The 72,089-nt window shown below is 46.8% G+C and overlaps 1 protein-coding gene and 1 non-coding gene across 2 annotated transcripts; one reads left to right on the forward strand and one right to left on the reverse strand.

Moving 5' to 3' along the window:
- Positions 1 to 3,352: 3,352 nt before the first annotated feature.
- On the reverse strand, positions 3,353 to 52,300 carry LOC144139702 (uncharacterized). Its single transcript, XM_077671988.1, has 13 exons — positions 52,153 to 52,300; positions 51,954 to 52,073; positions 51,731 to 51,874; positions 47,629 to 47,854; positions 38,325 to 38,478; positions 35,425 to 35,531; positions 32,592 to 32,739; positions 29,782 to 29,964; positions 24,220 to 24,339; positions 12,804 to 13,011; positions 6,069 to 6,106; positions 5,416 to 5,514; positions 3,353 to 3,571 (listed from the first exon to the last, which is right to left on the reverse strand). Exons 1-13 carry the CDS (start codon positions 52,178 to 52,180, stop codon positions 3,353 to 3,355), a joined length of 1,794 nt encoding a protein of 597 aa, XP_077528114.1. The 5' UTR covers positions 52,181 to 52,300.
- On the forward strand, positions 45,784 to 45,857 carry Trnas-gga (transfer RNA serine (anticodon GGA)). Its single transcript has one exon. It is a non-coding gene; the product is annotated as a tRNA-Ser (tRNA).
- Positions 52,301 to 72,089: the final 19,789 nt, after the last annotated feature.

A 72,089-nucleotide genomic window follows, 5' to 3' on the forward strand; every position in this document is an offset into this window, starting at 1 on the left:
ATAGATAGATAGATAGAGAGAGAGAGAGAGAGAGAGAGAGAGAGAGAGAGAGAGAGAGACGGAGAGTGCTCCTAAATGATTGGGTGAACAGCATTTTCAAGAGTCAAAAAGCACAGCCTGAAAACAAGGGAGAAACACGGAGACACACGGTAACATACTCCATGCCTCTTCGTGCTTTGCTTCTTGTTTAACCCACCAAAAACCGCGCGGAAGCGACGACGGAAGAAGTGACAAACTAGAGCCCCAGATATACAATGGAGCTTACATCATCGATAACAATAACCAAACCGAAAGTGTCAAGGCTGCTGTCTACTACAACGCAGTTTCAACTGGCGAGATATGCGAGCTGTCGTTCTAGAAGAGCAATCTATGGCGTGCTCACGCACTGTCCACTCCGAATGCCAATCACTGGGGGCTCTAATATTTCCAGGGAGCGAGCGTCTTGCTAGCGTTCAAAATGAGTCTTTCTTTTACTTTTGGGTGGTAATCACTTTTTTCGCTTTTTTGGATTGTACTGCAAGATTACTGCTCGTTCCTCCGCACACAGTGTAAGGAAGATCTCTAAGACGCTCATTTACGCATCTACCAGTGTGGCTTGCGGAAACTCGTCCGCATGAAAGCGGGATCTCGTACACCGGACACTGCGCACCTTTCACATATTGCGTCACATGTTTTTTCGAACAAGCGGCTCTTGTGACCTCCTTACTATTTACCTTGGCGCACAAACACGCCAGTTTAGGGGGCGCAGAAAAAACGGTCCGCACATCTGCTTTATCGCCGATCTCCTTCAACAGGTGCGACATCGCATTCACGTAGTGTGTGATGTTTCGGCGGCCTTTGGATTCTTTTTCTCCCCGGGCGGTAGTGCGGGCCACAGTAAAACTTCTTGTACTTTACTTTGCAACGCCTCGTCATTAAAACATATGATCTTTGTCGTTAGACATGAAAAACTGTACCTTTCCTAAAAAAGATTCGCTTAACATTAATTACACTTGTTATAGATGGGCCGAATGACACTGTCTTCCGCGGTTTGTGATCGTAAAGGCACTAACTTCTACAGATCTTTCTTACTTTTCCTTTGACCACCGGATGCGGTATATGTATGGCTTAAGTCAGTTAGTAAGCCACCTTGATTACGACAAGGTAGGCAAGCACAGACGGTGTAGGCCAATGGGTGAACCAAAGCGGGTAGTTTACACCAAGGGGTGGATTTCCCAAAAAGTACCATGCGTCTCACCACGTGACTCCATGTGCGCAGTAAGAGTGTACGGTGAGAGGCCGTTAGTTACTTTTCGATCATTTGTTTCTTTCTTTTTAATGCGATGATGGCCTACTCCTTATAGTAGGGCTCTAGGTATAGGAGGGCGCTCCCTTCACTGTCATGTAAGAAACACCGGTTTTGAAACTGCGAAGGACTCTCGGTGTATTGCAGAGCAAGCATATCAGTTGGCCCGGCATATAGTTGTGGATAAGGTGAATTTCACTTTTTATCGTCCAGGGTGAAATGTTTCTGGCGGCATTGAAACAGTTCGCCCAACTTTTGCAAATATGAGAAAAGCCGCATAACAAAGCTTACTTGAGCAGATTATCGCACTAAGAAATTTAAAGCATTGTTCAGACCTTTGGAGCTCATTGCGTGTGATGTTCCTAAACACGGTCTGTTCTGTAATTGTCATTCTGACGCTGCATAGGCAGCATCAGAATGACAATTGCAGAATAGAAAGACGGATTAGGACAGTACAGGAGGGCTCCAAATGAAGTGGTATTGGTGGAGTCACGTAACGAGCGCAGACCTCCCACAATTTATTATTTCACAGCAAACTAAAACTTGATGTACGACACTACGAAGATGGCTGTGAAGACATTTGATGTGCGGGAGTTTGTGCAGCTGATCCTCGCTTCGTATTCTGGCGCTACAAAGTTTGCTGCAATTTAGGCGCAGGCATAAACGAGTTCTCAATAGCAGCCGTCTTAGAGTTATTGTCTTGTGAAATGGCTGTGCCGGTTCTGCTTGTTTCCGAAGCTTTGGCGAAGACGGCAGTCTCGTCCTCCACGGGCGAGACCAGGGACACTAACAGCTTGACATCGTCCTGGTCGCCAGCTGCTTCCGCGGCATTCAGAACTTGCGGCGCCTGCACGGTTAGAAAAAAACACAAGACATTCGTTGAGTTTCGTATATTGGTTCCGTCGCCACAAGCGAACTCGTCGTCTCTCGTGCGAGCCTCGACTAAAAGCGGGAATCGCTATATCAAAAACATTGCAAGGCCTCTGCAACATTCATTATAATGAGCAGAGCAAACGCACGGGGTATATAAACTGTTTCTCGCACTGAATTTGATTTCAAAGAAGCAGTGAAGGTGGAGTATTCTTGCTTAGTCACTACTCTGTCGGGGTGACGTTATAACATATTCCCTAAAATGTCCGCCATTCACACGCACAACGTAGACAGCAGTTTTAAACCACACACCCATAATGGTTATCAAACCGGTTAACTACGCAGTTCTTAACTGTTTACCACTGGACCAGTGGTATCCATTTGCTTTGAAGCATGTGATTAGGCTATGGCATAATCAATAAATTATTGTTTTTCATTGAACTCCAAGTGATAACTAAAACCACCTGAAAAACGAAGTTATATGGCTATTTTCTAAATTAAAGATCATATATTTTATTTATTCACTGAAAATACTGATGTTGCTAACCTTCCAGTCATGGCGTCTTTTTGTTTCTGTTACAGATGTCTTCCTCTCTTTTGTTCGCCTTGGCAACTTTTATAATCTAGCTCCGTCAATACCCATTCCATCCCTCTCCACACCATACGCTCCATACGTATGTCCCTCGGACATTTCCATAAACCCATCCCCTTCATTTGATGAAAAACCTTTTATTACAAAGCGTTCAAGGCGTTTGCAAGGCAACACTGGTAGCGTTGTACTTTCGGGGATTCATCCCTAGAAAGAACACTTAGGCAAATATGTTTAAATTCCCGTTTGTGAGTTTCGTCACATTTTTTACTGATTTTCAACTTGCCGGTTGGTAATATTGGAACCTGTAGCAGTACCTGGAACCTGTAAAAGTAAGAACCTGTGGTAATATTGGAACCTGTAATTGTCATTCTGACGCTGCATAGGCAGCATCAGAATGACAATTGCAGAATAGAAAGACGAATTAGGACAGTACAGGAGGGCTCCAAATGAAGTGGTATTGGTGGAGTCACGTAACGAGCGCAGACCTCCCACAATTTATTATTTCACAGCAAACTAAAGCTTGATGTACGACACTACGAAGATGGCTGTGAAGACATTTGATGTGCGGGAGTTTGTGCAGCTGATCCTCGCTTCGTATTCTGGCGCTACAAAGTTTGCTGCAATTTAGGCGCAGGCATAAACGAGTTCTCAATAGCAGCCGTCTTAGAGTTATTGTCTTGTGAAATGGCTGTGCCGGTTCTGCTTGTTTCCGATGCTTTGGCGAAGACGGCAGTCTCGTCCTCCACGGGCGAGACCAGGGACACTAACAGCTTGACATCGTCCTGGTCGCCAGCTGCTTCCGCGGCATTCAGAACTTGCGGCGCCTGCACGGTTAGAAAAAAACACAAGACATTCGTTGAGTTTCGTATATTGGTTCCGTCGCCACAAGCAAACTCGTCGTCTCTCGTGCGAGCCTCGACTAAAAGCGGGAATCGCTATATCAAAAACATTGCAAGGCCTCTGCAACATTCATTATAATGAGCAGAGCAAACGCACGGGGTATATAAACTGTTTCTCGCACTGAATTTGATTTCAAAGAAGCAGTGAAGGTGGAGTATTCTTGCTTAGTCACTACTCTGTCGGGGTGACGTTATAACATATTCCCTAAAATGTCCGCCATTCACACGCACAACGTAGACAGCAGTTTTAAACCACACACCCATAATGGTTATCAAACCGGTTAACTACGCAGTTCTTAACTGTTTACCACTGGACCAGTGGTATCCATTTGCTTTGAAGCATGTGATTAGGCTATGGCATAATCAATAAATTATTGTTTTTCATTGAACTCCAAGTGATAACTAAAACCACCTGAAAAACGAAGTTATATGGCTATTTTCTAAATTAAAGATCATATATTTTATTTATTCACTGAAAATACTGATGTTGCTAACCTTCCAGTCATGGCGTCTTTTTGTTTCTGTTACAGATGTCTTCCTCTCTTTTGTTCGCCTTGGCAACTTTTATAATCTAGCTCCGTCAATACCCATTCCATCCCTCTCCACACCATACGCTCCATACGTATATCCCTCAGACATTTCCATAAACCCATCCCCTTCATTTGATGAAAAACCTTTTATTACAAAGCGTTCAAGGCGTTTGCAAGGCAACACTGGTAGCGTTGTACTTTCGGGGATTCATCCCTAGAAAGAACACTTAGGCAAATATGTTTAAATTCCCGTTTGTGAGTTTCGTCACATTTTTTACTGATTTTCAAGTTGCCGGTTGGTAATATTGGAACCCGTAGCAAATCTTTTCTGAGGTGGACTTAACGCTGTATGCCTGCTGTAAAATCGTCGGTTGTCTGTTTTTGTTTACACGCATTCCGTCCATCTGACCATCAGTATATTGAATTTTGTTTTCTGGTATAGCCCCTGAGAACACTTAAAACGTTGCTGATATTTTTTCCGAACCTCACGAGACAGCAATTCCCGAAATTTTTAAAGGTAGTAATACATGCGCACATCTTCCTACTTATTTCTTACCAAAGGCGTTGGTAACAGTCTCGACAAGTAAAAAAACTAGATATATGTCAGCCGTTCTTTTCCTATTCCTGTGAAAATGAAACCATCGGGCAACGGGAACATGGTAGAGTCATGGCAGGCTGAACGAAGGCGAAGCCATATAATCAGACGTCCGTAAAGAGGGATGCTTTATAGCTGAATTTTGTTAGCTACTCGTGAAAAATCACACTTTCTTCCCTGTGACCAAATTCAAGGTAAGTCCTAACTCCGAACTGCTTCTTCTGTGTCTGAAAGACGCAGTCGGACAGACGTAGGCTTCATAACGTGAGGGATGCCGGTTCTATTCCTAGTCCGGAAAGCGCATTTCTTTTGTAGCGTAAGCTACCCTGGCCGAGGCTGAGCAGTTTCGCGTGGGCTGTGAAGGGCCGTTCTGCGCAAGCGCGAGGAGCATTGGATTGATTTGCATCCAATCGGATTGTATAGGTTGGATTAGATTGGATTTGGATTGTATTAGATTAATTCGCATGGTGTTGAATTGAAATTCAATCCAGTTGTAGTACGGGTGTGTAGAAAATTGAGTCTGCACATTCGCCGCTCTGCGCATCCCATAGGAGTGACGTTACGTTATAGCCGCGGCGGACGCACTGGCGCCGGCGCGTGCCTAGCTGAGAGCCTCCGTTGCGCAGTAGCCAAGTCTGACTTACGCTGCGCCGGAGCCGCTTGGTAGCCGCTTCGCGTGGCCCCTGGAGAGTCGTGCTGAGGGAGGAGCCATGCGCGAGGAGCCGTGACTGGACCGGACTGGACTGGATTGGATTGGATTGTTTTAGAAATAGTTTTAGCAGCACTAAGCATGATAGTGCGCTAATCCTAGAGAACCAGGAAACCTAAGAATAACCAGCTGAACCTTATCTCACGCAACGTATATCCTGGCATAGCCGAGGTAAGCCACTGGTAATTTTTTTTTCGGGGCACTGTATGTGACTTCGCTTATCATCTCTGTTTTGTGAAACTGATTGAGTAAAGTTGGGTTTCCTGCAATGCGTTAGGGCGCAACATTGAACGCCATCGAAAAGGCGTAGAAAGCTTCGCGTTAAAAACTGGCTCCAACAGTTCACTTCGGCTATAGCACCACGGCTATATTTCACAGCAATGCACCCACTAATATATTATGGGACAATGGTATTTGTCTGATGACAGCAGATCTCAGTTTTGTTGCCAGCAGGGTTCTACGGGAACAAATAGGAAGCCGAAACTTTAAATAAATGCAAAAAGTTGGCCTACCCGTCTGAAATGGACAATTCGTGAAGAAATATTGCGACTTTATGCTAACAAAAATGAACTAAAAAAAATGCCATACCAAGTTTTCTAATAGAGATGCTTCAGCCAGGTATTGTTCTGGAAGAAATAATAAAAGTTGCTTAAACTCAAACTCAGTGTAAAATTACACCACGATGATTTGTGTAATAGGTTTGAAAGAGGATATATTGAAATTATTTGTAGCTTTAGTGACACTGGTGGCCATAGTACTGGCAGCGTACAAACATTTATGTGTGTATTAAACCTAATCGCGAGTCATGCATTTGAATACCCAGCACAGTAACTTTTTCAAGCTATATTAAGGGTTGGGCGAATAGCTATTCATAACTTAGAATCATCGCACAGATAATGAGACACAAAAAAAGTAACGCGCTGAACAGCTTTCCAAGTATTATTTGCCATATTAAAGTACTTGGGATTGAATGTATTCTTATCTTCGTCATTATATTGAGCTGACTTTATTTTTTACGTTAATTAGAACGCCAAAAACTTCTAGAAAACATCACTAACTTCGAAGGTCAAGCTCCACAAAACTTCAAAATCTGCATGTTACGGAGGTAGCGGCATGGCCGCAAGGAAGCTCCAAAAGAAAGATCAAAAGCACGGGTAATTTTTAAGCTAAAAAACAGACATCGCCATGGTGGCTGCCATCAGTGTTTGGAGATGTATGTCCTAGTGTTGTTCATGCCATAATTTCCCCGTATGCTGTAATTCCCCGTAACTAAACGACATACGAGCGTAACGGCACCGAGTTGCGGTTATGTTTCTTACCTTTTTAAAATAACATTCGACGGTCAGAGCAACGGGAAGTGATATTTCTTTTATAGGCTGCCAAAATTTATCCCTTTAAAGGAATATCGGTGCAGTAAATCGCAGCTAATTTTCCTATCGTGAGTCGCCACTGTAGCAGGACACTTTTTGCACCCACCCTTCAAGACGTTGTGCATTATCAATTAATTCGGATAGCATGCAGGATTACATCCACATGCAGCATCTTTTAGTATGTTCTTAAGATTTTACATCGCAGTGATGGACACAAAGCGCGGTTTCACGTCTGAGGTATCTATCTTACAAAAATTTGCTCTAGCTTTGCTTGAAAAGGAGCAGCTAGCTTACAAACCTTTCCATGAAAAATAGCTGTCGTGAATAATTACGCTCGTGGGAATTTACTTCAGGTGCACAAGGCTAATCCTTCTTCGGGTAGTCTCTTAACTTTATAGACAGTCTGTGGACAACTGCATGTTGAGCTTGGTACTCCCCACATTTCATAATTTTGATTTTCCTGTCAGGCCTTAGCATGCGATGTCGAATGCGGACAACGGGGTTTTGTTTACTTGAGTTACAGAGGACCCATTCCCGAACACAGACAGCAATGGGCCTCTACATTTGGTGCGGTGTCTGCACATAAGTGATGCCTGCTATTTTAAAGGGGTGGTACCAAATGTGTTCAAGGTGCACCTTCCCATCTAGAGATCGCTGGCGTAACAATGTACAAACAGCCTGATCTAGTCGCCTTCAACGTCAGTTGCCTCACCACGTCAAGTTAAAAAGTACAATAAGGTTGTCCACGCAGAACTATCGGCGATGGCAGCATCATATGCGTAACGGGTACAGCATGATTATCTTGTAAAAGCTTCTTCAAGCACTGTGGCCACGTCTTCACTCCGAGGAGTTTTAATGGCCAAGAAGGGTTTCCAACTTATATGTCACAAAGACACGAACATTGTAGTGTCCACCTGCTCATTCTAGGGAGTGCTTTTATCATATGTCGGGATTCATTCCTGACTTCAAGGATATATATTTCAACAGCGGAGCTATTTTAGAGTTGTGCTGGGCGAAAATCGTGTGTGGTCTCCCGCGACGCTTCTTCCAGAGAAGGTATCGCCGACCAGAAAAAATGGGTTGGCAGTATAAACAAAAGTCATAAAATTAAAAAAGGTCATTGACTTCATAATACGGCTTTACTGTAACTGAAACAAAATAGGGTTCCCTGCAATGAAATTGTGTTTAGAGGTGCAGCTGATTTTATTAACATCGATGTGAGAGTTGTCTTTCTATTCTGGGTTTCCCAAACTGCGTGGCCCAACGAGAAGCATTTCCAATCACGCAGGGAGCAAGCTTAGAGCAACTGCGTTTAATTCTTGTGTTAGCGAAAGCATGTTGTATCACAATTAGCTGGCAAGGCGACTCTGCCATTGCCGCGAGTTTTATTTGCTTGTCATAGTTAGGATCGAGCGGCACAAAGTCGACAGGACGAGAAGGACACAACACGAGCGCTCATATTGTGTCCTTCTCTCGTCCCGGTAAGTTTGCGCTGTTCAATCATACTGAATGTGTGCCAACTAGCCGAGGTTTCGACCTTGTTGCACACAATTAGTTAGTTCTCAGAAGTTGTAAACATTAAACAATTGAAGTCGGCGGTCAATACGTGGCTGTCCTAGGAGGGAGTATGTTTACAAAAAAACGCCTGCAACTGTTGTTTCCCCGGAACAATGCGGAAAAAATATATTGTGCTTAGCCGCTACGACTAGGCTAACATTGCGCACCACAACTCCCCAGGTCATCCCGCTTTCACAGAGTGGAAGGAATTTTTTTGCTTTTTCGCTTCTACGCCCCTACGTATAGTCACGTTGAATTCTAGCACGCACCTCCCGTCCCTAGAGAATCCAGTGTTCTTAGATAACTCAACATACTGTTCATGATACCATCGGTTGTCTAACCCCAATACGGAATTCATTGTGTAGTTCCCTTTAGCAAGTGGTTGAGGTGGGCACCTAAGGCTGAGTAGGAGGGAAGCCTACCATTTAGGACATTCATATTATGTTACGAAGCAGGGAGGAATTCCAAGTAGCAAAGGATGATGGTAGAGGGGCCCTGAAGACAAAGTAGGGCTATGCTCGGTTTGGAAGAACCCGGCTCTGGCAACTGACTCAGCTCATCCTGAGCTACGAAAGGTGTCTTTTGACCAGAATAAACGCAAGAAATTTTCAAAAGCTTTCACTTTTAGTGCTAAAGTTAAGTAATCTGGGCAGGAGAAACGTAATATAGGTGATCGCTGAAAACATGTTGATAAGTGTTGATATTGCACGTCAGCAGTCAAACGATAACATCGAACAGAACTAGAGGCCTCACAAAAATCGCCTAGGAACCTGTCTCGGTAGTGGCTTATACAGGCGGTTGGCAATCGCGCAAACAAGATTCTACCCACGTCACAGAGAAATCACCGAAAAGGGGCTGGGTAGCCGCCACCACTTCATATTGTCACGTCAATTAGCCCGCAAATCAGATGCAGATATAAACTACACTATCTCCCCGAAGGGAACTATGTGGTGATGCAAAGCATGGGGGTTCCGTGTAGGTTCCACACCGGAGCAGAACCGCCGCAGGCGGCGTCTCGGAGTATACTGAACGCCGCGCAGCGCGCGCACCTGCTTTTATAAAGCTGGAGGAGAGAAGAATGGAGGAGAGTCGCGCATGCGCAGTGGGGGTGTGGACGGCGCAACAACAAGGGAGGGACATAGCCCCGCCCATGAGATGGCTCTTGGAGCGACAGTGTCACCGGTGTCTTCATGGTCCGGCACGAGATGAACACGCTACCCTTAAAGGCTCCCGGAGCGACAGAGTTGCCGGTGTCTTCCTGAGCCGGCACGAGACGAGCCGAGCGGCGAGGAGTAGAGCGGCGTTATCACAGCTGGCGTGAAGAGGGGAAAATGAGGAGAGGTGCGGACGCCAGACACCGACGGACGACGGAGGGTCGACTAAGAGATGCTCTGCATCTAAAGCAAGACGTTTAATATGGTAGGGTAATATTACGCGCAACGCCTCGCATCACACCATTCCTCACTGCGGTAACTAGAAGGTTCTGGCCGCATGCACCATATACAGTGAGCTTTCGCTCACTTTCCCATCAGTGTCCGTTGCTGGTAGTAGACGGAATCCGTAGGGTCCGGTAGTCGAGCACCACTCGAGATGCTTGCAGGGCACGCTACCGGAGCCCAGGGTGCATTGCCCCAGGCGCTGTCGGAACTTGTCTCGGGTGCGCACCCCGAGCGTTCACGCCAGGCAGCCCCGCTGGTTCTCGTTTCCGAAGCCGCCAAGGGTGCGCTGTCGCGCTCAGAATCGTTGAATGGAGCTGCGATCTGAAGGCAGGCTGGGCGTCTTTCCAGGGTCGGCAGTGCCTAGAGCTTCCGCGCAGGCGTCTCCATCACTTGCTCTCCCCGTCCCACCCCCTGCCTCTTCTGCCACTTCTTCCCGACCCCTCCTTCGGGGGGTTGCCCATGACATTCCCCGTGTCTCCCTTTTCTTTCTCTTCTTCTAGTCGTCTTCTTCTTCGGGAAGTTCCTCTCTTCGGGGTGGGGGGGGGGGGCAGGAGAGGATGGTTCCTCGTGACGTTATTACCTCCCCCTTTTAAGCCTTTTTTCCTCAAGTGGTCCCGAAAAAGGACAGTCTCTTCTCAGCACCGGGGGGGCGGGGGGAGCACTGTCTACTCTCCCAAATGCTGTCTTGTAGCCCCACAAAGTCTGAGTACACCCTAATCTAACATACACAGTTCACCAACGCAGTTCACCACACCATTCAGGTGCTGTATTCGGGAGGTCGTTTTAGAGCGCTCTGGAGCACTGCGAAAAGTGAATTCTTGTTGGGGTTGTCGCAATCGAGCGCTCAACGTATGTTCGATTGGTCGTCTAGGAGCGTCGTCCTCTCTGAGGCCCTCCGACTGCTCTGACTCCGAAGTGCGAGCGTCGCCGACATCTAGAGGCATGTCTGAAGGCGATCGGGTCACCTGACCCCGGCTGCCGCAGCTCGTTCCGCTCGCCCATACTCGCCTGCCTAGTCGGCGGCATTCGCTGATGCCTAGCAGGTGGTTTGTTTTGGGAGTATTTCGACGTTTTTGCTTCTCCTGCTATTACTGAACGGTGACCCCTATTCAGTCTAAGGGAACCGTCTCCACTGCTTCTGCAGCTCAAACTCGACGCCGAGGAAGCTCAGACGACGATGACTCGCAAGTTTACGCGACAAAGTTCGCCAAACTGTTCACGGCACCGCTTCCTGTGTTCAAAGTTCAGAAATACGTTCGCAACTTTGGCTTGAGCTAACGAGTTCGATCTGGAGACCGCCGTTTATTGAAACACCTTGGCCGGCTTGGCTGTTTGAAATGGCCGTGCCGTAGCGCCACGATCATGTGTTGCTCCGAAATCGGGTACACGTTCGGTTGGAGAGCGGTGACTCTCGCTCGGATTGGGGGAAGCAGCGCATGGGCGTACTCCGAGTCGGAGTATCAGAGTGACCACCCCAAGACAGCAAAAGTTTGCATTGAGTTGCGGCTTCTTGTCTGGCTTGGCTTTCATTTCACTCAAATTTACCAAACCCACTTCCAAGTCCACGCAGGTTCATCAAAATTGTCACGCCAATTCACCAAGTGAACCGGATAGACAGAGAAAATGTTTAATTGACGAAGACAATATTTCGGAGCACCCGACAAGTACGTAAAACGTCAAAGAAATGTTCTCTCGGTTCGAGTTCACCTAAAATTCGTGGAGTATGGTGTCGCCGCCTCACGTGACAGCTGATGTGTTCTTGTTTGGGGTTAGAAACCACGGAAACTAGTGTCTCGTAGATGCTTGCACGAAGTGGCCACAGCCGTCGCCTCCAAAAGCCAAGGGAGCGTAGCCCTAGTTGGTGCGTCGGTGCGTAGCTCTAGCGTGTCAGCCTGGCCATCCTGCTGGTTCTCGTTTCTGGCGTTGCCGACGGTGCGTTGCCGTGGGGCCTCCTTCCAGGACCACCGCCTGAGAGATGTGTTGGTTGGCCTGAGGCGTAGTCAGGCCCCAATGGCGCCGGGGTCAGTTCCAGAAACGTAGCATGGTGGTTGCGGTGGTGGTGTTCCTTAAACTTATTGGCGCATTCCCAATCAGGTGATCGGCCAAACATCAGTCGGGAAACCGAATGAGATAACTGCCTAGGTTTATGATTAGGAGAAAATTCGAAAAATTTGGAAGCTTTTATCCTCTTGTGTTTTGAGGAATCAAGTTCGGAAATTTGTCAATATTAAAATAAATAAACAAGGGGACAAAATAAATAAATAAATAAAGAAGAAGAAGAAGAAGAAGAGAGAAGAATTTTAGAAAAATATTAAGAAATTAATGCTTTTCGGGGGCTGTGGTGAGGTGCCAGAATAAGATTCGAATTAGGCTGCGACTCTTTTGGAATTTTCTGTGAAGTGCACAAGAGCAGCACAGCCTCCCTCGTCTTCCTCATTCTGGAACGCTTGCCTCCTTCCCATTCCTCTTCTCTTATCTCCGTGTACATTTTACTGTTGGAACCCTTCGTACCTGCTTGACTGGCAATACTCCTTGGGAGGGTTTGGCCAGATACTCCTTCGGGAGTCTCGGCACATACGCGTTCGCAGGGTTGCTCATGACAGATGTTTCCTTAATGTCTCCACTGCTTGTTTCGAGCTAGTGATGAAATTGTGATGAAATTCGGGTCACTGTTCTCAGGACAAAGCAGTGAACGCATAAAGAAAATTGTATTTGCTCTTCACGTTCTCTCTGCCATCATTGTGCCATCCATAATTGTGCCTGTACCATCACTGACGGGGGAGAATCGTCAGCGCGTTGGAGTTCCCCATTCCTTCCCGAATCAAGCTCTCGTAACTCCGACTATACTACAGCGCGTAATCCGGTTGCTATAGTGATCCGTTCCCAGCGTTCTCGTACAGAACGCTAAAACTCCATTGGACGCTGCAAATGAAAACGTCAAGCTTTTTAGTACGTACCGAAAACCGACAAGCATTCATTTTGCTGATAGTTTCCCATGTCGTAGTACTGACTGGCTTCCCAGATCTTCGAAAATAGTTCCACTCGATGGAATGGTATTGCATCTGTCAGGTTAAACGCCGGACAACTAAAAACATCATTGCCGTATTGCAAGTCGTACACGGCTATTGTAAATGGAAGGCCCATGTGCTCTGCCGCGGCACAAATCTAAGAGAGAGGGAAAAAACAAAGACAAAAGGTAAGGCTCTTCTAACAGCAAGAATATACACAAAAAATCACAGAAATAACACTCCTGGATTCTTGATGAAGATGTTATATGGAAATATAGACATGCGGGTGAATTACTAGAGGGGTCAGGGTCATAACGTGCAGAAAGCACGACATGCAAGCAAGCAAGCTTTCTTTGTCTAGGACTTCCGTAGCCCATTTTCATTTTTCTGCCTTTGCAAAAAAATTCATAATTCATCAAGGTAAAGCAGTTTGCCTGCATAATTGTGTAAATAGAAACAGCAAGTTGGTTTGTGTTTAACATACAAGCGGTACAAACAATAGAGAATAACCAATTACCGGATAAAACTATAAAATCAAAAATATACATCAGGTATACAACAAAGCAAGAAAGAAATATAAAACCGCCGATAGGTGCGATGAAGATCGGGAAAATCTAGGAGCAAATTAGCACCCTACATTTCCTCAAAGTGCATAATCGGCGCAAGGCACACATTTTGCCTTTATCGAAGGTAAATAAAAATAATCAACAAATAATAATGCTGACCCACAAGAACAAGAAAAAGAACTAAAAAAAAGACAAAAATAATAAAAAATAATAAACAAATAACGAAACATTATTATTGTGAAGTTTAACGTGCTGATGGTACACCAGGGCTATAATGCGCGCCGTAGTGCACGGCTCTAGATCGATTTCGACCGCCTGACGATAATAACACCCTCTGGAATCTCGACACATGCCGTTTCCCACTTCCACACCCATCAGAAAAAGCGGCAACCACCACCGGAATCGGCCCTGTGTCCTTCGGAGCCAAGCACCACAGTGCCTGAGCCCGTGAGCCACCACGGTGGGCAATCTGACGAAACTTTATATGTGCATCGTCTACATCCTTCCCACAAAAAGAAGACAGAAACGATCCAGAAACAAGGGTAAAACAGCAGAAACAATTGCGAAAACAGACCAAGCTATGCACACTCTTCATTACCGAGAGAAACGCATACTTGGCAGCATTAACATAATTACAGTCAAAACCCATTATAACCAACCGGGATAGAGCGAATTATGGTATGTATCGAACAAAGAAAGTTCAGTTACGAATATACACGCGAAACACATTACTTATAACGAAGTTCACATCTTGTATATCGAACTCGGCGCGCCTAGAATTGCGGCCAAAATGCATGGTCTAGGAGCGGCGATGGAGATGTTGAGCCTCCCATGGAGCGACGTAACTCCCGGAACTTTCCGTAACTGTTTCCGACGCACCTGACTCACCATCAAATCCTCCCAGTCAGCGAGTCCGGACCAAGATGGAAGCATCGATGAATCGTGCGAAGAGCTCGCCAACGTTCCCTATGTTCTGCTGAAAGGAGTGCCCTTCAAGGATTGCGTAAGTGTCGACGACAACGTTGCCTTCACTGCGAGCCCCTCGGACGCCGACGACGTCACCGATGTCATTGCTGCTGGCGCTGCATGCTGGAGGCACCAAAGAGGCGGAGGATGTCGCGAGTGAAAGCCGTCCGATTTTTAATGAAGCGCTTTCGGCAGTCAGAGTTCTCCACCAATGTTGCTTTAATAGTGAAGGACACGAACTGCAAACTCATGCAAATGTAGTTGCATGCAGGAAATGCGGTGCTAGTTGACGCCTCCAAAACGAAAGTGAAAACAAGAATCACCGCTTTTTGGGAAAGTAGCTAGTTACAGTGTAAATTAGCTTTATTGCTTGCAATAAATATCGAGACGAAGCCAAAGACGACGCAGTTATCTTCAAGGAACAGAAGTTTATTGGAGCGAACTTGTGCTCCCCTAAGAAATCAAAGAATACACAGGCGGCGAAGTAGCAGTCCACTAAGTGACCTGGGAAAGCGAGTGTCGTCGATTCGAATGCCGCGGCATCTGCTCTGCGGGATTTTATCACTCGGCGCGAGGGTTTCTCGAATAGTGGAATTGTCTCCGGAACACTAGGTCAAAGAAGATTATTCTAGGCTGTTCACGTTAGTTCGGAACGCTGTCCGTATCAGAAGAAATATGCGGCACAGACAGAACGGAACACGCGCTTCCCTTGGCACAAAAACAACACCGATAACACAGACCAGCGCCGCCGGGCGGCAAAAGCAAAACACAAATAAACAAACCCAATGCAGGGTTCGCGGCATTACCCCCCTCTAAGAGTGCATCGACGCGATGTTAACTTAACAACAGTCCGAACAAAAGAAAATAAAAGTCCGTCTTCGTGCGCAGAAAGGCTTTAAGCCGACTACGTGGACGACTTCAGGTCGCGTGCGTCGTCGTGATGTTCCTGAATCATCATCGAGAATAACCTGGTATGGTAAGGTGGCCAACACGTTGTAGAATTCGGTAGGGTCCGAAATACCGTAGTAAAAGCTTCTCACTCAGTCCGCGTCGTCGGATGGGAGTCCAAACCCACACACAATCCCCAGGATGGTACTCGGCGTCTAGGCGTCGGAGATTGTAGCGTCCGGCATCCACCAGCTGTTGGTCCGTAATACGAACTCCAGCGAGCTGGCGGGCCTCCTCCTCACGTTCAAGGTATCCTTGGACGTCGGAGTTGAGGTCGTCGTCCGCTACGTGTTGAAGCATGGCGTCGAGCATCGTAGTCGGCCATCTTCCGTAGACAAGCTCGAACGGTGTCATCTGTGGAGTATCCTGGATTGGTGAGTTGCACGCAAACGTGACATACGGGAAGACTTCGTCCCAAGTCTTATGTTCAACATCGACGTACATGGACAGCATATCCGCAATCGTCTTGTTCAAACGTGTCGTGAGTCCGTTCATTTGGGGGTGATACGCCGTCAATCTTCGGTGATCCGTGTTGCTGTAGCGTAATATTCCTTGCATAAGCTCCGCGGTGAAGGCCGTTCCACGGTCCGTGATTAGGACTTCAGGGGCTCGATGTCGCAGCACAACTTGGCTAATAAAGAACTTCGCGACTTCTTGTGCAGCCCCCCTCGGAAGATTGTCCGTCTCTGCGTAGCCCGGCATGTAACCTGTCGCTGACAATCCCCTTGTTCTCGGATGGTGACATAGGGAACGGGCCCAGAATGTCCATTCCAATCTGTTGGAAGGGCGTGGATAGGACTGTGATAGGCTGCATTAGTCCTGCGGGTCTTATTGGCGGCGTTTTTCGGTGGTGGCTGTCACGGCAGCTCTGCTCGTTGTGGGTGACGTCAGAGGTAAGGCGGTGCCAGTAGTGCCTCGCCCTAATTTTTCCAATAGTTCCAGCCGTCCCAAGATGTCCGGAAGACGGGTCATTGTGGCACGCTTCCAAAATTTCGTCATGAAGGTCCGCCGGGATGACAAGAACGTAATTCATTCTTGTTCCGGGGCTGAAATTCTTCTTTACCAGGACAGAGTTTCTCAGGCTGAATGCTGGTAACTTGTGTTTGAAGGTTCTAGGAACGGCGGCGTTGCATCCCTCGAGGTTGTCGATTATGACCCGTAAGTTGGGGTCGGCACGCATCTGGGCGCCTAGGTCGCTCTCCGTCATGACTCCGAAGAACGCGCTGTCTTCATTAAAATTTTGTGGTGGTGGGTCGACAGGGGCGCGGAATAGGCAGTCGGCGTCGGAGTGTTTCCTGCCGGATTTATCGACGACTGTAACGTCGACCTCCTGCAGGCGCAAGCTCCACCGCCAAAGACTGCCGGAGGGGTCCTTCAAATTGGCGAGCCAACACAGCGCATGGTGGTCTGTCACAGCCTTGAATGGTCTACCATACACGTATGGGCGAAATTTTGAAATCCCCCATATAATAGCCAGGCACTCTTTCTCAGAGGCAGAGTAGTTTTTCTCCTCCTTCGACATACCACGGCTGGCATAGACGATAACGTTTTCGCAACCGCTTTGCTTTTGGACGAGGATGGCACCCAAGCCTATGTCACTGGCGTCCGTGTGCATTTCCATTTCAGCGTTTTCGTCGAAATGAGCGAGCACGGGCGGGCTTTGCAGGCGTCTTTGCAGCTCGCAGAATGCTTTTTCTTGGTCGTTTACCCAGCTGAAAGAAGTGCTATCTTTCATCCAGCGCGTGAGTGGCTTTGCAACGCGTGCGAAGTTTGCGACGAAGTGCCGGTAGTATGCGCACAGTCCGAGAAATCTTCGCACGCCGTTTTTATCTTTCGGCCTTGGGAAGATCGCAATGGCTGAAGTTTTTGCCGGGTCAGGTAGGACTCCCGCTGCGTTGACGACGTGGCCTAAAAACTCGAGTTCCTCGTACGCGAAACGGCACATTTCAGGCTTTAGCGTTAACCCCGACGTACGAATGGCCTCGAGCACAGACTCCAACCTTGCGAGGTGTTCCTCAAATGTCCGGGAGAATACCACAACATTGTCGACCTATACGAGGCAAGTGTTCCACTTCAGACGAGTTCGAACACTGTCCATGACTCTTTGAAACGATGCTGGCGCCATGCACAGCCCAAACGACATCACCTTGAACTCGTATAGTCCATCCAGGGTTATAAATGCAGTCTTCTCTCGGTCTCTCTCGTCCACTTAAATTTGCCAGTAGCCGGTCTTCAGATCCATCGATGATAAGTACTTCGCATGGCAGAGGTGGTCCAGGGCGTCGTAGATTCGTCCTAACGGGTAAACGTCCTCTTTGGTTATTTTGTTCAGTCGCCAGTAGTGAACGTAGAACTTTAATGTGCCGTATTTTTTCTTCACGAGTACGACCGGAGCAGCCCAAGGGCTTTCGATGGCTGCATAATGTCGTCGCTGAGCATGTCGTCGACTTGAGTACGGATGGCTTCGCGTTCGTGTGAAGAGGCGAGGTACGGTGACTGTCAGATAGGTCGGGCTACATCTTCGGTTAAAATTTGATGCTTTGCTAGGGGTGTCTGACGTAATTTTGAGTTTGACGAAAAACACTCGCTGTAGCGACGAAGCAAATTCAGTAATATGTCTTGATTTTGAGGCGGCAGCGCCGAGTTCACGTCGAAATTATGTGTCAGCTGGGAAGCATCTGCGCGTGCGCGTTCAACGTTGGCGACCGCGATCACTTCACTTGCTTCATGCGTTTCTTCGACGAACGGAATTGCAGCGCCCTTGTTTAGATGCTGGTAATCGTCGGTGAAAGTGGTGACCAAAACTTAGGATTTGCATTGCTTAAAGCGCGCAATCCCTCTTGCAGCGGTGACACCGCGGTTGAGAAGCAACCTTTGGTCACTCTCTACGATAGCATCGATGTCAGGAGCAGCATCATCACTGTAGACTGCGATCATCAAGCTTGCGCAGGGTGGCAGGGTGACGTGATCCTGGGCTATCCTTACAGCAGCATGGTAATCTGCTTTCGTTGGCGGTGTTGTGGAGTGATTAGACGAAAACGTTATCTCACTGGGCTGCAAATCAAATATTGCGCCGTTGTCCGTCAAAAAGTCCATTCCGAGAATTACGTCGCGGGAGCAGTTAGGTAAAATAACGAACACAGCAGGGTACGTGGTGGCGTCTATGTCCACGCGTGATGTGCACGTTCCACTTGGCGTTATAAGATGGCCTCCTGCCGGGCGTATATGCGGACCCTCCCATCTTGTCGTAACTTTCGTCAGCTTAGACGCGAATGACCCGCTCATTACCTAATACCGAGTAGTCGGCTCCCATGTCGATTATGGCGACTACGTCAAAGCCGTCGATGGACACCTGGACGTCGGGCGCTGCCTCCCTCGAGTTCCGGGTGCGTCGGGCTTGTGCGAGTTGGCGGTCGGGCCCACTGCATCGTCGTTGTCGTCGTCTTCTCAGCGCCAGTGTCGGTTATGTTGGGTGCGCGTCGCGCTGTGTAGTTGTCGTCGTGTTCGGGAGTCTCGTTAGGGTTAGGTCGTGTCGCCGGGATGAGGACATGGGCCCTATTCTCGACTGCACAAATTGCCGGCATTTCGTCCATGTTTTTTTGCGTAAGCACGACGTAAGCAATCAGTGACGTGCTGTACCTATAGCTATGACGACATGCAGTGTAATTTGACGAGTCACTCATAAAGACCGCTACCAAGGTATCAAATATTGTGCAAGAAAGATATAAAAACACTTGGCATGTACTATAAAAATTAAGACGGTAGCTGAGGCTGACAAGAAAAACATTTCTGGAGGCCAAATTTGGCGCCAACGCCACGAGGCGATCGAGTAACGTTGATCCAAAAGCGAGTGAAAGGCGGATGTCGAGCTAAAAAACATCACACAATTTTTTTACCGTACCTATTTATTTCTTTCAATCGCTTTTATTAACATAGCTCGGCTCTCTGCTCCAATGCAAGCTTTGTTGCGGTATCACCTTCCCTGCCGCCACTGCCGCCACGCCATCGTCTGCTGCTATGTTACAAGTTTATGGCGTGACCACAGAAAAAGACGGCCGCGACCATCGCTTCTATGACACATAAGAGCAGCGAAGTGCCTATAACTGCGGAGCGCACCGATGTCGCCGATTCACTCATTCGTCAAGCTCGACTGGAATCAGCGCTGTAATGAACTAAATAAACACTTTTCATTGTTATTTTTCTCTTGAGTTCGATCATGTGACCCAACAGCTTACTAGGACAAGTATGGACAAATGCCATGCATTGGGTTCTCTTTGTCATGGAGAGGCTTGTACTGCCCTCTAATTTTTATTTCATTGCCAAGCATAAAAGCAAAATACTGCATGTTATTTGTATGTTCCATGATCGCTGACTTGGAAGCAGTTGAAACTATAATTTGTTTCGGTAGGAAACATGCTTTAAACAGCGCGCATGCAAAACTGCGCCTGCTGCAAATTGCCGCACATTTCGCGGCGCCGTAAGCCGGGGCAATATTGTGCCCTATTTTGCTTGTATTTTGCGACAAAAACAGCCGGCATTTTCAAGCTGTTACGTAGCATTACGTCACTTTTACGCAGGCTGAAGTTGCCAATGCATGGCGTAATCGTTCCCGCCAACTGTTTAAATTACGTCACGTCTTCTCAGCCAATCACAGAGGGGTGTGTATTACAAGCAGTTTTGTTGTTGAATAGCGAAGACAGGCTTACGTTGTCATGTCCGCTGCATTTAGTCTGGTTTTTCATTGCCGGCAAAGAATTATGCGCCTTTAGTAACGAGAAATAAGGCAAACTTTAGAACTGGTGTCCGTAGACGACATGAAACGTCAAAATGATGACAGCATACACAACCGCTTTGTCAACCGGAAGCACGTGACCAAAATTGAAAGCCAATCAGAAATGACTTCCCGAAAATTGCCTGAATTGCCGGCAAGTTGTGTGTCGAGAATAGGGCCCCATATCTTGAATCACGGTCTTCGGCTCGCGCATGCGTCGTTGGAGGGTTGTTATTTTTTCGCCGTTGCCCAACTTCACCTCCAGAAGTTGGTGCATTTAGTTTCCCCTGCGTGGGCTGGGGGACCTTCCACGAGCGAAATCAGCATTGCTATGACGATTCGGCGACTCGTATGCGAAGGTCCAAGGTGAATGGTTGAAACGAGCTGGGCCACCGCTGGTTTGCGATAGATACTCGTCGATCTGACGTGGTCGTTGGCCAGGGAGAGTGCGAGGTGCGTCGACAGAGAATCCTCGCAGTCCAAGTCTCTTGTATGCGCAGCGATGGTAGATGTGGTCGGCCACTCCACAGTGGCAGCAAAGAGGACGATTATCGGGAGTTTGGCATACGTCCGGGTTCCTCGGTGTCTGGTTTCGGACTACAGGTGGTCGGGCGGGCGGCAGTGGGCGGCGGTACGGCGGGGCCCCTTGACGACGTGTTGGAGAAGGGCGGGGTCGACTTACAACCGCGGAGTACGTCATAGCTTGTAGCTCACGGGGTACTTCGGATGGCGTAGAAGTTCCCAAAGCTTGTTGCACTTCTTCCCTAATCACTTCGGTAAGGGAAGCGACGTGGGGCTGCGGTGGCGAGGGCAGAAGTTTCCGCAGCTCCTCCTTCACTACTGCGCGGATGGTCTCACGTAGGCTATCAGCCCGAATCTGCATGTTGTCGACGTAGTTCGCATTGGCCGCGCCAATGAAATTGCGGTCATACTGCTTAGCACGCATTTCGAGGGCCTTCTGAATTGTGGTGTCTTCGGTCACGAATTCAGCGACGGTTTTGAAAGGCTTGCGGACAAGTCCAGCAAACAGTTAGTCATTCCCACCGCGCATTAGGAAGCGTAGCTTCTTCCGTTATTTCGGGGTCCGCAACCGCGAAATAGTCGCTTCATCTCCTCAACGAAGATCAGGACCCCTTCGCTGAGGTGTTGCTTGCGTGTTTCCAACAGAAGTGCGGCTCGTCCTTTCCCCACGACGGTGGCGAATGTTTTGAGGAACTCGTTCTTAAGAGAGTCAAGTCAGTTAGGGAGCTTTCATGGTTTTCAAACCACGTTCGGGCCGTATCTTCTAAATAGAAGAAAACATGGCGGAAGGTTTCTTCATCATTTCACGGGTTAAAGATGCGGACCCGCTCCACTTTCTTCAACCAGTACTCCGGGTCTTCTCCGGCGGATCTGCGGAACGATGGTGGTTACCGGGGCTGTTGCAGGACGAGGGCAGGATTAGAAGCGCTGGTCATGGTGCCTGCGTTGATCGTAGTGGTTTTCACGTGTTCTTTCTTCACGGTACCCGGAAGTGGTCCAAAATCTGGCTGAAGACCTTGCTGTCGGCGACTGACACAGGCTTAGGGGGCATGTACTCCGCACCTCACCAGATGTCACGAAACCAAAGACGACACAGTGGTCTTCAAGGAAAAAAAGTTTATTGGAGCGAACTTGTGCTCCCGTAACAACTGAAAGAATACACAGGCGGTGAAGCAGCAGTCAACAAAGTGACGTGCGAAAGCGAGCGCCGACGATTCAAATGCCGCGGCATCAGTTCTGCGGGAATTATCACTCGGCGCGAGGGTTTCTCAAATAGTCGAATTGTCTCCAGAACACTGTAGATGAAGGAAGATTATTTCAGGCTGTTCACGACGTTAGTTCGGAATGTTGTCGCCATCAGAACAGATAACACATGCGGCACAGAAAGAACGCAATACGCGCCTTCCTTGGCACACTGACAACACCGATAACACAGGCCGGCGCCGCCGGGCGGCAAAAGCAAAACACAAATAAATAAACCAAATGCATGGTTCGCGGCAGTATATAGTTTTTTGAGTGGTAATGGTATACATTATTGCGTTAGGTTCTGCAGAGGAGGGGGGTGAGGGGGTGCCGCGTATTAAGAACACGTAACAAAAAACTCGTTATGGGCGGATTTGGCTACTTCGCACTATTGGATATATCGAACCAATCCTGGCGCATATTGCAGTTCGCTAAAACCGGGTGTCACTGAATGCCTTTCAATAACGGAAATGGAGATAAATATCCAAACAGTTTGACGAAGAACTATAAAAGAATTAACAGAAAGTAAAAATAATGACAAAAACGAAACAATGGATTCTGGCATATGCATCTCATACATCTTCTCAAGGAAGGAAGAGAAACAAAACTCTGCAGAAATTCTGAGAATCGTGTACTGATACATAGCATTCTAGGCCCCTTTTCTACAGTGTGAGTTCTTTGCAGCCAAATATGGCTATAAGAGGCGTGGAGACGTTGAATTATTTTACTGTTTTTGAGGTTCGCTGGTTTTTGTTGGCTACTGAAATATATCTACAGCATTGCAGCGATTAAGTTTCATTGCTTCGCGACTAATGTCTATTTCCGAAGACGCAAGGCGTAGTGCAAAAGTTGTTCCGTTTACGCTATTTGATTATTTGTATTTCCAACGTTCTTTTTAAGATTTTTAACAGCGAGGCTGTTTAGAAAACTGTTTTTCTTCCTGTCTGCAGTTAAAAATAGCAAGAAAAAGGCGAGTGCACGTGAGCTCGCGCACATGAGCGGGTGCCTCGCGGCGACCACCCGTCAGTTCAGGTAAAAAACCAAGAAAATGCCGAGCGCTGCTGTCCGCGTGCCTCACCACGAACCCCAGCGTCCCCAGTGCATGTTTGTCAAGGCAAGCGTAGCCACTTAGAGAGCTTCGCCAAGATTGGACTAAAGAAAACCTACAGCTTTGCCACAATCGTAGCAACACTTTCGCGATCACAATGACACTCTTCATGTCACTATCGAGTTATTGCTCTCCCCACAAAATAGGGCTGTGCGTTCGTCATTCGAAGCGCTAGGACGTAGTATATTATTCCGTCTTAGACGTGCGCCCGGTACTTCGCAGAGATGGGTCACCCCCAAGTCGTCCACACACCCGACGAGAAGGTCGCTCGCCTCGAGAGAGAAAATAAAGTTCGTTATTACAAAACAAAAAAAAGCAGCAATTGTGTCTCGTCGCGCAAAGGATAGAGAACGGACACAAGTAGAGAGAGACAACACGGAACACGTGGCCACAGAGGATGCTGCGAAGTTGTATTATAGGGCACGAGACAATGAATCACTTCAATGCAAAGGGGCCAAAGTGCGTGATCGCTACTGGCCGATCGCATGCCGAATGATTATAACATGAACGTTACTGTGAGCTTCCCTATAGCAACAAATAAGAAGTGAAGGTCGCTGCGGCAGCGAAGAAGAAGCAAATCGGCTGCAATCGTTGACTTGAAACTTCGTGTTAATAATGTTAATCTTTGTTTTCTGAAGGCACTGGATACGTGTCGTGAAGGATGCGCACCGCTTCTCTACCTTTAACTTTCGCGCGTTAGGTTGAGCTACCGTGCAGTTTTTTGTTTACTCTTTGGTGGTTATGGGGCCATGAATAGGAATGATGTTTTCGAAACTCTTTAAAAAAATTGTAGTTTTCTTTTTTTTATATTTGGTTTTTAAAAAGTTTGGAGAACAAATGTCTAATTACGCTATTGTAACGTACGAAAGTGCTACTTCAGCCAAAACCTGCTTTTCACTGGAAATGCAGGGTATTACACGGCCGTGGCTGTGGTAGTACTTGGCAAGAAAATGTTACACATTAATAGAAAAGAGCCGAGTAGAACGAAGAAAGCACAAATTGTAAATCGTCTAAACGAAAACATCCGCAAGGCCCTGCGTACGCACAAAATGCATAATTCGCGGAGCTAGCATTAGTTCAGCTAACAGCGCCTTCATGAAACATGTGTTTAGGCGAAATCTGTCCCCATATATTTTTACAATCATGGTTTGAAAAGGTACCCCGAATATGTGCCAAGTTCAACTTTGAGATGGAGTCACAAGCTGCCTTCAGCGAAAAATGCCCGCACGTAAGAGAGAATACCTTTCGCATGAGGACAAAGCCAGTTTCGAAGGTAATGATTGTTCCAGAACGGGCGTTCCAGGTGAACGCAGCTTCTACCCCGGGCAGGTACGTCACATTCAGCGAAGAATTCGAGCAGAACTGCGGAAAAAACAAGTGTTGGAATGTTAGTAATCAAGAACTTCAGCATATGCCACATTTATAGCTCTGTAATGAACAGAAGCGCTCGAACAGCATGACAGCCGCTCTAGTTTTCCTGTATAAAAACAGAGCGCCAAAGCGGCACTATGAAAGCACACAACAACATTCAAAAGCACTGCTTTGCCACTTGAAGGAAAGGGCCGGTGTCGGCGTTGTCTAATGTCCAATGCGGTTCCTCAATCCCCATTGGCTTCGACAGGCTCCATAACGAGTGCGTGGGAAAAGGAAAGGCATAAAAGGAGCGCTGAGAAAGCTTGTATGCCCCGGCCTGCTGTTAATCATATTTCGGTGCTATTAGATACAAATACTAAACGGGTACCCGCTGCTTGACCTACAAGTACTTTGACGCTTCCAGCGCTTCGTTAGTCTTAAAGGGACGCTGAAAAGTTTTTTTTAACTTCTTTTAAATACTAAATGCTTTCAGAACGTAGTAAATGTAGCCGACACATGCAGTACATAGAATAGGAGGTCACAAAGTATCTCAGCCGAAAATTACTGCTCTGCGCCCTTCAGAGAATTTAGAAGCTTCCACAAGAAAACTATGCATTTTTATAGTCTTGCCGTTCTTTGTGCGCGCGAATTACGTAATTACAGTGGTGTAGCGGCTACTGGCCGGCTTTCGTTCAGTTGTAGCAATAAACGTATTCGCTAGGCACTTAAAAAAGCCAAAAAGGCGAAGCGGAAACGGAAGGCGGAAATGTTGCGACGAGCAAATTAAGCCGTTTCACTCCCGGCTGGCGATTACTACAGCTTTTCCTATGCTTAGAGAAGCGAAGCAAAGAGTGAAAGCTTTTATGGCTAATGGCCAACTGCACTCAAATTTCAACTCGGACAGATTTATTTTTAATGTGTAATAAGTACCCCCCAAATCTGCTGGAAAACAAGTGGTATCAACATGAAGCGGCTCGTTAATCAGTAAGAAGCGCTTAAAAAAGCTCCGCCGCCGACCACGCTGCACCTGCCGGGGAACGCGTAAACAGTCATGACGCGCCTGTGACGTTCCAGTCGACGGAAGCTTCCGCCTCTGACCAGCCACGCAGATGGAGAACCGGTCGAACTCTGCTGCGCACGCTTCACCCATCGGCTGCCCCGTGCGCACGTAGACCTTGCGCGCAGACTTTCTCCCGAGCTGGTGACCGTCCGGCCGCTCGCTGGAAAGCTGCTACGTCAGTGCAATGGTCGCGCTTGCCTCGGTTTCGGTTTCGAAATCGCCGATTTTTGCTGGCCGCCTGCTGGCGTCCACGCGCGTATTTAAGCTCTTGTATTTTGCATGTTGCTTTCTTTTTAAGCAGACTATACGAAAATGGGGTTTTCAAAAGGTCGAAATTTTGAGTGCAGCTGGCCTTTAATGTTGCAGAGCCCTTTACAATGTAGGCACACAGGGTCGTGCGACAGTATTTGGAACACTTTGAAAAATTTACTTAAGTGAACCACCGCTCTGTTCGCACTCAACCTTCACGCGACGGTCGCATATTGTGGTTTATTTTGTTTGACACCTGGAACAACGACGGTGCTTGCTGTTTATTCAAAAAATAAATAAAAACGATTTTCGCCAATGGGAAAATGGTGGCTGATTTGGAAGTGCGAGAAACTAGAAGTTTATCTTGGAACGGCGGTGCCTTCTGGGTTAACCAGAGCAAACGCACGTTTGAGATTTCCGTTAGGAGGGCGCCAAGCGGTGCAGCAGAAGGGCAGAAGATGCATCTAGGAAGGAGGAAGAAGCAGACGACCAGAAAACGCGCTTTCACATTTTCTGATCGTCTGCTACACCATTTGGATCCTTCCTACCGTGAATCTCAAACGTGCGTTTCCCCCTGAATACCCCAGGTGGCGCCAGTGTTCTAACATCAACTTGCGCTGGCTTCCACGTCTAAATCAGCCGCCATTCTCCCAAGTCGAAAATCTTTTTTATTTATTTTCATAATAACCAGGTAAGTACCGTCGTCGCTCCTGTTGTCAAACAAAATAGACCACACAATGCGACCTTCGTGTCAAGTCTGAGCGCGAACAGAGCGGTGGTTCGTACCGGAAAAAAATTAAAGTGTTCCAATTATCGTCGCACCACCCTGTACAAAGGTAGCTGTAAATACAGGACTGACAAGGGCTACAGGCCAAGGCACTTAGTCATAGCAACGGACAGGAGGACACTGCGCGAAGGAGAAAGGTTGGGGGTGAAGGCGACAACAATAACGAATTTGATGGTAACAATAAGGCGCTTGGTTTTAGCAAGCTGCCGGCGACGCTTACCACCATTCCCGCTGCCTTATCCGCAGGCCCAGCAATCATCAGCGAAGCTGCGACCTCCGCACGGGGGATGGCTGCGCCTATAATACTGGCACGTCCGTTCAGCAATGGGGCATTAATAAATGCTATAGTCTTTCTTGGGTCACTTAAACCCGGAAATTCTGTCCTGTCCGCCTTAGGTCTGCATATAAGTATGTAGGTCTGTCGGTCTGTTCCTCAATACATCTGCCATGCCAAAAGGCAAGAGAATTCTTCAAAGATAAGTTTATGTAGGCAAAACCTCTCAAGTGACTAAATCTCGTACCATAGTTCATGCTTGTCATCATTTTTGAGCAAAACGAAAACGTTAAGCGTGTTTGTTGCAAACATGAATACCTGACTGGTACTCGTAGTGTTTTTTTATCAACCCAAATTCTGGGTTGATTTTTCTGTTAAAAGGACGTTGAAAACAATGTTTTCCCGAAAAATACGATGAGCGTTATTGCTTAAAGGAGCCATGAAGAGAAAACACAAGCTTGGTTCATTCGAAAGATTGCCTTGTTAGAATCACACCGACACCACTTTTAACGTAAACTGCGCTCAAATAAGCTACATAATTATAAAAAAACCGAATGGCCGTGCAACCCACTAGCTCGCTTCCCGCAGCAGAACCTGTGATGTCATACCAGCCAGCTCTGCGAATGGCGGATGCGGCAAAAGCAAACGAAAATTATGCAGAGATTATAAGCTTGCCGAACGAGCTACTTGTGCCTAAATGTAGAGCACAGTATTTTAAAGCTCTAAGAATGGTGGGACAAACAGCGGAAGTTACGAAAGCAGCCATAAACGTAAAAGTATCGATGCGTACTGCTGTTGGTACTGCGCGCCCTATGCTTGGTTAAGCTGCACAGGGGTGCTGAGCATTGGGTTTGCCTCCGACGACACTGGCCGATTAACGCAAACAACGATGTCTGACGTGACCATATTTTTTGAGGTTTGTCGAAACGAATATTTCCTCCCTGAACAAACACAAGCCATGTTAAACATGGTCAAAAAAACCCGTAAGGCAGAAAACGGCTTGACACGGTATGCTGGCGCCATCTACCGTCACTAGCGGTAAACAGGACTTCTCAATCACGCTGGATTGCGCGCCCGCTGCTCAGTGTTGCACGGAACGGCGTTACAAGGAACGGCTTTCGTGGAACTAGTTCCTTTTTGGAGGAACGGAGGAACGCCACTGTTCCATTAAGGGTCAGTGGAACTGTAACGGTAACTCGTTACGTTTTTGAAGGAACGGCAGGAACGGCGTTCCTGCCGTTACATCGCTAGGATTTGGCTGTTTTTGATGTCAAGACTCGAGTACAAAAATCCATAAAGCGCTACTGCGTTTCTCTTCCTATACGATGGTCAGTTTGCCCGCCCTTCAGCCGTACGTGCTTCCTCGATGGTCAAGACAGAAGAATAACCACGCAGCAGGCCGCAGCTTGTGCTTGCTTTCATGCTGGTTTCTTACGCAGCGTTCAACGGGTGAATAGCGTAGCCGCGAGAATGCTTTTCACCCTTCATCGTTTGTCTGGGGAGGCCACAATGCGCGTCTGGCCGATAGAATTGCTCCCTGGCGGGCAAAGAATAGAGAGTTTTAGCAGTCCGTCCGTTCTGTCGTATGCGTTGTTACTGGGTTGACGGGGACCCGGCTGGGCACTTGGGCATTCGTCGCGGTAAAGGGATTAGTTCCGCGGGCCTGCCTTCGCCATGTCCGTGCTTCCGCACCCTTCCTACTCGCCCTTCCGCGCGCTCAGGAACAGGCCGGTCCTGGCAACCCGGTAACCACTTAGCAAACGAAACGGACTGACTGCTAAACGGGATCCGGACATTTCGGTGTCGGACATTTTGGTCCAGGACGTTTCGGTGTGGACATTTCTGTGCACGGACATTTTGGTACACGACGTCTTGGCCCAGCCTTTTTGAGTGAGGGGATGTCCCAGGCATTCTTTGAACATTTTAGCTTTAATATTGTAATTTCGTGACTTGATATGATTTTACGTTCGAGACTTGTGCTTGCTCCGCAGTTCGTGGAAACGAACGCTAAACCCTGGCGGAGCATCGCGTGCGTGAAACTCAATTTCTGTAGTAGATGGTAAAAATTAACGTTGTTAGTTTGGATCCGTTCAACCATTTTTTGTTCTTTTAACATTCATGTGAACAACACTAATACTTTAAGTGTTGCCAAAGCGCTTTCCTTTCACTTCACCCAACGGCGCAAGAGGCTGCTGCTTTTAGTCTATTTCTCTCGCCCCCCCCAGCAAAACTTCCGCCAAAAAAACAACAAAAAAAACGAGGTCGATTAGCGCGTGTGCATTACGTTTAAATTATTCTCTCAATCAATCTCACCTTCGTTGCATTCGGTGTCAGTTCTACTTAAAACTAACAAACCAACGATCGCACTTACGGTGGCGTTACTTAGGGGAGGGGAAAGCTGAGCCCCGCCGGCAATCATCCCCCTAAGTAGAGAGACAGGGGTGTCACTTGTCTCCACCATTGCGGCTACTGGACTTCGAAAACTATAAGACGACTGTTGCCGCCCTCGTCACACTAGCCTATTCATTTTTTTTGCTGCTTATTATGGGAGGAAGCGATATATACCTGGGGTGTCCATGATATGCGCGACTTGATGAGTTAATTCCCAAGGGTGCGACTGGAGGTGCAGAAAGAGCGATTCCTGGAGTGGGGGCGCCGTCGATATGACCGCGACGAGCGGAAGGGCGTAGCCAGCAAACGATAGTGGCCATTGTGTTCTCAGCGGCTTTTTGGGTGGCTTTTTGTGTCACATTATAGAGGTTGCGTGCGCCAATGGTGAATGTAAAGCTTTTTCACTGTTTTACCTCGAGCCAATAGTGCACCTCTGCTTTCCAGATATTCAAGGGCACTGAGAACCCAATGGTGTGGCTTACATGTATACTGCAGTTGAAAACCGCACAGCAGTGTCTAATGACGCCTCGGCGAAGCTTCTGGCGATCAACCACATAAAGAGTAACGGCAGGTGAACTTCGTCGTAGCGAACAGAAATGCTCACCCAGTGCTTAGCGAGTGCGCTTTGGGCGCCGAACGTTTTATCTGAATCCTTCAATGCGTATCTAAGGGCAATGGTTTTATACTTACGAGCAATGGCGAATCATCGGGCCATTGATATTTCGTTATGGTGTGGTTCTCGCACGGCTGGAATAACTGATCGTCGGAAGTTTTATCTTCTGGCGTGAAGCTTCGAGCTCTCATTGTGAATGATATGGCCATATTCACGTCGGTGCTGTTGCGAAGAAATTGCACGATCCTGGCAACTTCGTCCTGGGCAGGAGAAAGGGGAAAAACATCGCCGTGTGTCACGTGCACAAGTGGAATAGTCAGCGTGTTTCGCTTAGAATGGGTGAGGGAGTTTCGTTTAGCTATTGCGCAATTGCTTCCGATTAGGTAGCATTCTGCAAACCAGTATGTGTAGTCTTTCCCACGTGCATGACTTGCAACTTCTCAAGACGGCGTGCTGATAAGGATGCTGATTTTGTTTAGTGGCTTCTCCTTTGTAACCGGGTGGAGATGCACAGCTACCTTATTCGTATCGCCGATGTACAATCAGATCGCCTTCAAAAAACGTTGCTCTCGAGGAACTTTAGTGTTGTTCTCAGCTTGTTCGAATGCTTTCGTCTATTGTTTGCTGTGCAAACTCGGTAAAAAGTCGGCGATCTGGCTCGCCACCTAGTGCGCATTACGAAGTTACTCTCGCTGGCAGCCTACACTGCTCGTCGGCAGCTGGCGACTTCATCTCCTGCCCGCTTCAGTTTACTCGGTGACGTGTGTTCGCATTCTATGTTAAGCAGTTAGTGAAGGTCATCTACGAGGGGAGTAATGTTGCGGCCCCACTTCACACCGTCTCCACGACTGCCGCCTCTTTTCACCTGGGTCTAGTAGACTGCTTCCCACAAGCGGCGTATCTCTACCTCTGCCGTTGCGCAGTCCCGTGTGTTCCTTGGCGGCCACCAACACACCGGGCACTAAAGTGCTCCGCACTTAATAAAACATCGCTGCCAATATAAAACAACAGTGCGCCTTGTTAGTCTGTTGCGTAGAGGTTGTGGCACTGTCCTTATAATTCAACGTAGCAAATAGCCATTTTTGCTAAACCTTTACACAGCAGATCCAACCAGACCCTCAGCTCCACTGTAGTTCCGTCTTCCCGGGGTGCAAGGGCTCGAGTTGTTTTTCAAGTGTAGCTTGCATTGACTGACTCGTGTCACCGTCTATGTAGGTGTTGGGATTAAGAGGCGAAACGTCCTCCTTAAACCCTTGCCCTTCCTCCCTACGAGCAATTGGCGGCCGGAAATTTCCTCTCACCCGCAGCTGGTGGCCCCAAAACTTCCATCTCCCACAAGTGGCGTGCCCGCTAAAATACAGTCACCAATCACAGAAGTTGCCTCTCTCTGGATAAGGGAAAGGCAAGTTAAGTTGGCGCGCGCCACGATTCTCGCCAGTTCACGCGCACTGCGCCATGGGTAGTCCGCTTTTAGTCCGCTCCGTCGAAGAGCACGCAGCGCTGAACGACAACGGGAGCGTGCTCGTGTACGTGTGCGTGTTCGGGGAGCGACTCCTGAGTGTCAGGAATTGGAATACCATGGGGGCCGCTTAAGTGTTCGGCAAGGAAGAACTTAGAATTTGGTTTATAGGAGTTTCGCAAGAGACTGGTGTGCGCTTTCACGGGGTTGGCCAAGATTCGCGTTCACGCTGGTAACCGGCAGCGGAAGGGTTCAGAATTTTTTTACTCCGGAATTGTAAACACGCAAATACTTTACGATACCAGATTGTTCAACTGACGCGTGACTCTATATAAATAAAATTTGATTGAAGTAACCTCTAAAGGTTCCTCATCACTGAAAACGCAAGTGGCGAACGATGAGTAGGTGCTGGTAATAACTCAGACTGGACTGCTTTTTCTCTTTCCATTTATTTGACGCTAACATTTTTGCGACATATCTGTTACATACAGTCTGCATTTGATTGATACGCACTTCTTGCCAGTGCTTGCTTTACCCGAGTATGAATGCGAACGCCTCACATATTAATTTTTTGAGGAACATGGAACGCCATGTGAGGTACAGAAAATCGTGAGGTACAGTAAACATGAAGCCAATCCTTGGAGCACGCGCGGAGAAACGTGACACGCCAACACCAGGGGAGGGTCGGAGAGGGTTTCGAGAAAGGGTGACCGAGCGTGCGCCGGGAAAGGGAAACCAGCGTCGGAGAAGGGAAGGATACCGCCCCAAATGCAATACGTGCAATACGCAAAAAGGAGTTTTGGAGGGTGCTCTCTAGGGGCCTGGTCAAGTGAGGATGGGCCCTGCCACAAAGATTTTCAGAAAGTCAGATCAGGTCAACAAGCTTGCTCCTTTAGATTCCTACGAAGTTCTAGCCCTCTTTGGTTTTTTTCGTGTGCTCCTTTGTGGTGTAGTCTTTTGGTGCAAAACATTTGAGTTTATGCGTATTTCTCCTCCCTTATGACCTTACGGAAGAATATCAGTATTTACACTGAACAAAAACCACCCGCTGTTACAGATGCTTTCCTAGCGTGTTCCTTACAACGTCCTATTCTAGCGGCTCGACATGCACCTATCCCTCAAGGCAGAGGGATGAGGTAACCACCCATCAGGCATCTGGACCGGCATAGATACTAGACATTTTTGAAAACTTTGTTGTCCGCTGCTGTAGCGGGCGCGAAACTCGCGCCACGTGGTGCCACACGGGTGGGGAAAATTATGGCGCGACGCAAATGGGGGAACAATCTCTGATATACCACGAATTTTCTGCACAACCAAGCGAGTCAGCGGTTGTGGTCTACCACCATGCGATGTTAGTAAGGGTTATTGTGCATTCTATCTGATATGGTGCGCGTTTCGCAGCGACTATGAAAACAGAAATTATCTTACAATTGACATTCCGTATTTGAAGTCGTCGCGAGAAGTGTTGTCGGGAAAGTTGAGCATCGACGCTGGTAAGATGCGGCAGTCCGGTCGGGTGTACTCCGGAAAGGAGACGTGCGTCAGGAAGATCAACAGAGACAGGTTGAAGCGATCCCTGCAGTACAGAAAGCACGACGTGCAAACGTCATTCTAGGTAGCTGTACGCTGCGGCTTTGAGATGTGTCCTGCTTTTCTTTCGCTTTCCCGCAGTACACAGGCATTTTCGTATGGCGCTGTACGCCCGCCGTACCAGACGTCACCCTTTTTACGCTTCGTAGGCTCGAGCTGAAAGCCATGCAGCGCTACTAGCAACTAGCAAACACTGTCGCCCCCCTTACCCTCAGAACCTCGAAGAACCTCCTCTAAGGTAACCTTTCTTTATGCTAACTTTTTGCTCTCAAGGCAAATCCCCTGAAAACCGGATCTACCGTCTTGTCTCACACTTTAAATCCCACTCGCCAACACTTACACATGCAAGCTGAATTACAATGTCAACACTAGTGCTGAAAATTTCTTTATTAAACAGCCAAAAGCTGGAACACTTCGGGCGACCCTGCAGAGAACGTTCTAGTTGCATTATTACGGTGGATTCGATCACCGCGAACACGGATATACCGTCCCTACGACCTTACGCGTCGCTTTTCTAACATAGGGTAGAAAATATCGACAACGTGAAGACAGGTGTCGCCGCCTTCTTGGAATACCGCGCGACCTTAACCGCAAAGTGGTAAAAGTGATTACAGTTTCCACAGCGAACTGGTTAAACTTTTCAGGGAAATATTTAGCAATATGCATTCGGAAGTTTATAAAAACATAGCGGAAAATTTTTGCATGGTCACGTTAGAAAATAGAAGAAAAAATGAAGGTAGAAGCAATGTGAAGGGAGCCCAGTAGATAAACCATGCGGAGATTCCGAACTCAAACATGCTCCTTGTGCTTCCGGTACAATACCCCGCTCAACGCTCGACTAGATAATTCTGTGACCTCTATACAGTACTGTGCGCATAGCCAGCGTCATTATGGCCGCCTGCGTGCTTTCGCTGCGTTATGAAAACACAGGAACGCTTATTTTGACTAAAGTCAGTGGTAACACGTGTACGAAAATCTCGCGTAGGAGCGTCTTCTCCGGCTGCCGCTGGATGGCGGTACTCGTCTACGCTGGTGGCTGTGCTGCAATGCGAGGGGTAGTGCGGCAGCCGGGCACGGGCGGTTCGTTCAGCGCCACCATTGAGGTGGCGCAGAAACGGAAATATGCTGTTCTTCAACAGAGCGTCAATACTAATCTCGCGTCCCATGAAGAAACATTTTGCACAGTGTTCCGGAACAGCATAGGACACGGGTGTTCGAAAAAACTTGAACAGAAATTTTTGCTTATTCGCATAGATGTGTATATTGCCATCTTTCACGACTTTCAAAAAGGTTGTCCTTTAGGCGAGAGACAAAGGAAGAGGGAGGAAGAAGGCTCTTTAAGAATTTGAGTGAGCTGGTGCATGCTTTCAAGGGTTTGAAAGCGCAGCGGAAACTTAGAATACGCCACCGATGTCCACATTACGCCACTGTAGCGTGAAATTTGGCAGCTTTTTAATTTTTTTTCGGGAACAAACTGACACTCGTCAAAAAAGGTAAAAAGAAACATCCCCCTCGCGAGGGGCACGATCAAATGCAGAGCATTTCCGCGTGGGGCGCGCCTGCAAGTCGTATGGATTACGAATTGGTTGTTGTTGTTGTAATTGTTGTCTTCCAGCGTAGACATTGTCGATGAAGTCGACGGTGAAACGTGAAACGTGCCGTGAACCCCCTGCCGCGGCTATGACGCAACCTGGAGCGGCTATGACGCAACGTGGTGCGGCTATGACGCAACACAATCCAACACAATCAACTTTAATTCAATCCAAGCCAAGCCAAGCCAAGCCAAGCCAAGCCAAGCCAATCCAAGCCAATCCAATCGAATCCAATAAAATGCCCCTCGCGAGAGAGTGATATAGCACCGAAATCGCGCCACCACACGAACGCGTGATGTTGACGTCACGATCACGCCACAGATCTTAGCGACCAGAGCGCGCGCGAACGACATATGTGGTTTAATCGCGAACCGAACGCGGCGAGAGAGCGCGATGCGAGCGCCCCACCTGTTCTTGCGCGCAAACCGACTGTTGCTCAGCCCGAACCCAACGCGGCGAGAGAGGGTGTTGCGCACGTCCCCACCTGTTGTGCGCCCGAACCAAACGTGGCGAGAGAGGGTGTTGCGAGAGGAGAGAAGGCGAGGAGGACGCGCGGGAGAGGGCGCACCTGTGGCCGACGGTTGAATGAGTCAAGGATATAAGGCGCGTTCGTAAGCTTCCACTCTGTGTCGGCTTTGTGGCGCAGTGGGTAGAGCACCATATACCTTGCGCTCCCCCCGCAGAGTCGTGGGATCGAAACCTGGCGCCGGTAAGTATTATTTTTTTATATGGTGCAGGGGGAGCGATGCGGACTACGGACGTCAACGCGGGTGAAATCGTGAGTTATTGAAATGCTCTGCATTTAAAATCACAGAGACCTTAATATACGTGCTGTCGTTGTATTCGGTTGCTTCTATATAACTGTACATTACCGCTGCCTCGCTTGTTTTGTGCGTCATCGTGGCGGAAACATTTTATGCTTTAGCAGGTGTTGGCGTCATAAAATCCTTGCGATGGGAATGGGGACGGAAGGTGCTTTGTTTGATTAGGAATTTCTTGCTGAATTGTTTCAGACGCAAATGTGTGTCAGACTGTACTCACGTAAAAATATCCAATTCTCCAAAAACATGTATACTTACAGAGCAAGCGTGATGGCGCTTAAATTGTAGTTGTAGTGTATGGCCAAGCCGACGACGGTTTTAACGTGCCTGTCGAAGAAGTAGTTCGAAGTGGCAAGGTAGGCAGCCTGAAACGAATAACCAACATTGCCAGCGTGAACCTTTACGGCGGCGGAAGCCACTACATGAATCCGTGGGCATGTCACTCTAAGATTTACATGTATGTCCTGCGTCACTATAAAATGAAGGCGAGAAGGAAATGGTATCACGCGGGAGGCAATTTCTGCATGCGCTCTCCGCGGAATATGTGGTTGCTGCTTTCGGTGGGCATTGGTAAAAAGGTATCACATAGTGCCGGTGAAGCCATGTCACGTTCCCATGGCTGCGCAGCATGGCGAGAATGGTGACGGTGGCAGAAAGCTGGGCTTCGGAAACACTCGCTGAATGCGGCTCTTTTTTGAAAGACATTCGCAGAGCGAAGTTCTAACAATTGGAAAAAACGTTGCAGAAGAAAAAGTTAGTGCACTTTCACTCTATAAAGAAAGATTACCTGCGAATATGTCGGGTGTAATGCTAGAGCCGTCTAAGCGGCAAATTGCCAGACAGTTTTTTTCCTGATATATCCGCCAAAAACAACAGTTACAGCCCTTTTCTGTAACAATACTCCATCAGAAGATAACCATTTATTGACTGCAGCAGTGATTCTGTAAATTGTACAATTTCACTGTGAACTAAGCATTTATGACAAGGTAATGAAACTGATCGTAATTGTAGATTCGCCTTAGCGGCTAATTGCCTTGTAGTTTCTTTTGTGATGCTTTTTATAACACAAGAGTTACAGGCGTTTTCCTTAATCATACTCCCTCATTAGGCAGCCATGCTTCAATTTACAGCTCCATGTGGGAAAGCCAGCTTAAAAAAACCAAGCTTACACCGTTAATTTGAATTCGGCGTCACCTCTATATGCAATAGTAATCCGCGGAAGCCATTGTTTCAGGGGCTACATAAGCCGCGTTTGACCAAAATATGATGGCATTAGGACCTGTTTTAGAGAGTACCTCCTAAGTGCGCGCTTTTGTGATTTTGGGTCGCCGTCTGCTTCTTTATAACCGAACGAACAAAGAGGAAGCCAAAAATACGAGATAGAGAAAGCACGAAGGCGGGTGACAACAGCACGAGGAAAGTGTGAAGGGAAGGGATGTGGGCCTAGGCCACGCGAGACATGCTCAGCGAAGCCGCCGCGCTGCGAAATAACGCCAAATATAGCCCACTGTGGTGAGCTCACTGATGGCGCTCTGACTTCGTGCAGTCTCCCAGAGGAGTCCAGGTAGCGGTGCGCTAGAAATTGAAATTGCGCATTACTTTTGTGAACAATTTTTCAAACACGAGAGTGTTGTATTCCGGGCTACACAAACATTTTCATGACATCATAACCGTCATGGGAGTTACACCAGTAATACGAATCAAGCGGGCCGTAAAAGTCTCCCTCTTGCGGGGAAGAAACCGTTAGCACTAAAGTGCACATTATAATTAGGGTTCTTTGTTTTCGGGTTTTATATTTTAACACAAAAGGGTTTTATGCCGGGATACACCAAGATTTCACTGACGTCATACCCCTCACGGAGATGATACCAGCACACCTTTGCCGAAGCGACCCGCCAGCAGCACGTCGCTCGCCAAGCACACCCACAAGACAGCCGCCTACCCAAAAATCATGTTAAGCTGCAGATTTTGCTGTACATTTCCATTCGAGTTTAAGCGATTCCTATGACAGAGGAATCAGTCACAGTTTTTTTCTCCACTGGGAACCGGTAGTTCCGCGACAAGAAATCTGTTCAGAGAAAGCGCGACAGGATACCAGCCGAGACTGTCGTCACGGACCGCGGGAGAACAGCTACACCGTTAATAGGCCAGTCTTTCTCAATGGAGAGGCGAAGGCTGCTAGAGAGTGGAACAGAATTAATGAAAATATGTTTGCGGCATCGCAGCTGCTTAATAAGAATAGCTGACAGCTGCACCGAGTGATGCGGAGCCCAATCACCTTAAGCCTCTATGTTTATTTATGGTGACAAGGTGACTAGCCACCGCTTTGAATTATGATACAAATTGAACGGTTGCATAGATTGCGACAGAGACGCGAATTTCGAAGACATTATTCCTGCATCGTGGACCGAGAGGAGGGTCACGTGCGTTCCCGAAAGCAAAAAGGAAAAAAATTCACGCATCTCCACGAAGTGAATCATGACGAGTGGGCAAAGCACTGGGGATCGTTTTTACCGCAAATTACCCGTAGCATTGCCCACTAACGCATGTAAATGAGTGACAACGCGCTTGTACAGTATATGCAATTGCTGTGCAGTCTAATCCGTTAAAATTCAATTTATTCCTATCCGTTTTAATCCAATCGAATCCATTTCAATCCATTCCAATTCAATCCATTCCAATCCACTCCAATTCAGTCTAATCTATTCCAATTCAATCCAATCCAATCCACTCCAATTCAATGCAATAAAATTCATTTCAACCCAATCCAATGCTGCTCCCGCATGTGCAACAATCTACACAGACACGAAGCCGCGTACAGAGCGAGGTCCTAAACTGGTTCGCTCCTAAAAGGTGGAAGTCGGGGCTGCTTGCTGCACTCGAGCTAGCGAAGCGCCAGTCAAATAAAGGTGTGTCTGTCTTTCTTAAAGCAGTGACCGCTTTTAACGCTCCAAAGAAACAAAATATTCGTATACCTTCCCTCAAACATTTGTCACCTACATGTAGTTTGTAAAAAGCTTACTGGCTCTGTATGGTAACAGAGTGGAATTATTCGCCACTTTATAAAACTCCGTTTTGTTTTGCACAGCACAGCAACCCAAACAGCGTACGTGCCTACGCTCTTGAGGCTGTGACTAAAGAGGGGGTGGTGCGCATACCTCTAGAACTTCCACGACTTCAATCAAATGGTTCTCATCGGCGCGTGGTCCATGAACGTTGAGCATGCCAATGTTCTGCACGTTTTTCTCCCATAAGAACCCGAGGCCCCAGAAGAAGTGGTCCGAATGGTAATCCTCGAACAGGGAGTCGTCGCTGTAATAAAAGATATCCAAATCATACGGGTTATTTGGCGCAAGTGAGCAGACAGGGGCTTAATTAGGCAGCCTCCAGGCTGGTTGTAGGCAGATTTACAGAGTGTATTTTCGCGTCACTGGCTTTATAATAGCGAATACACTGTTTCTTGAGAATGATAATCCACTTAGCCACCATGCGCCTTTTCTACATAGCTTGTACGCAGAAGCGAACAGGCTGATGGGACTGTATGCATACTAATCTTTTGCCTCGACCCCTTGCAGTGACTCTCACTTATGGTGTCCGTTTGTAAGGCTAAGGACACCCTTAAAGATCTGACAGATTCTAAAACTATTTTGCAACCTTTTCTCTTATGATATTTCACTGAATTGAAGGAGATCTACAGTTTTTCCTCGGACTTCGGCATCTTTCACTATGTATTTCCTTTAGCCCAGTTTTAAGTTGTCTCTAATATTGTTGAGGCCTCGGGTACCAAAGCACTCATCTTAGCATTGTTCCTCGCAATAATTTTAATAGCGTTGAACTCCACGTTGGCCATTTATTAGAGCGCACTTTCCCACAGAGCATCCAAAGAATGGATTCCCCATGGGAAAATAGGGCATGAAAGAGTACTGTTCAAGCGAAACTCTCTGCGTTCAGTAGGTCATGCACGTTGGGCGTTGTAATTTTTTACTTCCTTCACTGAATGTATTCGCTATTGTTACAGCAAGCTTTTTTTATTTGTCTGTAACCTGTCTATATTGTTACCATTTTTTCGTGTGCTCGGTAATTGAAGTTACGAATGTCACTAAACCTAGTTTTGTTAAATGAATTTTGTAGCTCCGAAACTTCGATTTCGCTCTACCTTCGTGACAGTATCAATATCCTGCGTTTCAAAATAGCGCGGCTCCTCTCCCGCGACTACTTGCCGTCATTTGGTTTTCATTCAGTATGTCAACAGTATGCCTTTACTCTCCCTCGTTAAGAGCGGTAAATTTTCTGATGCGTCATTTCGAACTTTGTTTTCCTTGAGTCTCAGAGACCAGACGTTGAGTTGCTTCCGTTTTTTGGTAGTACTTTTACTTTTAGCATCTAGCTTTTTCTGCCTTAGCATGCATTGATAACTTGCGTCCTTGCCTGGCTCCCAACATACCGCACTACCACTGAATTGGCAGAAAGAAGGAATTTGTTTACTTTAAATGGTTGGCGCAAAACTTTGTGGAGCATTTCCTATTCCTTCGTTTATGGATGAATACATCTCAGTACAGAATAGGGGAGCGACCACTGTTTTTTTGTTAGAAAATTATAATGCTAAATGAATAGTGAAGAAAAAAGTCTCGATGCCTCGCTGTGATCGCAACTGGCTACGTTCGAATTACGCGCTCTGCATTTCATTATTATCGCTACCCTGACTGCTGCTTTTCTTTTATTTTCTTGGCCATGTGTGTTTCTTGCAGACAAACGTTCGCATGAAAGACGTTCGAATTAAAGTGAGACGCGAAACGTAATGGCTTCGTCACAGAAAAACCCCTATCTAAGATTGTTGCTGTTTCTAATGTGTGCAAGTGCTGTAGTTATGCTCTTTTTCAAGTTAATTTTCGACGGCGTGTAGGCACCTCGCGATAAGAACTTCCCGTACAAGCTAGTTTACTTTTGACTTTCCTAAATCTCTGGCTCGTGGTCACATGGCGGGACAATACCACCCCCACTCCCCACTTCTCCCCATAAATTTCGAGGAAAGTGTCCCAAACCTGGATTCGCTCATCCCAGCTGTACCTCCTCAAAAATATACACTCTGATTTTCCTTTCTTAACCAACTTCGCTATCACATTCTGCTGCGTTCTCGCCAACCTGTTCACTCTCACTCCATTTCCTTCCATTGGATACCTACCCCTTCACAAGGCGTGCCAGGGAAGCGTGTGCTGGCAACGCAATCAGGCAGCTCAAAATTTTCTTCTCTTGCGCTTCCCCCCATTTTCAAAGGTCACTACCCTCTGCCTCTCTGTCTCTCTCTCTCTCTCTCTCTCTCTCTCTCTCTCTTTCGATATATATATATATATATATATATATATATATATATATATATATATATATATATATATATATAGACTACGTAATGAGTCGAATACACAGCAAGAAGAATAACCTAGAAGGTTTACTTACGTAGCGGCAACGTGTCTTGCATTCATCAAAGTACAGTTACATGATTTTGCTGTAAAAATCAGTACAGCAAAATCATGTAACTGTACTCTGATGAAGGCAGGTGAGTGTTATCTTTTATCTTGTGAGTGAGTTTGATCTTATTTGAGTTTTATCTTTCTGTAGATATATATATATATATATATATATATATATATATATATATATAGAGAGAGAGAGAGAGAGAGAGAGAGAGAGACGTACGGGACGAGGGATTCCGTAAGGACACATATCAAAGTTGCAGTCCTTATTGCCAGTGCTGTTTGGCGTTTTAACCGTGTTTTATAGTGCCGAATGAGGTCAGATTGCTTTTTTTTTTTGCAGGAATAAATAATTGAAAATTCAAGTCGAGAAAAAATGCGCCGTTTTTTCCGGAAGCGGGAAAAAGCCGTTTTTTTCCCGTTTCCGGAAAAAACGGCGCATTTTTTCTCGACTTGAATTTTCAATTATTTATTCCTGCAAAAAAAAAAAAGCAATCTGACCTCATTCGGCACTATAAAACACGGTTAAAACGCCAAACAGCACTGGCAATAAGGACTGCAACTTTGATATATATATATATATATATATATATATATATATATATATACTTGAGAAAATGGTAGACGCACGATTAAAAACAAAAACAGTGATTTACTGACGTTTCGACTCCGGGACCAGTCTTCATCTTGAGTACTCATCTTGTGTTACTCAAGATGAAGACTGGTCCCGCAGTCGAAACGTCAGTAAATCACTGTTTTTGTTTTTAATCGTGCGTCTACCATTTTCTCAAGTATTTTTTCTGGCTCCTCGAGAAGTTTTCTTTTACTGCTTATATATATATATATATATATATATATATATATATATATATATATATATATATATATATATATATGCATTCATATATGTTATATGTTTATATATTTTGTGAGCATAGGGACGTTAATGCCGGAACATTGTGCCCGGACGAGACATGAACATCATCGCTCGCACTGTGGACACCAAGGGGTGTGTTTCCCTGTTAGTCATATCCGTGCACCCATCGCCATTACCATCTGTAAATGATCATCATCATCCCCTCGCTTCGACGGTGGACGAAGGTCTGGGCTCGGCGACTTAATAAAGGCCTTCTTACGAAACACCGTCTCTCAATATATACAAAGTAAAAGTACACTCTTCGGAGCCTATTTCAAAGTTTCTACCTCAAACAGGCCTTATTCAGGAATGAAAGACTGAAGAAGAATTTTCATTCCTGAAGAAGACCTGTCTCCGGTCGAAAGGTTGAAATAAAGTCTCCGAAGACCGTACCTTTACTTTGTGCGTATTCCGGCAGCAACTAAAGAAGTGCGCCATTGACTGACTCGCTAACTTTCTAATCAAGGCCCAGTCAAAACTGCTAGACGAATTGTTTTGAAATTTCGGGAGCCCATTGGTGTCATGGAGTAGGGGCTCACTAAGGCGGAATGTTTCAAAATTCCGCTCCTAGCCGAGGGAAAAGTGCCAAATTCTGTTTTCGTGAATTCGCGATTAACCTGCTCACCCTTCCACATCGAAGCGCTTCTTACTGATATATGTGTCCCGTAAAATGGAGCACTTAAACGAAGTTCCAAAGCTCAGATAACCATGTAAAAAGCTTCCTTTGTGTATGAAGATATCCCCTCAAAAGTGTAAACTGTGACCGTTAAATACAACAAATATCCGCGACTTTGTTCATGCGGGCAAAAACCCTTACCGTCTAAAGGGGCTGTTTCTTCTTATGGATATGTTCTCACTGGTGAACCGAGGAGAAAGATGTAGTCGAAGCTTGCTTGTCCTAGGTGTGGTTTTGAGAGTGTTTGCCGGCACAAGTTCGCCCTCTTAATAAACGTTTTTTTTCGCTCCTTGCTTAAGTCCATCGCTACAATATTTTAAATTAATTTTAATCCTTGGGCGCACAAGAAAGCTCATCTGCGGATTCGAACAAGCTCATGACGTTCTCCACGCTCCGACATAAACGGCCGACGCAGGGCTCCGGTGACTTAACGAAACGGCCGGCGTTGCTGTTGGCGCGCGCTTTCTATCTTGTTTAACACGTCACAGTTTTTGTAACTGACGTGAAGTGCTACTACGGCCGGTAGAGCTTTTGTACGACTACGGCTTTTCTAAAGCTGTTCTGCCACTGTAAAATCGAGCTTTTCCGGCGCGCGCGCGTTCCAGAAAAGTCTGATTGGCGTGAGAAAAAAATGATGCGAATAAACGGAGTTGTAAGTATTTATTCATCCTGCGTTCGAGAACCTAATGTGCCATTCTATAATTACATCGCTTGTAGGCACCCATAGCCGCGAAAAAAACGTAACAAAGAATAACTAACAAGTATTTTTAGGGTTTTGCTGTAACCAACACTATATGGGCGATTCTGCATTTAGGAGCAAAATGAGTGTTTTCTAAACATCCTCTAGTAAATGTTTCACCGATTCATGTATCAAGTTGGTTTTTCCTTATCAATGTTACCCATACAAATGACATACCAATTTTAAGAAGTGCGTCTGGTGACGGCGTGAGATGGCGAAAATGTTCGTTTGAAATCACGCGCCTGACGAGCTGATAAGATCTAACAGCTGATGTCAACGCCTATATGATCCGCTTGCTTAAACAGCTCCAAATTCATCAGCACTCTGTGATTATGGTGTAGGAGTTCAATATTGCTGAATTTTTTAAAAATTACTCCACGAAGAGAGTGAAAAGGGGGCAAAAAATGTATCCGATATTGTTTTTATCACAGGCCATTTTAAATTTTGAGGTGCCCTTGCCTATATCGGTAAATTACCAAGGTATGTAAATACTATTCCACATATTTTCCATAATAGCCACCCAATATGGGCATGGTTTTGCAGATTCCTCAATAATTATAGCGCCCGTTGGTATATTGTTTTTGCTTGGAAATTCTGCCCATAAAGTGTTCGAAAAACCTATTTCAGGATTTCAAGTATAAAGAGGCCAGCGGAATTTTTATAGTAACACCCTTTTGGACGTGTAAGTAAGTTCAATTTTCCCACGTTCGTATAGCGCTCGCAGTCTGTCGGGACATTCTGCAACCCCACGCACCCCGTACAAGCCGCTGTTATCAGAAAACTATGCGGGAAGAGCACCCTTTATACATATTGAGATAAACCTGCCCTTACCTTCGTCGAACGTTGCGACCACCATCTTGGTACAATTTGTTTTGGGCGGTTTGCAATCAAACACAAGTTCCAGGCGTTGCCAATTACCAAACGGCTCCTGTAGGTGCCCATGTAATAACACCCAGCGGGACTTTTTAATTGTGTACAACTTCACGGGCAACCATCAAATCATGAAAGTAAAGAATAACTGAACATGTGTCACACGTATTAGTGTCATTAGGTTATATATATATATATATATATATATATATATATATATATATATATATGTGTGTGCGTGTGTGTGTGTGTGTGTCTGTGTGTGTGTGCGTCCAGCAATGAAACTAAACTTCTAAGATGGTGTGATACAAGAAAAGAGAGAGCGAAGGCTCTTTAGGGGAAGATAAAGCAAGATGTTTCCTGGAATTTCTACACCAACATTCTGCCCGGAAGGAGGGCGAAAGAAAAGGCCCCATACATTAAAGGGCACGAGAAAGAGAGACAAAGAGAAGAAATAAAAGAAAACAAAAAATAAATAACAAACATTGACGCTCGGTGTGTTTGTAGTGGGATTGAAAAGTCTGTCTTCAAACCTCTAAATCACTGCAATGACGCCAATCTCGTCCAGACAGTCGAACAACGCCTCCAGTACTTTGCGCTGGGCTGGTGAATATGACCATCGACAAGAAAAGAATACTTGGAACATGGTAGCGCCCACGATTGTAAACAAACTGAAGCGTGATTTATTGAACCACTAGCGAGTAGCTAAAGCGGCGGAGAAGCAAGAGGTTTGACGTGCCAAGCTAGCTCTGTGCAGCGCAGCGCTCGATTGACTCGCGCGCCAAGCGCTGCTTCTGCCTTGTCGTCGGCGGGCGTGTACCATGCCCAACATCCCCAACGCGGAGTTGTCCTTACATAAACGACTTGCCAATTGTTCCAATCGCGTCCATATTCAACGGTACAACACACACACACACACACACATATAAATCTATATATATATATATAGAAATAAGGGTTGGCAGATAAGAAAACCTCGGAAAGCTAAGGGGAGGATGTGGTAGGTCATTGAAACAGACAGAGAATTTGGAAAGAAAGAAAGTGGAGAAAAAATGCCTGCCAGGTGGGATCCGAACCCACCACCTCTTGAATACCGCTATGGTGCGATAACCACTACGCTACCGGAGGGGCGATTTTCCCCTCCACTTTCTGGGGTGGAGGGGAAAAAATGACATTGAAAAAAAATTACATTGACATAAATACCCCAGAAAGTGGAGAGGAAAATCGCCCCGCCGGTAGCGTAGCGCTTATCGCACCAGACCGGTATTCTGGAAGTCGTGGATTCGGATCCCACCTGGCGAGCATTTTTTCTCCCCTTTCTTTCCAAAGTCTGTCTGTTTCAATGAGCTACCACATCCTCCCCTTTGCTTTCCGAGGTTTTCTTGACTGCCAAACTGCCAACCCTTATTTCTGTCTTATTACAACTAGCCCGTAATTTCCTATACTGATTCGCTATATATATATATATATATATATATATATATATATATATATATATATATATATATATATATATATACGGGTATTCTGGAGGTTGTGGGTTCGGATCCCACCCGGCGGGCATTTTTTCACCACTTTCTCTCTGACGCAAACAATTCATCTGTTCCTATGACCTACCGCATTCCCCCCTTGGGTTTCCGAGGTTTTCTTGACTGCCAATCCTTATTGTGTCTTAGTTCACCAAGCCCCTCATTTCCCATTCTGATTCGCTAAATGCATAGCGATGGCCTCGGTTCTGGCAGTTTTGGTGCCATAGGAAGCTTAAGAGTGTTCAACGCTGGTCGACCACTCTTGACATGGCGTAGACACTCGATTCACGGCCCGGGGGTTAAAAAGAAGGTCCCCTTCACCCCGAGTAGTCCGAGTGGTACTGGCTACCACCCCCAAACACAGGAAACAAAAATACCTTAACATGAATTCCCCAGAAAGTGGAGGGGAAAATCGCCCCGCCGGTAGCGTAGTGGTTATCGCACCAGACCGGAATTCTGGAGGTCGTGGGTGCGGATCCCACCTGGGGGGCATTTTTTCTCCACTTTCTTTCTTTCCAAATTCTTTATCCGTCTGAATGACCTACCACATCCTCCCCTGTGCTTTCCGAGGTTTTCTGGACTGCAAACTCTTATTCTCTTATTTCTGTGTTATATATATATATATATATATATGTGTGTGTGTGTGTGTGTGTGTGTGTGTGTGTGTGTGTGTATATGCACACACACTTGCGGTCGTTCCCGGCGATGCGAGGGCGTTCTGCTGTACTAATTACTCCTATGGGTATAACAATTGCTCAGGTACCTCTTACGTGTCAATATTAGCTAGTCCACGGTGCAGTTGTGCACGATTTGGAACTCCCGAATATTGTGAGAACATGGGCTCGTGCCTTAGGTGTGTGGTAATGAATAACTGCTGGAACTCGTGTTTTATTGCAACTCTCAGACTTTGTACAAAGAATGTGCGCTGAAACGAATACCTAACCACGGGAAGTGTTACCAAAGTAGGTATGAAAGATACTCATCAGTTGCAGTTTTTTGATAAATAACCACGTACCTCCTATGGAAGGCACGTGGTTGCAGAAGCTCAACCATATTCCTTGCTCAGGGATTCAGGGATGTGTGAGTTTAAAAATTACCTCTGAGCTCTTTATACGCCTGTTAGGGCAATATCCTGAACTTGGTCTTTCGATAACTGTATTTAAACACCAATTCGATATATGAACTGACTGTACAGGTAATGATGAAAGCGTAAAAGAAAAGCACTTTTCGTGAAACCCGGGTGGTCCCTACGAGGTTGGTGTTTTCAAAAAATCTTGTACAAGAATGTTCTGATACCTGCCAAAGTTCCCTATATCAACGAAAAGCAGTTGAGTATCTCCACTGGCCTGCGATACACCCATACCTAAATGAAAAATGACTTAACCACTGTCACTCTCTGCATGGTGTTTTTTTTAATTTCCACAATTTTCAGCTCCCACACCATAATGACAATGTGTTCACGAATTTGAAACCGCTTGAACCAGCAGTCTGGCAAGGCAATGACATCGCGTGTTAGCCATCTCGGCACGTCCCGTGTGTACTTTAACAAAAATTCTTTCTCCTTCTTTTACTGGCATCGCAGGGCAAAATCTTAAAAATTGGTTGTGTGCATTCGTGAGTAAAATATATTGGTAGAAATCAATTAGATGAATCAATCAAAATTGTATTCATTGGAGACTTTCCGAAAACTCATTTTGTCGCGAAATGCAGAATCGGCCCAATAGTGTTGGTTAGGGGAAAAGCGTAAATCTACTCTTTAGATATTTATAAGGGCTACACATATCACCAAAATACTTGAATATGAGAACAGGCAAGCGAGGCAATGACGAAGTTAGGAAAACGCAATCTCCCCCTTTCTCTCGTTTAGGAGTGCAATCGCGGAAAATCGCCCCTTTGTGAACCCCTACGTAATGACACGGATGTATTCGCGAAGTTTCAAGTGTCTGGGTGTAACAGCTCGGGTTTGACGTCCATGATTCCGTGAGTCAGTCAGTAAGCCGGGCGCTCCTTTTAATAGGCAGATATAATGTTACCCTCAATCTGACATCCTCTACAAATCAGCATTTCTTTTTTTGGCAACCTCACATGGGCACAGCATGGCTTAAGACCAGGAAAAACGACAAGTTCTTGATAGGTGGCCAGAAACTGCTGCCCACCCAGTAATGCAAAGAGGTTTGGCAATGACGTGAAAGGGCGAGATCTCGGTCTCCTTCTGGACGGGCAGTAAGAATACCGAGCCGTACGGTGGAAAATAAACTTACTATATAGAAAACGAAACTCCTGCCTCGGTGTAGTTTAACGTCTTGGTTATGTTGGTGTACGCCTCGAGACTCCTGTCCAATCCGGTAGACAAGCCGCTTCTCTGTTTTCCGGACATAGAGTCGTAAAATAGGTAGTCGCACAGGCCATCCTCGGGGTACGCACTTTCCCCCTTGACAGTGCTGCTCACCGCACACACCAAGTGGTAGTTCTCGATGGTCGGTTCCTCTGCGGACATTACGGGTTTTGAAAGAAACGCTGTAAGAGAGCGGAATCTATAGGCAGAAAAGATAATTATCACTTCCAGCAGTATGGCACAGTTCAGACGCAAAGACCCCTACCAGATACTTACCACCATCTTCACTCCGTGTCACGAAAAAAATAAACTGTGCCAAAACCACCCCCGCAATGCATGACGCCTGTTCAAATACTGCTGAAATCACAATACCACTCATTACAAAATCATTTCCCGGAAATAGGAGCATGGCGGGTTGCGCCATGGCATTTGTGGGGGAATTTATTTCGACTGTCCCTGCGTTACTAAAAAGATGCATTTATTCACAGACACCTATTTGTGTTGTCGTTGTACGTGACTGCTAGAGCGGATCTCAGCTTTGAAATTTCGTGTCAGTACTCCTTTAAGCGGGTGCATTAGCCCTTCTCACGCCCGATTCTTGGCCAATCCCCCACGAGGGTATGTGCCATGTCAGCGGCCAGGCAGCGCGCGCCCATCTCCCCCCGTTGCCAAGGAAGACGAGGAGATTCCTGGCCAATCCCCCACGTGGGTGTGTGCCATGTCAGCGGCCAGGCAGCGCGCGCCCATCTCCCCCGTTGCCAAGGAAGACGAGGAGCGCGCGCACCCGCAGCTGTTGCTATGCGGACGGCGGCGGACGCTTCAGGCTCGCTTAAGAAGTGCATTCGCACTTAAAAGTAGGCAACTCTTAGCTTTATTCAGTTCATTCGGGGAGCACAGCCGGCCCCTCTCGGAGTGTCACCAACGGCAATTGCGCCGTTAAGTCCTGCACTGAGAACGCAGTTCACGCATGGTGTGTGGTACTTAGTACTCTGAGAGGCATCCTGAAGGAATACCGCACCCGAAGGTAATTGGCTTCGAAAGGGGTTCTCTGTTCTTGCTTCATTAGACAAATTTGCTAAAATTTTGGCGCCAAGCTATTGGACTGTCCTTTTTCTGCACGATGGGCACGTCAGGCGCCGAGCAGACAGAAAAAAGCATGGACCTAGCTTCAACTCAAGTTTCCCGTCAGTCGCATTGTAGACAGCTAGTGGACATAGAAGTATTGAGCGTTAGAGACGAAGTTTTGTAAGATGATAGCCTTTCTTAGGCTACCTTGTTTTGGTAGCTTAAAGGCTAAACGTGTTTTGCCTTGTCTGTGACTTCATCAGCTTTCAAGTAAAACATTGACAGACAGACAGACGGACAGACAGACAGACAGACAGACAGACAGACAGACAGACAGACAGACAGAAAGACAGACAGACAGACGGTGTTCGTGTTTGAATAGCCCAAGGAAGACAACCGTATTGAAAAGAAGATGAAGCCGACCGCGGTGGAACTTGGAAAAAAATTTACAAAGGGTGAAGGAGAGGTTCTTGTGATTTCCATGGCGGTCATTTGCTTTTTGTAAATCCGAGTTCCAAATACACCACCGCCTTCGCATTCTCTTCACCAGTATTATATTTAGTAATTTGTTTATTTATTATATGCCAGTGTTTTACGGTATTAAATAGCAACCCGACTGGAATGAGCAAGTCCAATTATGGCTCTTTGCATTTGTGGCAGCGTTGGACATTTTAAAATGCTGGAACAATATTGAAACTTCGCGTAGGGATCTAATAAAATAATATTGTGGCCTAACTCCAACGTTTCTTTTTAGGTAGCGCAATCAAATAATGCTTCTTGAAGTCCACACTAAGACACGCAACGTCTGCATAGTACTTTATATGCTTTCTTTACCCGTTTATTAAAAGTTTGGTGCAGGGGAGCGGAGAGCCCGGGTAACCTAAATACGCTAGGGTAGGGGGACACTATTTCAGTTGGGAAGGTGATCAAGGTGGCTACGAAGTTAAGTATTATCACCTATTGATTATCGATGATAACATTTCTGTCCCAACATACACACCAACTGTTACCTCAGAGGGCATAGCCACCGTCAAGCCGCATGTAACTGTCTTATCGGTGCTCCCGGCCTTTGTACCTATAAATGTGAAATAGCGCTCGTTTGATTGATTGATTGATCGATTTATTAATTGATTGATTGATCGATTGACCGAACGATTGATTGATTGATTGATTGATTGATTGATTGATTGATTGATTGATTGATTGATTGATTGATTCATTCATTCATTCATTCATTCATTCATTCATTCATTCATTGAGTGATTGAATATTTGATTGATTGATTGAGCGATCGACCCATTCATCGATAGACTTCTCATGGCTTCTTTTCCTGCTCTCCCAACGACAATGAACCACGTCGCCATGCTCCTCTAGAATGGGTAACAAGTGTATTTATGCCAAAGAGGGAGACGGCAAAGTTAAAAGAGAGTTTTATTGCGGTGCAGGCTTCCTCTACCCTCTCGTCCCAGTCCAAGACCGTGTCCTTAAAGGGACCCGGAAAAGCTTTGTGAAGGTGGCAATCAAATGCATTCATATGGTAGAACACATACCAGGGGATTTTTGAGCCAAGTGTGAGCCCCATACGTTGTACGGATAATTTGTAAACAATTTTTGAAGATCGCCTTTCTCAGCCGATGAGCGCGAAGCCGCAGCGAGCCGACGGCGGCTGACGCAACGGCGATCGCGGCTGACGCAACGGCGAAGGCGCCCCCTGATTCTCTTGGAGGAAAAGCAGCCCCCCGGCTGCTCTTCCTCCTTCCTGCGCGATCCTGAGGCAAAGGCGGCAAAGGCGGGTCCGCAGCGATTGACGCGAGCCTAGGCACAGGAATGTAGCTAGCGCAGAAGGGAAGTCGAGCGTCGCCATGTCACATGGCTGTTCCCAGTGTTTCCAGCTGCTTTGAAGGAAGCAGAGAGGGAGGAGGAGCCGATCGGCAGGTGGGGAGAGGTGCATTTAATTGCTTCTGCCGCAGCTAATACTGAATGTAGATCAAAAAATTCCAACGGCATTGCATCGCTATATTGGTGCTACGCGACAATACAGACCTTTTGTAACTTTTACAGAAGGCTTTTCTGGGTCCCTTTAAGGTCAAGCGCTGGGCTGCACAATGTACACTCGCCCTGCTTTTTAGAGGTAATTTTGGTGGCTTTGTAAGGGGGTGTCAAAAATAGCCAGATGATAATGTTGAAGTAATGGAAACAATCTGAACACCGCAATGAGCACACCGAAAATTTATCTCATTTTTACAGGGGCTATATAGACAAAATACAACTTCGTTTCTCACGTTCGTTCCAGCCATTAAAATCGTTTTTTCAACGGAGGAAACGCAACCAGAAGTGAAAACCTACAAAATTCGTGCTAGGGTGGCTCACTTTGGGCATGTGTGACCTGATATGGGCAAGTTCTAAGGCATACTTATTATTGTGTTTACTGCACATTTGCGCTCAAGTTCTTCGATCAAACGGAACTGGGGGCGTCATTACAATCACCCAGTGATATTTCTTGGTTATTGCTTTATCTGCCACCGCCAATGGCACAAACAACATGCGGTAACGATACAGGAAAATCCCACAAAAACTGGCTTGTAGTTGCCACTGCCTGATATATTTTCTTGATTATCTTTAATAAAGTTTGCATTGAAATTGGGGTTCTTGTAACCCGGTGAAGCTGACTTTTTGAGCCAAACTTCATGGGCCTTTCACGACTGTAGGGACATGTTGTTTCGGCTTTTGTTTTTTCTTTCTTGTTTTACTTTTGGTCTCTTTTTAGTTCTCTGTCTTGCATCTTCCCTGTTTCAGCCCTCTCCCCAAAGTCAATCCTGCATACACCAGTTGCTTGCGCCCATGGGCCCATAGAATTACATGACACAAGTTAACGTGTTCACCGAAATACGGTCATGAAGGAGACATTTTACCTTCGGAAAGCCCCCACTTATTATAAAATTTGTATCGGCCATGACGCTCACCGGGAGAGGGAGAGTTTCTGCCGCTGTATGGCTCATATGTAGGGGTGGTGGTTTTCGTGGTAGTAGTCGTAGTTGTCGTTGTAGTAGTCACCGTAGTTGTCGTCATCGTGGTGGTCGTCGTAGATGCCGTGGTGGTGGTCGTCGCTGCCAAACACAGAGGCAGTAAAAATAAATACCCTTTCACGAGAGACGCCGACAACTGACATTGCAAAGTAAATCTTACTGGTTGTTGTCGCGGTCGAAGATGCCATCGACGGGCTGGTCGTCGTAGTTGTCGTTGTAGTAGTCACCGTAGTTGTCGTCATCGTGGTGGTCGTCGTAGTTGCCGTGGTGGTGGTCGTCGCTTCCAAACACAGAGGCAGTAAAAATAAATACCATTCCACGAGAGATGCCGACAAATGACATTGGAAAGTTAATCTTACTGGGTGTCGTCGCGGTCGAAGATACCATCGATGGGCCCACGATCGCCGGTGAGGCTGAAGTGCCTGCGCTAGGGAACGACGGGCCGGGGGTCACCGTCGGAAGCCTTTCTGTCGTGGACACATCCTTCCCGCCGGAGAACGTCGTCAAACCTTGGTCATCGCCTGGTAAGCATGGACGTCCAAATTTCAGGACATTCAATTTTGTTTTGCACTCTCTGTCTGAAGCACGTTTTCGTATTCAGTAGCGATAAGGCCCCATTCGGTAGCAAAGACGTCTAGACTTGTTCAACGGAGGCCCTTGTTCATGCGCGAAGACAAAAAAAAAATCATGTCTAACTTAACACGGCAAAAACCCTCATATTTCTGACAGACAAGTTTCGTTCTCCAAGGCATATTTGTGCAAGTGAGACCTCCGCTCGAGATATTCGACGTTGACGATAGTAAAAAACCGTTGGATATCTAGATTTTGAGCAAGGCGTGTTATAATTAAATGCGCTTTTGAGAAGAAATTGGTTGTAGACAAATTGGGAGCGCGTTCCGGGGCAATGAAACAGCAGCGCCAGAGGAGTGTTCTAAAAAACGGGGTGGAGCTCGCATCAGGAAAGGAAAAGGAGTCGTACCGGAGGGGTGTTCAGAGTAAAGGAGAAATTTCGTCCAGAACGTACTGAACGAGCTTGGTAAACGCCGCCGCGAGCTTCATTCCAGGTCATTACAGGTGACAACGCACAGGGGCGAGTCGGGACCCAGAAAAAGTACGCCACGGCGGAAGAGGTTAGAGACGTTTGACATGATTATACTCGTAGGCGACTTCAGATTGAAGTGGCTGTGGACGAAGAAGCTGCGGTAGCAGCTCGTTGAGACCAATGAGAGCGGTAGCAGAAAGTTCAGCAGCATGTCAGCAGAAAGTCCGACAAGGTTTTCGCTTTCACACCCTTAAGACTTATAGCATCTCCCGTTACTTTTTACGGTCTCACTCTAACCATATGCAACCCACTGCGATGCAGCAAGAAACGCTTTTTGTAGAGCTTTGCTATTTAAAAACAGCTTAATTATCCTTATTACTGCATCTCTGAGCTGCGAACATCTGGTGATGTTTACAGCGTAGATCAGCTGTTCGTAAACGAGTAACAAATTGAAACTCGGGGCAAACTGCTTGCTGTTGTATGTCGCTTCCTTTAGCAGCCATGTTGGCGACAAAGCAGCGTCACGTACTGTCATCTACAACTACGCTACAAGTTTTGCTGCTCCTCTTTTCGTCCTGCCGGGAACCGTCATACCGTACTACCCTGTCTAGTCGCGTTGGCACCCTGTCAGCTGCGTCAACGCCCTCTATCTCTCTATGGTCGTTTATCGTACGCATGAGATCCAATTGACCATCATGACCTCGCGTCACAGTGGCAGGAGTGTCAACAGCGCCAGCCGCGCAACATAGTGCCTACGTTGTGAATTTATTGTTATAGGATAACTCCCCATCTATTGTTTTCTTCTGTGCCGAAGGAGAGAGAAGAAAAGCCGTTCCACCTCACTTCAGCAAACCCCCTTGTTTCGGTCATCTGGTCGTCTCCGTCACTTTATCTCGTGATATAAGAAGGTCGATATTGCCCATACAAAAACTGTCTTCCGGCAACAAATGCAAAACATTTGTGTTTGGAACTGAAGCCGAGTAAACTTCGACTTTGAAAGCTGGCTTTTTCACAATTTCTGTAACACAGTGAAACATACTCGTAAGGAAAAAATAGGTGAAAAAGGTGCACTCGGAAAAAACTCGGAAAAAACTCGGAAAAAAGGAATACGTAAAAAAGGAATACGTAATGCACAATACAGAAAAAAGGAATACGTAAAAAAGGAATACGTAATGCACAAAAGTGAAATGTGCAGCGAAGTGTGCAGCTCAGCATGATTTGCGAGTCGCGGCTGTCTTGTGGCTGTGGTTGGCGAGCGACTTCCTGCTAGTCTTCAACTGCTTGTCACCCTTTGCGCAGCCGCACAGGGAGCGCGTTCCATCTTGCGTTTCCCTAGTTTGAGATGATGGGTTCGCCCTGTCCCTGCGATTCGGCAGGTGGGACTCCGGTGGGTAGTGCTGGTGCTTCGGGCAGCCCCCACCTCCATGACTTTGACGCCCACACCCCAACCAGCTTGGTGGACCTGGTCGTGGTCCAGCCAGCAAACGATGATGGCTAGGCCGAAGTGATTGTCAAGCCCGGTATTTTCCGCACCCCGGGTGTGTGGTGGTTGGACGCCGGGCTGAGTATGCCCTGCGCTCCTGACACATTGAAACCCTTGTTTCCACCACACGGCCACTTAGGCCGGTTGCCACACACCCCTTTAGCCGTCGGGCTGGTGAGCGCCGACATTTCCCGTGGGACACCACATGGAGGCGGGTGCGGGCAGGGGGGAGTGTACCCCAACTCCTACTACTCCCCCCGGAGCAGATGGTCAATGCTGACTGCTCAATGCTGGCCGCTCTGTATAACACATTTTATGTTCACATTATTGTTTACGTCCACGAGGAAGGTCAGAACAAAATATCCTTCAGTAATCTGCTACTGCATGACGTAATCTTCTCTCCGTGGCACCAAACTGCCGACACGAGGGCTTTAGTGGGGTGACCAACGCGTTGGCTGAGGATGGTGCACGCTGTTCGGCCATGTGTGTAACGTCACGGTTTTAGGACTGACCTCATGCTGCCCTGCGCGTGGAGGTAGTGGAAACTAGAGCATTTTGGTACCCTGTGGTGGAAATTACAGCCGGGATGGGAGCGCTCGCCCGCGCGCACGACCGCACCGGCAGTGGTGCGACGAGAACGGGGACGTCACGAGCGCCCTCCTGTCATGGCGGCCGCCTGGGTGTTCGTTTAGTCAAAACCAAAACTCATGCGAATAAGCGGAGCTTTCAATAAATATTTACGCTGCTATCGACAGTCAACTGTATCATTCAAGGATTACTGGGCTGGTAGGCAACGATCGCTGCGGGAAAAAAATTAACGCCAAATTTCGTGTCAGTGGTCGTAGTATGTTTGTGTTTATAGGCGCAAGTGTATCTAGGGCCAAATAGCGGCAAAACTATGTTAAGCGGCTGTTCAATAGTCAGGGTTATGTATGAAATGAGTATGATACATCCTAAAATATTGTATATATGGGTGTTGGTGGCCCTTAGAATAAAGCATGCAGGAGGAACGGAATGGCCGATGAAGGGGATGGTGGATGGAACGTGACTGTAGCTCGAGCCCAGGAGCATGCTACGTGAGCGGGCCCCTCGTGCATACAATGAAATCATCAAGGCTTTGCTCAGTGTCGTAGGCTCTGACGTCACGCACTGTACGATATCAGCTTTAAAAACTGATGTCTGCAAGTTAACTAAAAACAGATTTGTTTGTGAACATAGGTTCACCTATTAATTGACCATGTTTAGGGGAAATCTCCTCGGTAGAGTAAGTTTCTGCAAAGGAAAGTTTGATATCTACCTGAATGCGGTGGTTTCGGGTTCGAATTCTGGACCAGGACAAATTTTTCTTCAACTGCGAAGTTTCGGAGGAAGCTGTATAGCTTTCCTTTGTAGCCACAAGACTGCATTCAGGTGAATGTCAAACTTTCCTTCGCATAGGTTCATCTCCTAAAAACAGTGACGGGTGTAGCGGAGTGTTCAAGGTATAGATTTTAGAGAAATGGCGTTTTCTTGCCTCATTGCAGGACGCGCACGCAATTAAAACATGGAGGACGGAGAGCCGGTCCCCACGCTTGTCACAAACTGGTGGGAGTATGCCATTTAAAAGATATGCGTGTGTAGCGTAAGTGTGACCTATCCCTAGTCTGCAAATCGATACTTCAATGAAACTGTTCTGTTTTTGTGTTGTGTATCTTTGTACGTGTGGTTTTATCGAGTGGAGCTTGTTGTCTGTGTGTATGCCCCGCGTGTGCTGCCAGCATTTACGGATTCTCCTTCGGATCACTGGCTTCAAATTGAGGTAAGGGATCTGCGCGACGTCAACACCACTGGAGAGGGCCTCCAAAGTGGCGTTCTGGTCGGTAATGTCACCGCCCAGAACTCCACTCTGTCCAGGGATTCAGCAAACAAGCAATTATAATTTAATTTAAAAGCAGTCACAAGAGCTTTAAAAAGGTTATTGAAGACAAACTTTTTTGTAGGTTTAAAGGATTCTTGTGCTGTAACGACACTTAGGGAAATTGTACAGATAATTGATTCTCGTATTTTGTCCTCTTAATGTGTTACACTGTGAACAAAATACCATAAGCTTCTGATGTGAAGATACCGCTATTTTCGTTCAATGTCCTTGTGCTGGCGAAATCCGGGCAATGTGAAGCACACGCGACCGCGCAAGCAGACGTTGAGGCATCCGTGTAAAATGAGATGTATGGATATGTGTGTTGTATATTTTAAAAAATGCTGTAAGATATATTCACGAGGTGAATGGCGCTTATCCCTATGTTTAAAGGATGTGTCGCAACGAATCGTTGACATTTCCCAAGGCGGGACTACATCGGCGATGGAGGTCTTCATGCCCTCATAAAAAGATACCCCTATTTCCTCTGCAATGCCTTTGACACGTAAGGATAAAGGGGCAGGGATCGAAGGGCATGCTAAATAAAAACGGGCATACGAGACGTCATTTAGAATAGATCGGCACGGGTGACTCTTCGCAGACATTGTCCTAATAGGATTGAGCAGTGCTGTATAAGCACGCTGGTGGTCTATGCACCAGTGGTCACATTCTTCATATAGACTTTCAATAAGACTTGTGCTGAAGGATCCCGAGGCAAGGCGAAGGCCTAAATGCAGCACTGGGTCCAACATTTTTATGGCAATTTTATACACAGAACCGTACGTTACGCTTCCGTTGTCTATACGGGACCTAACTAAACCGACAAACAGGTGTAGATGGCAGTCTTCATCAGCACCGACAACACTTTTAAAAAGTTCATGGTGTTTAAGCATTTTTGTTATAGTGTCTTTATGTTCCGTATGAATGTTAGCTTTTTGTCAAGTATAATACCTAAAAACCTATGTTCTTGCTTAGCGGGAATCCGTTCTCCGTTCAGCGTGATGTCAGCTTCTGGATGAATTCCACGCTTTCTTGTGACTGAAGCACGTACTTTTGTAGGATTCAGTTTAAAAACATTTCCCTCTGTACATTTAACAAGACTGTATAAACCTATCTGTATTTGCCTTCCACATATGAACAGGTTGGAACACCTAAAGCTAATATGAACATCGTCTACATACATTGAGGAGGAGATTGTGGGTGGCAGCGATTTTCCAAGCGAATTCATTTTTAACCACAAATAGAGTACAGCCTAATACTCCGCCTTGAGGAACACCCTTTTTTTGTATGTACGTTCTGGATAGCACTGTCCCTACTCTTACCCAAAATTTTCGCTGTGCCAAATAACTTTTAATAGTGTTTAACATGTGCCCATACATACCGAAAGCCTTGAGATCAAGCAGTGCGCCGTGGCGCCAAGTGGTGTCATATGCTTTTTTCTAATTCAAAGAAAACAGAAAGACAGTGCTGTTTGTGGATGAAAGAATCCTTGACATACGATTAAAAGGCTACTAGCTGCTCAGTTGACAACTGCCCGGCTGACAACTGCCCAGGATGCCATTATACTAAATAAAATACATCATCCCTTATTTGCCATTTTTTCGAAAAGCTTTCACAGGCAACTTGTGAGAGCTGTTGGTAGGTAAATGGCCGGTAGTGAGGCATCTTTACCCTCTCTTAACATGGCAAATACACCCGCCGCGGTGGCTCATTGGCTAAGGCGTTGCGCTGCTGAGCACGAGGTCGCGGGTTCGATTCCCGGCCGCGGCGGCCGCTTTTCTGATGGAGGCGAAAAGCAAAAACGCCCGTGTGTACGAGATTTCGGCGCACGATAAAGATCCCCAGGTGGTCAAAATTAATCCGGAGCCCTCCACTACGGGGCGCCTCATCGCCTGCGTTGCGTCGGCGCGTTAAACCCTACAATCAATCAAACATGGCAAATACAACAGCAACACTCCAAGCTCTCGGAAAGTATCCTGCTGCCCAAATTGTTTTGAATAAGTGAAAAGTGTTTGGAGAGTTTTGGTGTGCAGATGTTGTATCCTTGTATATGATATCCTATCCTCCTCTGGCGCTGAAGCCTTACATGCTCTTAGGGCAACCAAAAGATCTGTTGGAGAAAATACAGAGTTTTATGGTCCGTCCGATGTTTTGTTATCTCTAATCGGTTTTTTTCTCCATTGATCATTTGTGTCTTAAGAAAGTATTCGTGTAGTGAGAAGAACTTGAAACATATTGAAAGTGTTTTGCAAGTGCGTTTGCCTGGTCCTCTAGGGTGTCACCCGCACTGTTAACCAAGGGTAGGCTGTTTGTTTTCCGTTCATTAAGCTTTTTATTTATATTCCATTTTGGCCTGTATCTGTGTATGAAGTGATAGAAGTATCAAAAGAGCACCCGCTCTCTTTTTTTGGCTTGCTGGCGAATGCGCCTTCCTTGTGCTTTCGTACGTTTGAAGGAAATGAGGTTTTGGGGAGTGGGATACCGGCGAAGGACCCGCCCTCCCTTACTTTGAGCCGGCCGTGCATGCCGACACTTCTCATTCCTCCACGGCCTCCTAGTGTTCGGTGTGGCACCAGATGTTTAAGGAATTGAGCACTCGGTAGCATGAAGTATATGGTCCGTAATCAGTTCACAAGCTTCGTCAATGGCGAAATGGATTAAAGATGCGTATGAAAGCTGAGATATTTGTTTAAATTTTATCTAATCTGCAGCGGATTCCTTAAACCTTTTATGACAGATGGAACTGTTAGGGCTTTTGTTAATGCTTTCAGGATTAGAGGAAAGTGGTCGCTCCCATAAGGATTAGAGTCCACTCTCCATTCAACAGATGGAAAGAGGACAGAAGAGCCTCTTCACAAGTTTATGTGTGAATATGTGTTGTGTGTAGTGCTGTAGTAAGTCGGCTATTTTTTATTGAGTAGGCAAGGTCGGGAAGAGAATAAAAATTGTTCTAGTAAGCGGGCCCGGGATTCTGTCTGTTCAGACCCCCGAGTTCATTGTGAGCATTAAGGTCGCCCCCTAATAAGAAGGGTTCCGGGAGCTCATCTATCAGGGACTCGAATTCTGAGCTCGACAGACGGTAATCAGGGGAAAGAATACTGAGCAAACTGCTATTAACCTATTAAAGAGGATTGCCCGGACTGCCACAGCATCGGCGGTAGTGACAACTCAAAAGGTTGGCAGGGGTCAGACTTTTGCAAGACAAGCGCTACACCACCAGTGGAGTGAGTGCAGCAGTCCCTTTCTCTCCTGAATACCGAGTATCGTTTGAGAAAGTTGGTTTGTGTAGGTTTTAAGTGTGTTTTTTGTAGGCGTAGGATATTTGGATGGTACTTACGAAAGATTTCGTAGACGTCATCCAGGTTTTTTAATTAGTCCCCTACAGTTCCATTGGATTATGCTTTGAACTGCCATAAAAGATTACAACAAAGATGTTGAGCGTATGTTTTGTAGGATGGAGATCCCTGTGTGACTGAGCCCGAATCAGGGCCAGTTACTCGCGGAACTTGGGACTTTTTCCACCGGCCAAGACTGCCACGCCGTTCTTTTGATGATGTGATGCAGGCCGAGATGGCGTGACATGCGTGTCCTCGTATGAGTTTTCGGGCGTTGACGGGATGAAGATTTTACGGCACCAATCCCGCAACGTGTTTGATGGATTGGCAGAAGATTCAGCCTCCACCTTTTTTGATGTGCTGGACATGGCTGCACAAGAGAGGCCTCCTGTACCCCCATCCATCACCATAAGAGTTTCGGCGTCCAGAGTCTGTTGAGGAGCGACAGCAACGCCACTCCCAGTGCAATTCTGGTCCGGTGCAACGCCTGCGGGCACTGCTGGCGATGCAGGAATTAATGTTAATGCGCCTGCAAAGGGCCGCACCTGGAGGGGTGGGTGCGCCACCAAGTCAGTTTAACTAATGTGAGTGGCCGCAGAAAGCAGACGCCGCTCCACACCCGGCGGGCCACGCAGGCGTAGCTCCCTGAAGGAAGCTGACCATACCGCTTACGGGATTCTGGCAATGAGATGTTTTGCGTCACTTTAAATTAATTAATTTTTTCCTTTCTTAAACTCTTTACAAGAGCGAGAATATGCTCTGTGGTGTTCTCCACAGTTGCTGCACTTAAGTTGAGTGCTTTTGCTGTCGTCTGCAGAGTGGTCCTGCTCATAGCACTTCGCACATGTTTCTTTCCTCTGCACGAGTTGCAGCCGTGCCCATACCTCTGACAGATGAAACAACGTCGCGGGTTCGGGATGTATGCTCTGGTCTTAGAGTGCAGAAAGCCTGCGTTTACATCCTCTGGCACAATGAAGCGATCAAAGGTCAATATTATATGCTTCGCCTTATTTCGTTTCCGTCTCGCCTCATCGTGGTGCGTGGCACAGCGGTTCACCCCTCTTCGTTTGCGCAAACCTTCAAGCAGGTCAGAGTCTGTTTCGTTCATCAGTTCTGATTCGGAGATGACACCTTGGCAGCTATTAATGGTACGGTGATGAGTTACGTTAATATTAAGGTCAGCTAATTTGGTTTTGTTGATAAGAATGTTGGACTGGTCTTTATTCTCCAAGTCAATCAGGAGGTTTCTAGAGGTGAGCTTTTTCGCTTCGTAGTTCTTGCCTACCACACTTTCAATAAACTTTGCTACTAAAAACACAGAGTTGCTGGTGATGGAAGTTGGCTTATCAGCTGACTGGATTATTAGAAAGCGTGAAAAGTTCTCGGGCTTGCTGAACACAACGTTTTGCAATCGGTTTTGAAATTGCTTCGGTGCAGCCCCTTTGCGGGGCCAAGCGTTTTTTTTTGGGGGGGGGTGAGGGGGGGGGGGACAGGGGGACAAAGAAGCCATAGAAACACAGAAAATATTCGGCGGCAAGGCCAGTCAATCACTACCTAGCTCAAGAAGGAAACGTGGCTTTGCAGCACACTCTAAATCTACGTTGCCGCTATAACCCTAAGCTCGGGATCTAGGGTGATGTCTTCCCACAGGGTTAACCCTCGCCGCCTGAAGAAAACACGGAGAAATGAGGAAGAGAAAAGATTGGAGGACCGAATTAGGAAAGAACATAGGAAAGGAAAAGAATGGGGAAGAGGACAGGAAAAAAAAACGCGACTGGCTGATACCCCCAAGTCGGGTCAGACTGGGGGCACTGTCTACGGGAAGCAGGGGCCAAAGTGGCGTGTTGCCTCTACCAGGGCGCCATGAAGGTCCAGAACAACACTGACTTTGGATCAGCCACCAGGTAGCCCTTTCCCCGGACACGGTAAAACCACGCACAGCCTAGGCCATGGGTGGGTCTAACCCACATGGGCTTGGGGTCCGGGGTGTCGGCGCTACCATTACCCTGAATAGACAAGGTGGCCTTGCGGGGAATTTCGTGTCAGTACTCATTTAAGCTAAATTTTCATTCGTGTACTGATTGATTGATTGATTGATTGATTGATTGATTGATTGATTGATTGATTGATTGATTGATTGTGATGTTTAACACACAGACGCTATACAGGGGATTGGGCGCGCCGTAGTGGAGGGGTACGGAAGAATTTCGGCTGCTTGAGGATTTTTAACGGGCTTCGAAATCTCGAACACACGGGCGTTTCCGCTTTTCGCCTCCATCAGAAAAGCGGCCGCCGCGGCTGGGAATGGAAATAGTTCGTTCCTTGATTTGGTTGATTGAATGGTTTAACGCGCCGACGCAACGCAGGCGATGAGGCACGCCGTAGTGAAGGGCTCCGGATTAATTTTGACCACCTGGGGATCTTTAACGTGCGCAGAAAACTCGTACACATGAGCGTTTTTGCTGTTCCCCTCCATCAAAAAAGCGTCCGCCGCGGCAGGGAATGGAACCCGCGACCTCGTGTTCAGCAGCTCAACGGTTTAGCCACTGAGCCACCGCGGCGGGTTAAGTTTTAGGTCCTTGATGTTTCGGTTATTTAACGTGTGATACCTATCTTTGTCGAATCCTTACCCACTGGACGATTTAGTTTACGTCATGAATCTTGCGCGTCACGCAGCGAGGTAACAGAATAATAATTTCGACAATCTGTTGGACAATGTGCAACAAGGATGCCTCACGTTGCCCTGAAAATGCGGTTATCTTTTATCAAGAAGGCAACAATTTTTCAGGAACCTTCGGTCATGGTCGTTCCAAACTTCCGGTACTGCACGTTAACTCATTCAGTGCCGCATGTAACAGTAGTGCGTATTTTTAACGTTAAAATCTCACCTTTTTGGCTTACAATGGCAAAGATTGCTAGAGATACAATGAGAAGACACATTGCGCAGAGGGACAGCGCCGTGCACCCGAAGAAACCTTGCTCCTCCAACCTGCGAAAAGCGGGACAGTGCCATTTAGAGGGAGCCTGCAACACTCTATCAGCAGTGCAAGTAAATCGGCGCGACGATTAGCTTACAATGCCAGGAATCCCTGAGCCAAAAATTACACGTGCACGTGAAGCGGTGAGCCCGCAAATCATCGCAAAATAGGCGGAAAAACCAACCGTGCTCTCAATTCTTCTTATGTGCACCCCTGACATTGCTAAGCGACGTCATTGAGGCCATGGCTGTCCACTGGCTGTCAATAGTCTACGTCGAGGCTTATTGCTCGCATTTTCTGTGACGATCCGCCGTCGTCAGCTCTGTGTACGATCCTCTTCTATGCCTAAACCGCTCCGCGAGTTTTGCCATTTCTTTTGTGTTTTGAGTGCGCGCGCAGTTTGAGTGATGAGCTCAATACTTCCTTTCAAACAAACGTTTACTGTTTCAAAGACGCCCTGCCAGCCCGAGCGCGCGCTTGCGAGCAGGCAGCGATGCCTGCATTTTTGTGGCACCAGACCGGAAATAGACCCCTCCACGTTGCAGAGAAAAAAAGAAAATTCCCTGGCCTATGATATAGAAAGCTGGCAGCTGCCCCCCTCTCCGGGCGAGAGCACGCAGCTTTCGTCGCGTTGTCCGCGGTCGAGTACAGAGGGAACGATTATGCGCGATTTCTCATCGCTCGTAGTTTCTGTGAGAGGGAGCGGATTTTCATAATTCTTGCGGGAGGAGATTGCTGGGACAGTAGACTTTACCCCTAAATACATTCCTAGTAGTCGATAGTAAGTGCTGCAGGGCCGCTTTAAATAAACGCAAAAATTGAGGAAAGGCAAGCTTAAAAACTGGCTGACGTTTACGGTACTCCCTAAGGCGCAATTTGAGCGCAGCGCGAACTGCAGCTGGCTCGGTAACGCCGCATGGCTCTTGCCTTTCAGGTAGTGATCGCGCCATCAGCGAACACACGACTTCAGGCGCTTTACTCTGGCGTTATCTCATAGCGTGTCGCCGCCGGAGACCATTTCTCAGAAGACCTCAGCATGCCACCCTAATCCTCACATCCTACTTTGTCTTCAGTGGGCACTTCATTCTCTTGGGTACAGCGAGGCCGATGGCCAGGGGCGACTGCAATATACAGGAGCGGGAGATTAAGCGCTGCTTCCGAAAACGGCACCCAGGCACTCAGTACAGATGGTTAACCAGCGAATATTTAACGTACGGTCGGTTTTTACTCGTGAATTACTCCTTATGCTTCATTAACTTCTCTATCGTTGTATGTTACGGGTTTGTTGTATTTTCTTTCGTTTCCGCGTCTACTGGCGGCGTCGCAGATCGTAGGTTCCTGCTCTAAGAACACAGAGTGACGCGTGCCCTATACCCATTTCGATGAACCTGCGGCCGGTGTCCGTGAGGCGTTCCACGGCACGCGCTTTTTAAGGGCAGATCTCTAGAAGTGTGAGAATATTCGAAAATTTCGAATATTACTCGAATATTATATATGTTATATTCATATTCGCTTCGAAAACTATGTATTCGCAACATTTCGAATATTCGAAATAGTTCGAATAGCCGGCCATTATCGAATTTTTGGGTTGATTAGTTTAGGGCGCGGCGGAAGCGCGGCTTTCGACTTAGGGAAAATCACCAAAACATCTTGTTTGTTTTGAAAGGCCACAGATTCGGCTTCTATGTTGCCTATTCTTTGTATTTACAATGTTTTTCTTCTGACAACCGTGGCAAAGTGGCATAAAAATATAAATTTGCCAGCAGCGGTGACAAAATGTCAGCGCAAAAGGGCGGAAAAACAGAAATTTGCCGAGCGCTGTATCCTCGCAACGATGCCACGAGGCGCGGCCATTTTGGCACCATTGGATCGACCGAGCAATCCTCTTTCCGTTCCTTGCCGTGCTTGCCGTCTTTTCTGTCTTCGTTCTTTCACAAACGCACGAACGGCAGGAAAAGCAACATGCACAAACCAAGGAAGAAATGGATGCTGAAGCGTGGTTGGCCTTCCTGTCGGCGTGACTTGATAGGGTCCCGTGACAGGCGTGATTGGCGTGGCTTCGGCAATGCAAGATGGCGGCCACCTGAACTGCGCAGTGCGCCTTTCTGAGTTCATTTGTGCTGCTTCGTTCGCCGAAATTTCTGTTCAGTTTGTTTTATCTGCTGTGGTATTGAACACGGATATTATCGCGGAATTCCTGATATCACAATCAAGGTTAGTAGAAGCTGCGAGGCTCGAGAGGCGGAGGTCATCTAACGCTTCGTGGCGCACGTGTCCCAACTCCGGCTTGTGAAACGCGATGGGCGCGCTTGTGATAGCGGGTCACAAAGTGAACTTTTCGTGTGATTTGCGAATCTTGCACGCTAAGCTATTGCTAAGCTTGACAGTAGGCTTTCTAGCCTTGGGAATAAAACAGCCGACACGTCAGAAGTTTCGTTATGTGGTATGTACACTTTTGGCAATGAACCCCTGCACATAAGCTGCTGGTCCAGGCAAGGTTATAAAGCGTAAAAGAAGTCAAAAAGAAGTTTTAAATTTGAAGAGAAAAAAATGATTGCTTGACTTGTTGATGGTCACAACACTGCAGAGGAAAGTTGTCCGGTACAGTACAAGCAACCAGCTGACCAACTTTGCATTGAAACCCATCTCCCCCACCCTCCCCGTTTTCTCCGCAAGCAGGGCAATGTACTCTTCACGGAGGAGCTGAAAATGACGTTTTATGGAAAGAAAAAGGCTACAAAAGGTACTCCAATTTCAAGGCAAGGCATTCCAGAAGCCCCGTGTTCAAAAGGGGACGAAAGTCTGAAACCTTAGCGGCTTTTGACGAATGAAATCTATGTTGCAACTTCGGAAGCCCATTTCTCAAAACAGTTTTTTTTTCTTGCCACCTACGTCTCCTGTTCCAGTGATTTCTTCGTGACCGCTAGGTCTATTTTTGATTTCGTTCTTTGCGTTACATTCCTTGAACAGTTGAGGTTGTGACACTCTTGGTTTTTCAGGTTAGTTTTTGTGATATTTTTATTCAAATAATCGTTGATATGGTCTAAATGGCTGTTGTACCTTCCCCTCTAAAAATTGAAAACTAAAAAAATGTGGTTTAATAAAAAAGCTGACTGTCACGATCTCGTCCATTCATTTTGGAATGCAAAGCAGTTTGAAGAAGTTTACTAACATGTTTTAAAGTTCGCTCAACCTCAGCACAACGTGAACAAAAAGAAAATTTGTAAATAAGTTTTCTAAATGTTACTTTGAAATTTTTATGGTGTTATGACAGAAGCATTTGCAGTTGCTAGGCTGATTTTTATCAAAATGTACAAAGGAATAAAAAAGTTTATTTCGAAATCCGCGTCTCCCCTTAATTACGCGATATTTGATGTGATATTCGAAGCTAGATATTCGTATTCGATTCGTGTTCGAAAAATTTGATATTCGCGCAACCCTACAGATCACTTTTATGATCGTCTTGCCGTGATACCTCGCTCGCTGGACCCAAGTAGAGCCACACGGCGTTCCTCCGTAGCGCCTGTCGTAGTGGCGTTAGCCGGAAGCTTCGAAAGCCAATTGGTCTATATTGTCATAAGCGTTCGAAACACGTGAAGCACTGGGGCTTGTCATACATTTCCCTGTTATTTAGCGCAAACAAAGCTGTAAGTATATTTGACACAAAATATCCGTAATTAACCAGCTGCGTCCACGTTCGTTTAGTTAGGAATGCTCGTTTGTTGTTTTTTCTGATAGCAAGTGAAAAAAGTTTCAGTGCAATGACGGCACGTGCGGGAGGAACAAAAACAAAAAAAAACCCGCCCGCATCTTCCCACGGGAGGAACTCAAGTAAATGCGTCGCAGAGTGGTGTGGGTATCGCGTGAATGTTGCGTAATTGGGTATGGTTTGGGAATGCTTAATTGTTATTTCGCCTTTATTATTCTTATTTATTGAATGAAGGATAAGCAAAGGCAAGGAGTGTAAAGTTAAAGTCTGTCTTTATTGCTTGGTGCCGTCAAGCAAACCGTTAAGTCAAGCGAAAGCCAAGCAAAGACGCCCTTGACTGAATTCCGAACGCTCGCTCCGCCGCTTATATACACACCGCCCGCGTTCGAGGGAGAGGAGTACGGGGGAGAGACGCGCATGCACACACTTCCGTACACAAGCACGCGAACTGTCCACGCACCCACCACGCCGTTATCACGTGTACACGCCCTGCCGCAGTTACTGTTGAGCGCGACGCAGCGCACGGGTAGCTACGACGCATGCACACACAGACGCGCTCCCCCCGCACCGCCCCAGCTGTTGTTGAGAGCGACGGAGCGAACGGGGTACACGCGCTCCTCCCGCACCGCCGCACCTGCTGCTGAGAGCGAGGAGGGTACGTGGGAGCGACGCGCACCTGCGCCTCGACGCGACGCGCATGCGCAGTGAGCGTGTGGACGGCGCCGACAACATCGACGAGTGACATCGCGAGCCTAAGAAATTCTCTGCATTTAAAAGGACAGAACTCCCACTGGCGCAGTTTCAGGCAGGGGGTGTGCGAGAAATGCGAAAGCGGAAAATGTGAATTGCAACAGGTGGTAACAGTGAGTGGATAACGGCGCCACAGCCCATAATGGCGAATCACTGCTCTTCAGTCGCGACAGCTTTAACATTGAGTGGAACGGAATTACATTTTTTACTCTACGATAGGTGTGGACGTCAAGGAGGTTGATGGAAGAGTGAACAACGATCGCATGTCGGGCTTACGCCTGAGTAATTTTCGGTAGTCCTTTGTTTCTGACAGGCAGAATCAGTAGGTCCGACTATTTCGCTCCACACTAAAACCCTGGCTCCTTCAGACAACAGCGTACTAGGAGGTCGAGGAGTGTCCTTCGGCGGACAAAACAATGGGGAGCGTTGGTTCCTTTTACGATTAAAAAATGTATAGAACAAAGGACTTCCCCAACGAACTCCTGTTGCAGTCAGCGCCACTTAAAGTTTTTCAATCAAACTCAATGTTTACTTTAAGGGTTTCATAAACCTTCATGCCACAAAATGAAGAAATACAGGCATTCAGAGCAATAATAAGGATTAATTCAACATACTAAACTTCTGGAGCTAACTGGCCAGCAGTGGTTGCAACGGGCGCTGCTTACAACAGGAGTTCCTCAGCATAAATTGTCATCGTAAAAGGAGTCTCCCCAATAATCTCCGGACGACTCACGTCTCTCTTCTAGTACACTTTACCTAGACGTGAGCACTACATTGATAAAACATTGGTTGAAATATGCTTTATTTGTTTTTATAAGGTCGTGTAATTATTAAGTAACTTACTGCGCAGGATTCTCAACTGTAAAGGAACGTTGGATATGATTACTTCGGGTCAACATAACGAAGGCAGTGAAAAAGCACTGAGAGAGGAGTTGCGTGTAAACATTCCTGTTTGGGTTTCGTTTAAAGGTTGCGGCGTTCCTGAACAGCTTTTTGTTTCAAACGAGACCGATTAATTTAGCCATATAACTACTCACGGACGGTAATAAATCGTCCTCGAGAAAAGCCTGCGGGTTTCGCTACCTATGTCAGCAATAACACAAATTCGCCGCCACATATCCCACTGTGTTATACGAGTGAGCAAAAACGCGGTTATTGCATTACATTTCCACTTATGCGATGCTGTGGATGGGCGTAAATTTTGTAGGGGGATTGTACAAAAGGGGAAAGGGGGAAGGGATATTTACGTCTCTATTTACTGGGTCCACCTACCATTCTTCCTGGAGAATAAAATCTATGACAGCTGCACCTTACCGGTACTCACCTACGGAGGAGAAACTTGGAGGCTCACTAAGAGGGTTTGACCTAAATTGAGGACGACTCAGCGCGGAATGGAACGGGAGATGATAGGTGTAATATTAAGAGAGAAGAAGAGAGCGGTGTGGGTTAGGGAATAAGCGCGTGTCAAGGACATATTAGTAGAAATTAAGAAGATGAAATGGACGTGAGCAGGGCATGTAATGCGAAGGCAAGATAACCGTTGGTAATTAGGGGTAAGAAAGTGGATCCCTAGAGAAGGCAAGCGCGGCGGGGGGTGGCAGAAAGTTAGATGTGTAGATGAGATCAAGAATCCTGCGGGGATAGATTGCTCGTAGCTAGCACAGGACCGAAATAATTGGAGCATAATGGGAGCGGCCTTTGCCCTGCAGTAGGCGTAGATTGGCTGGTGGTGGTGAGGATGATGAGTTGCTGTGTCAGTGGCCTAGAAGCAACACTGCAAGGCTTTAGAACAAGGCAGTTGTCTTAACGAGCGATGTACATTGCGCTGCATAGAACCGCTCACGCCGTGGCTACGAATCCCAGTACGTATACCACTGTGATATTTATCTGCACGAAAAGTTATCCTCATCCAAGTGATAGCGCATTCGTAGGAACACAGGCACACAAAAACATTCCGGAAAAAAGAACTCCAAAGCAGGACTTGTGGAGTATATTCCCAAGCTCCTTTCCAAATCACCGATCCCTCTAAAGGTAACCTTCACTACTACAGATAAATAGAAAGCTGGAAAAGAATGTTTGCAGCGGAAATAAACCGCATCTCGGGTGAAAGTGCGAAATTACTTGGGGCTGCTATTATTTATGTATTCACAAAACCGTTAGATTGAGTCCCTGTAAGCTCATTCTCACCACTATGAGTAGGGGAATTGCAAGAAAAGCCTATTTGGTGGGACTACAGTCATCATCACCATCAACAATATTCACAGCCTGTGAAAGGCTCCCCCATTAGTCTCCGTCCCGTCCTGTCTTGCGTTGGCCGAGTACATCCTTTGTCTCCGACTCTTTTGATTTCTTCTCACTGTGGAGAGTATGGCCTTCCACTTCCTCAAGACCGGTCTCTCGGTATCCATGATGTTTCCTCGTTGTCCACTTGTCAGTTGTCTCACTACAATGCCAGCCCAACTCCATTTCTATTTCTTACCTTCAACAATGATAGCACATACGGTTGTATGTAAAATGAGTCAGCCGCTAAGGCCTCTTATTACTAACATTCTTTTTCTACGTGGAATGCGTGACGCATCGCGCTTTACAGCGTCCATACGGGTTTTTTGACTGAGTCTAAAGAGAAATTCTCAAGCATGTAAACTGTCACACCTTGTCCCCGCATTCAGAAGGAGTGACTTTAGCATAAAATGTTTGCAAACAGGGCAAACACTCACCTAATACATCTGGTGTAGGTTTCTGCGCAGCTAAAAGGAAGGAACCCATAGATTGTCATTCTCTGTAGCATTTTACAGGAAGCAGTTTTAGAGGACACGATACACCCGATATGAGAATTAAGGCTTTTGCAAAAGATTTCTGAGCATACGGAAGACCAGACATTCAAAAGTGCAGATACAAGTTAAAACAAACCAAGCTAGGCTTTTTCGATCTAGGAACATACGCAAGGCACAGGAAGCACGACACGTGAAGAGTGCAATCCTATGTCACGCTATAACGTCGAAGGCTGTATCAAGTTTAGAGGGACTCGGAAACACTTTCTACAAAAGCTCAACTCTTTCCTTCATGTCTGAAAGCACTGCGAAAGTTATAGTTATCGCCGACACGGAGCCGGACAGCTTCATTGGCTCGTTGCTGCAGATACGCCTTCCTTTACTTTGCCTTTTTTGGCTTTCTTTTGAAGGTGGCTCTTGAATCCGTTGATTACTTCAACTGAAGGAAGGCCGGCCAATAGACGCTACAGCGCTATAATAATGCAATTAAAGCAGTCCAAGAAATCCAAGATCAGGAAACAGAGAAAAATCTTTTGAGCGAGTTTCTATATTATCTGGTGGGTTCAAAGCAGCAATTTTGGCTGATGTACATTGCAACCCCTTAATCTAGTACTGCAAGAGGCAAGCGTGGCGGGGGGCAGCAGAAAGTTAGATAGCCCATGAGATCAAGAAGTTTGCGGGAATAAATTGGCTACAGTTACCGCAGGACCGGGATAATTGGAAATCTATGCGAGAGGCCTTTGCCCTGCAGTGGGCGTAGATAGGCTGCTGCTGCTGCTGCTGATGCTGATGATGATGAATCTAAGTGCTGCGTGTGTTGTTGAAAACGTCCTGCAAGTATTTCAGACTTCAAATAAAGTGTAAAAATGTGTTCGTACGCCATTACAGTCATATATACTGCTTCGCGCAAGTATATTGTTGGAAAGACATTTGTAGTTGTAATCCACGCAGTCTGATTTGCAAGTATGAAAGCCCGCAGGCATATTATTATATGCCTCCAAAGTATTCCTTGCATTCCAAAGTTGCGCTATACACTGATACATAGTAAAGCAGGCTTCATTACCTTGTGTAGGTGCACTGCTGGACACGACTTTCCGTCTATGTCTCACCTCCATCGCCCCCAGTTTTCATTACGGTGCAGCCGGTTTACTCGGCGGCGCTTCTACAACCCTCCACGCCACCACCAACCCCTTTTCATAACGGTTGTACCTTTCGACAGCACCGATGTCTCTTTCATAAGTTGCGCGTATGGCTGATAACGGCGGCAGTAATATTGCCAGATGATAGTGGACAATGAAAAGAAGAACGAATTGGCGTCAAAACGATGTAGCCGCTGCCACCGAACGTTTCCCTGCCGCCGTTGCTGCCTGAAATTCTACCTGGGGCAGAAATTGCTAATACTGCCCGGATGTAGCGCAACGTTTCCCCTTGGAACGCCGACGTTTGCCCATAACTGTCCTTCATATTGAAAGGCCTTCTGAGAGACATTTTCACCGGTGCATTTAGCGGCTAAGCACCTAATCACCGGTGGCCGGGTTAAGCATTTACGGTTTGAGGGTGGAAAGAGGGGGGCGGGTGCACACGCAGCTAGGCTCCATGCCCGTCCTATGACACGCCCTTCGTGCTGGCGGGAGATTTAAACGTGGACGCTCCACGGCTGCACGCAACCTATCAGCTGGCCTCCGCGGTCGAGCGCTTTGGGGTTGGATCCGTGAATTTTCAGTTTCAGTAAGATATGGCACTGACGAGAGAAAGAAACGGATGTGTTTGACGGATAGAATAAAGCTCGAGTCTTTCCAGGATTTAACTCGCTATGACACGGACGCATGTAATTTGCTAGGAGAAAGAAGAGCGGAAGTTAAAGGAGCGTTGCACCGCACGGAAGCGCGAATACGCGCGGCAGCGAAAGGCCGCTCCCGCCGACGTTGCCACCGAAAGTTCCAGCTCGCCGAGTAGCTGCGAATTCCTACAGAGAATGAACAGGAACTTGTCCGCACGTGTCGGCGGCGTGAGCCAATATTTCTTGTTTAGCTTGAAGAGCTTGTACAGCGACATTTTCCCCAGAGTCTTTCACTGTAGGAATGCCCATATCACTGGTTGCCGATTAATGCATGCACTGTTGCGGAGTTAAACGAGGGGGTGGGGGCTACACGCGCTGCTATAGGCTTTACGTCTTCATTGATGACATGACTGTTCTGCTTGAGGGAGGTTTAAAGTTGGCCGTCAAACGTCGCAATGTGGCCTCTCTGGCGTCCCTCTTGGTCGAGCGCAGTGGTTTTCTATCTTACAGAGTCAGTGAGATGACTACGAAGCGTCATGGAGAAAGACCTATGT

This window comes from Haemaphysalis longicornis, unplaced genomic scaffold (genome assembly GCF_048455015.1).
Source record: "Haemaphysalis longicornis isolate Haplotype H1 unplaced genomic scaffold, Haemaphysalis longicornis Haplotype H1 scaffold_5, whole genome shotgun sequence".
NCBI classification, from domain to species: domain Eukaryota; kingdom Metazoa; phylum Arthropoda; class Arachnida; order Ixodida; family Ixodidae; genus Haemaphysalis; species Haemaphysalis longicornis.

Excerpts from the sequence above, each read along its gene's own strand:
- LOC144139702 (XM_077671988.1), bottom strand. The coding sequence starts at position 52,180 with ATGGTATCTTCGACCGCGACGACACCCA. Across the intron at positions 13,012-24,219 it reads GCTTTGTCCTCATGCGAAAG|ATTTGTGCCGCGGCAGAGCA; the intron begins GTATTCTCTCTT and ends CCTCTCTCTTAG. Across the intron at positions 3,572-5,415 it reads CCAAGCGGCTCCGGCGCAGC|GCGCCGCAAGTTCTGAATGC; the intron begins GTAAGTCAGACT and ends CTAACCGTGCAG.